The following is a 72089-nucleotide window of genomic DNA, read 5'->3' on the forward strand; positions in this document are numbered from 1 at the left end:
ATGGTGAGCACAAAATTTATACACAGTGATGACCAAGCAAATGTAGCAAAAATGGGGAATATCCTTAGACCAAAATTAAGCACAACATGCATGCACACGGAAATGAACTATAACAATGCAACATAAAGCACACAAACATACAACATACAACAGAACATAAAGAAACATGATTGAAAACAGATAAATATGGGCTGTCAGGAATGTCCTACGCCGGGCGCAACACAGATGCGCCGGGCTTCATATCAGTAAAATTCAACAAGGCTTCAAAATCTGATATCGCGCCGGGCTTGCGTTAAACGTGCCCGGCGTGGTGGGTTCCAGAGACCACAATTCGAGTGTTGCGCTGGGCGCGAGGTGAAGCGCGCCGGGCGCATAACCCTGATATGGTCAGTTTTGCCTAAATTTACTTTGAGATAAGGCCTGATTTCCACCTAGATACAGAGTTACCTCTTCCTCACACTCCCAACAAGATGTACCCTATATTTACCCACTCAAGCATGATTCTAACAATCAACATCTAACACAAAATAATACATACCACAAACCAACATATAACACAAACAACGTGTACACAAAACAATCATGCATAACAAACATTAACACTAAAATCTACAACAAAATGAAAGGACAAACACATAAACAAAGTCAGATCTCTGGGTTGCCTCCCAGGAAGCGCTTGTTTACTGTCCCGAGCCTGACGGTGACCAACTTGAAGTGCTCTACTCTCCTTCTCCTCCTATTGCTCTTGTTCCCCTTTGCCCTGTGTTCAACCTCATGATTGCTCAACAACGGCTCAGAAGGATTGGTCATTCTAATTTGAACAGTACCTTGCATACAAGAGAAAGCTGAAGACTAGAGTACACAAGTTAGCTTCATCAATTCATTGCTAACAAAAAATAACAAAAACAATAAAGGATTAAATCACAAATAGCTATAAATACTAAATCGCCATTCTAATCCCCGGCAACGGCGCCAAAAACTTGTTGAGATTTCCGTTGAAGTACTTTTGTTATAATTGTAAATCAGATTAATTCTATCAACGGTCTCAAACACGGCAAGTATACCGGCCGTTCAAGTAGTAAAAATATCGTATCCACAGGGATTAGAAGGTAAAATAAGCATTTATTGACTATTCGTGACTAAAGAATAATTCCAATTTATAGTTTGTCATGTAAATGTGAGATGAAGAGCATGACTATTGGAATGTTAAAACTATAAAAAGATTAGTTTTAGAATGGGAAAGAGTAGAAATGGGATAATGGTATTGTGAGGCTGTGGGGGTCAGATTTCACCGAACGTAACACTAATGTATCCTTAATCTCTTGTTAAATTCATTGCTTAGTCAACCCAATAGTTTACTCAAACCTAATTCCTTAGAGAAAGAGCCTAGGTGCGGATATTGAATATCAATCCCTTGAGTACCCAATACCTACACCCGCATTACGGGCTAGGGTTTAAGACTACTAATGGGTCAAGCTCTATCCCTAGATACAATCTCCACTAGGCATATGTTCCAGAACTAATTTCAAAGGTATTTCCCAATACTCAATGGAACCTTAAATCATGCAAAGGGTGATCAATCCAAAGCAAGCATTAAGCAAAGAAACAAACACAACAATGAATGAAACAACAAATATATATATCATTGAAAACGTAAGGATTACAATAGAGTATGTTGGCTACATCTAACCCCACAAAATGGGTGAAACCACTCAACAAAGAGGGCAAATACAAAATAGAGATGAAAGGAGAATGAAGAACCGAAGGAAAGATCCGCACACGGACGATCCCAAGCCCTGGGAATCCCTTCCGCAGCTCCTGGAGGCGCCCAATGTGAGAATGGGGGTTTCTCCCCCGAAAATGGCTTCAAATACGAGCTTGGGGAGTCAGATTAGGGTTTCGCGCCCGGCGCATAAGTCTTCGCGCCCGGCGCGGGGCCTTCCAGATACTCTCTGCCTTAGGACAAGCCCGGCGCAATTCACATTACGCCCGGCGCAATGGCTCCCAGAGGTGAGATACTCTGTTTTGCTCGCCTGGCGCGGATCACCTTGCGCCCGGCGCAGAACCTCTTCTCTGCTCCTTAGCTTCTTAGATTTCCAATCCTAAGAGTCTTCAACTTTCCACTCTTCCTCAATACCTGCACAAAAAATGAGGTGGATTAAGGTATTGTTAGATGAATTTGGGTTAGTTATATCTGCACACAAAATGAACCAAAAAGAGAACAATTATATTGCAATGGTTCAAAGGATGAGTGGAATTTGTTCAATAAATCTCATCCAAAAAGAGGTAAAATTGAGACTTAACAATATTTAATTAATCTTTATATATATATATATATATATATATATATATATATATATATATATAATGGCGGCTTGGTCGTACAAGGTTGTGGCAGACACCAAAATGCAAGAAATAATGGACTGTTCTTGGGGATGCGATGGGCAGCTTCTTTGGGAACCAATATTATATTATTTTTTTAAGAGAAGATAATAACGTGATAATGTACATTATTAAGTTATTATCTTCTTTTAAAATTGTATATTCGATTGTGTTTTTTATGAAATTAAATTTTAATTCTTAATTAATTAATTAAAGAATGTAAATGTCGAATCACTTTTTTATATATTAATTACCAACGTTAATGTATAATGATATACTTATAAATATATAATATCTTTACAGTCTTGCAAAACGAATTGAGTGTTATTAAGGATGATAGCAATGAAAATAAAATAGTGAGATGAGATATTTTATGAGTGATGGAGTAAAAAAATAAGTGAAAGAGAAATTGAAAGATAGTTAGAATGAGTCAAAAATATACTAGGGTTACTGTCTTTATCACTTTTCTTTTTATAATATATTTATTATTATTAGTTGAGAATCACAAATTTTAATAATTTTTATTTATATTAAAAAAGATATTTATTAAATGAGATATGTAAATTATAAAATTTATGATTTTAATAAACGTCAGCTAGTAATAAAGAAAGTGCTAGTACAAACACAAATGAGTCTAAAACTCGATTAACGGGGACTAAATTTTTTTAATAATATATTTAAATAAATATTAAATTATAATTGTTAAATACAGTATATTATTTATCAAACTTATAAATATTATTCTTTTAAATCATAAAATTATCAATAATACAGAATATATAATATATTTAACTAATTTTTCAACATAATCATATATTTAAGACAATAAACATATTTTATTTTAATTTTTTTTAATGAGTGAATTGAGGAGAGGGGCGAAGGCCTCTAGCAACCCTTCTTAAATCCATCCTGAGTACATAAATATTAAAGAAATTAAAGGTATGACTAACACTATATATATAGAATACATCTTAGAAAAAATCTATAACAGAATCAACGCTCAAAGAGTGAACTACTGAACTTTATATCAATGAGTTTAGAAATTTTTTATATGGGTTGTCTAACTTTTCCAAAATGAAATTAAATAAGATTAAATAACTTTATTGTATAAGCTTAGTGTAATTTTCTAGAAGCAGATAAGAGATATTGCCCAAATAATATTTATAGTAGTAGATAACGGTGAGTGTCTTTCCTCAGTATTTGACTTTATCTTGTTGCATGTCTCTGTCTTGCATTTTTAAAAACTTCATAACAGCAAGAGATCGTATTCAACACCATTCACAAAATTCTAATATTCTACTTATATCATTCTTCAAAATTGGCCAAAATGCTTTGATAATATTGAAATTAAAACCCTTTGAACTCGGACGGACGTTTGCTATACTCACAAATCCAAATTACTTTTTTAATTTTCGTTCCCATTTTTTTATCAAATTTATTAGAATAACTTTTTTACTTATACCACTCGTATCTTGGAGGAAACTAGAATAATTTGATTCTAAAATTGTCGAACTAATGTAGTTTTTGAGAAGTTTACGACTATAAAAAAAATTAGTCGTACTTCATGTATATGACTTTTATGTTTATTATAGTTAATTTACAACTGACATAACTTGCCGTTATAGACCGTCAGAAACTTAAAAAAAGTTGTGCTTATAAACTACGATTTACCCAATATTATTAATAAAATAAAAAACTCGTTAACAATTAAACATTATATTTAAGTGTCACATGTCACTATATCATTCTCTTTTAACTTCATATATATGTAGGTTGATGGACTAGTATTTTGTATAAAGGTTTGGATATGGCCACTACTTGTGCTTAATCTCTCAAAGCCTGATTCAATTATCAATATGAAGTTTCTTTTGCTTATTAAAAAAAAAACTCACTAATATACGTGAAAGTTCTATTGAATTTGAATATATTAAAAAAGTGTGTATATATATAATTATATTTTAATTTATTTATTTGTTGAATACTTTTTGATTCGTGATGTTTTTTTTTCTCCGTTTTTAACGATTTAGAATCAAATGGAAGAATCAAACAAAACTTACAAGCAACACCATTATCGGAATCTTTCAATAAACAGAGAACAGGTGTTGAAATATGTTACAGAATAAGATTCCACTTCCAACTAAATAAAGTAATCTGCGTAATATTAACTTCTCCCTCATGATACAGTGAGAAGATTCTATAGTTTGTGTATTTATATCTTTCCCATATGAACCCAACAATGCAGAGCAGGAAGACTATTTGATTATTTCAAGAGAAGTGGTCAGAAGTTATATAGTCAGTCTTCAAGTTCACATATCTGATCGAAGCAATCGATTATCCTCAAGTTGCACGAACAGGTATAAGGCTGGCTCGATTTATTTCTACCCAGATATTTTCATTATACTCTTGCTGGTTATTAATTTCTATACTTTTATAGAAATAAGAGTCAGATCGAGCATTATAAATTTAAGTTTGCTTGAGATTTCTTTTTTTTTTAAAGAAAAGTTGACTCATTTATTCAAACAAATGAACTAAAAGTTTGAGGCTAACTTATTTAAAATTAAAAAAAAAAATTAAGCTTCATCTTAGTTTGATTATAACTTAGTTATTTTTATTTATGAAAATTTTTAAATTATTTTTTAACTTTTTAAATTTAGTATTTATTGAAATATTTAAATTGTAGATAACAATTCATAAATAGAAATATGAGTTAACCATGGGATATAGTATGATATTGGGGTTTTTGTTATGTAGCTTTAATTTTGTTATGTATCATAACTTATTATTTGTCCATCTCTAAATACAAAACATACCACTTGTGTCTGATAGAACAAGCCACACTAAAGGAAAGTCTACACCTTCTCCAGGCGACTAGGTAGACAAAAGAAATCTAAAGAACTAGAACATCAATATGAGAAGACCAAAACCTTACTTTAATTAAATATAATATGAACCAAAAATAAACTGCACCATCATGAAATAGAGAGTGGTTAATCAATTTGATGCAAGGGAGTGTTGATGGAGTATTTAAAAATAATGAAGTGTCCAAAAATATTATTCTTACAAGTTCACGTTTGGGAAAGATAATATGTTTTTAGCTGTCTTCATTGAAAAAAGATGTTTTGTAAAAAAAAAAATTGCATGTTTGAGAAATAGGTTAAAGGTTAAAATATTCTTTTAATCTACTTACTTTACATTTTAATTTTTATAATTTAAAATAGAATTGTTTTAGTTTTATATTTATATTTCTCAACCTTTTTAAATTTCTATAGTTTAAGATGGGGCTTTTTAGCTTCTACATGTGGAGTTTTTTTTTTAAATGTTGTTAGTCCTTATTATTAATTTTTTTATAATGTTATGTATTGTATATTAATTTAGTAGAGATTTTCAATTTTGAAATAGTAAAATAAAGGGTATCTAAATACAAAAAGGACAAAATATCGAAAATTTTAATTTATAGTAACTTTAACAAAATAAATTTGATATTATATATATAAAGTTAAATTAATATATCTATCACATCAACACAGAAAGAGACAATGTTACAAAAAGAATTAATAATAAAAATTAAAAATATTAAAAAATTATAAGTATAAAAATTAAAAACTATAGAAACTAAAAAGAGTTATAAAAGATGAGTATAAAAACTATAAAAAAAATCTATTTTAATTTATAAGATACAAAAAGTAAAATAAAATTGCATAGACTAAGAAATATTTTAACCTTGATAAAATGATGAGGAGTCTGATTATCCTGGGCGTAAGTCTATTTAAGTTTATTTTATTTAATAACTCATATTTTATATTAAATTTCAATGATCCAATAGTTGAATTTGAAGTTCTTAATGTATAAATTAAGTTTGCAAATTTTTTAAAAAAATTTGAAAATTATTTAATACTTCATTTTATTAATTCAAATCAACATATAAAATATTTTATGATTATTCAACAATTTAAATTAAAAAAGTAAAATATCTTTTAATTTTCAAATTAATTTTTTTTTTAATTTCTGCGAATATTTTTTTCAGGAAAATTTACAAAAAAAAATGACACTTTTCATGATACAGTGAGAAGAGTCTATAGTTTGTGTATTTATATCTTTGCCATGTGAACCCAACAATGCAGAGCAGGAAGACTAATTGATTATTTCAAGAGAAGTGGTCAGAAGTTATATAGTTAGTCTTCAAGTTCCCATATCTGATCGAAGCAATCCATTATCCTCAAGTTGCAAGAACAGGTATAAGGCTGGCTCGATTTATTTCTACCTAGATATTTTCATTATACTCTTGCTGGTTATTAATTTCTATACTTTTATAGAAATAAGAGTCAAACCGAGCATTATAAATTTAAGTTTGCTTGAGGTTTTTTTTTAATAGAAAAATTGACTCATTTATTCAAACAAATGAACTAAAAGTTTGAGGCTAACTTATTTAAATAAATAAATAAGAAGTAAACTTCATCTTAGTTTGATTATGACTTAGTTATTTTTATTTATGAAAAATTTTAAATTATTTTTTAACTTTTTTAGTTTAGTATTTATTGAAATATTTAAATTGTAGATAACAATTCATAAATAGAAATATGAGTTCACCATAGGATATAGTATGATATTGGGGTTTTTGTTATGTAGCTTTAATTTTGTTATGTATCATAACTTATTATTTGTCCATCTCTAAATACAAAACATACCACTTGTGTCTGATAGAACAAGCCACACTAAAGGAAAGTCTACACCTTCTCCAGGCGACTAGGTAGACAAAAGAAATCTAAAGAACTAGAACATCAATATGAGAAGACCAAAACCTTACTTTAATTAAATATAATATGAACCAAATAATAAACTGCACCATCATGAAATAGAGAGTGGTTAATAAATTTGATGCAAGGGAGTGTTGATGGAGTAATTAAAAATAATGAAGTGTCCAAAAATATTATTCTTACAAGTTCATGGTTTGGGAAAGATAATATGTTTTTAGCTGTCTCAGTGAAAAAAGATGTTTTGTAAAAAAAACTGCATGTTTGAGAAATAGGTTAGTCCTTATTATTAAACTTTTTTATAACGTTATCTATTGTATATTAATTTAGTAGAGATTTTTAATTTTGAAATAGTAAAATAAAGGGTATCTAAATAATGGATGTCATAAGCGAATACTTAAAAAAAAAAAAAAACATCAAAAGATTCAATTTATAGTAATTTTAACAAAATAAATTCGATATCAAGTTAAATTAATATATCTATCACATCAACACAAAAGAAATAATGTTATAAAAAGAATTAATAATAAAAACTAAAAAAATTTAAAAAATTATAAGTATAAAAACTAAAAACTATAGAAATTAAAAAAAATTCTAAAAGATGAGTATAAAAACTTTAAAAAAAAGTCTATTTTAATTTATAAGATACAAAAAGTAAAGTAAGTAAAATTGCATAGACTAAAAAATATTTTAACCTTGATAAAATGATGAGGACTATAATTATTCCAGGAATAAGTTTATCTAGGTTTATTATTTAATAACTCATATTTTATATCAAATTTTAATAATCTAATAGTTGAATTTAAAGTTCTTAATGTATAAATTAAATCTGTAATTTTATTTAAAAAAAATTAAAAAAAATATTTAATATTTTATTTTATTAATTCAAATGAACATATAAAATTTCAGTAATTTAAATTAATAAAATAAAATATTAAATAGTTTTTAAATTCTTAGAAAAATTATATATTTAATTTATATATTAAAAACTTTAAATTTAATTATTAAATTATTAAAATTTGATGTAAACGTTCCCCACTCATAAAATAATTTAATTTTTAGTGCTTTTCCGGTCATAACTTAATTGTGCAGGTACTTTGAACAATGGGAAACCGTTCCGGCGGGTTTCGTCTTCTCGGCAATGGGCACTCTTTTTACCGTATTGAACTGGGCGAGGCAGCTACCATTAGCATGAAGAAGAGAGGAATAAAGCTAGATGAAAAGACTCATAAAATGACTCAGACCTGGGAAGTCTTGTACAACGTGCAAGGAGTGATTTCTACATTTTCCATAACCAATAAAACCACCGAAACAAATTCAGACGAGGAGTTAGACATCAAAATTGAAGATTATACGCATGGAATAGAAACAGATATAGCTATGTATGGTGAAACGAATTACGTAACGGTGAGAAAAGCAGAAGCTGGTCTCTTCTTGACGTATATCGTGGGGCAGAATCTTATCGATTTTTCGTCAACCACCGAGGCCCTTACACAGCAAAGTCCGGTGATTCCTCGAGGGGTGAGACAAAAACGTATTTTCACGCTTATGGGTATGGAACTAGGATGAGTCTTTTCGTTATGGAGTCCAAGAGCAGAAGAAGCAATGAGAAGGCTTACATGGTAACCGTGGCTCATTATTACGTGAAGAGTTCTAGCGGAGGAATATTCAATGCAAGTGGTGTAGACATTGGTCTTTCCATGGTGGTGAGTGGTGACGATTCGAGTGTCGCGTACAGGCCGTTTGGAATTCAACGTAGATGGGCCTGTTGAACACCCTTCTTCGGCACTGTTTCACATGATTGAAGAGGCTACGGGAACCGGGACGTGGAAACCTACTGCATGTCCTCATTGTGTCAATGTTCAGAGGCAGTCTGATGAGAGTGAAGACAGTGACAGTTCTCTTAGGGCACCACGGCAAAGTCATGGCAGCCTTCAAAGTATAGGAAATAGAGGACGGGTCAACGGGGATGCTAACGGTAGTTTCTTTCAAGGAAATAAAATTAAGTTTGTTAAAAGATGGATATAATTAAGTTTATGTAGATAATTTGTTAAATATGTATTCATATTTATTTATTTAATTAAGATAATTATTCATATGTATTATGTTTTTAAAATTTTGTTTTTGACTACAAAATACTTATTTAAGAAATAATTTTAATTTTAGTTTAATTTTGTTAAAATTAGATATTTTTTTATCTTTTTCTTTGTTGAAGTGAAACACAAGATAGAATAATTTAGAAAGCTACAAGTTTTAAAAGAAAAACATTACTCCAAGCTGCATATGATTGTAGCTCCAAGCTATCAAAATTCGCACATAGTTATCATAATAAATTCACATTGAGTGAGCTAAGTCACGGAGAATTATTGGAAGACTACATCAACTCATTCAAAACTAGTAATAAAGACACTCTAAGCGATCAAAATTCACTTAGAGCTACCCATAAATTGACTCTGTGTGAGTCAAGTTAGAGACCAACATTAGAAGATTATTATGTCAATTTTCCTAAAGCATACACCATAAGCACTTAAAGCAAAAAGAATTCACTCCGAGCAAGTAAAGAGAGAGAATACCTTTGGTCAAATTCACTTGATCGCTCAGAGCGAGTAACATATATAAGTGATTTAAGCGATTGGACTTAACCCGAAAAGTCCATCAGGACGTACTTATCATAAAGTTTGAATTTTTATTAGCCTTGGAGTTCGTATTGTAACACGGTTTCTTTAGTATAATTTTAGGAGTGATTAGAAAGATTTCTATGAGATCAATTCAAGAATTACATAGGGCTCAAAGATTAATCTAGAGTTGTAATCCTTAGTCATGAATGATTAAATTCCCTATTCTTGGTGATTAAGGTATTATTCAATTAATTTTTTTTCTTTTATTTTTAATGTTTGTCTTATTTTGATCACCCAATGCATGATTTATTATAATTAATTGAAGTTAGGAAATCTTTTCGAAGCTATGATATCAAGAAAACATTGATGACATTTATTACTAAGGAAATGGAACTTCTCTTAAACAATCTGTAATTTCTCACCTAAGAATTTAAGATTTAAATACATGTATGGGTTGTTGAATTAACTGTTTAATTATAATGAATGGAAAATTTATAGAATTTTACATAGGAAAAATTAGTGAATCAATCTCTGATTACTTTTATTATAAATCAATTTTCATCCAAAATATTGTTTTCTTTAAATTTTTTCAATTAATTATTTCTTCATGTAATTCAATTTAATGATTTTTTTAATTATCTATTTAGTATCAAAAAAATCATATTAAATAACTATAAACACATGTCTTTGTGGATCGATAACTTGAATTTTGTGTCATCTTTATTACTACGTTAATTGGTATACGTATCAAATGTGTATTATATACCAAATTGAATTTATGTCAACCTAGTTTTAGTGCATTATATATATATATATATATATATATATATATATATATATATAGTGACAGATCCAGAAATTTTGAATAGTGGGAGTAATATTCTTTATATATTTATAGTATTACAAAATTTACATATAACTTTTAAAAGTATAAATATATATCATAATTATTTTTTATATGTTTTTATATTTATGATTACGATTAAGAATGAAAATAAACTATATCAGACTAAGTTATATTATAATTTAATAGGTTTAAACCTAATTTTTCTTCTGTCATAGACATTTTTTAAATATTTTGTTAAAACTACAATCTTACAGACCTATTTTATAATAATTTAACACTAATAAAAATATATAAATAAATATTTTAAATTGTATAAAAATCAAGTTTAATTTATTTATGATATAAATATATTTTTAATATCTTATATAATTTTTCAGATGATTTATTTTAAAATATATTTTATAATAAAATTCTAAATAGAACATAAATCTTCCAGTTTTTTCTATTTTAATTTTTTTAATCAACGTTGTAAAGATAAACAAAGGAATGAAATAGATGCTGAAAGATATATTGAATTATTATCATCAACATGAATTATAGAGAATGATTTAAAGACCTTATATAAGCTACACGTAACAGAATAATCTTATCATAAACAATGACAGCTAAGATAACTAATCATAGCTAAACTAATGATTTTATCATAACAGAATTAGTTTTAATCTAACTAACTTTATTATCCTTAACATCCCCCCTCAAACTTATGTCACATGATGAAGTGACCATAAGTTTGCGTCGAAAACTCTCAAATGGAGGGCCAGTGATGGACTTTGTAAGAATGTCTGCAACCTGAAATTGTGATGGTAGATGAAAAACCTGAATGGCTCTAGTAAGCACCTTATCTCTTACAAAGTATAGATCAAGTTCAAAATGTTTACTTCGGGAGTGCATAATGGGGTTAGCAGCTAACATCACAGCACCAAGATTGTCGCAGTAGATTGTTGGAGTAGCAGTATTCACTTGAAGTTCACTAAGAAGTGATTGGATCCATACAATTTCAGTAGTAACAGCAGCTAAACCCCGATACTCAGCTTCGGTACTACTCCTAGAGACAGCACGTTGCTTTCGTGATGACCAAGACACAAGATTGTTTCCAAAGTACACACAGTATCCAGTTGTAGACTTTCTATCATCCAAGTCAGAACCCCAATCGGAATCCGAGAAGGCCATTAAGGTCAGATTAGTTGCTCTTCTGAAGTGAAGACCATGAGTGACAGTCCCTTGTAGGTATCTCAGTATCCGTTTCACAACCTTCCAATGATGTTCTTGAGGATTATGCATAAATTGACAGACTTTTAATGGAAAAGGACAATTCTGGTCTGGTGATGGTGATGTATTGGAGGCCACCTACAATTGATCTATAAAAGGAGGGGTCGGGAATAGATGTAGAGCCATTGGCAGTGAGTTTTAGACCAGAAGTCATAGGTGTAGGTTGTGGTTTAGAATCATCCATCTTGGCTCTATGAAGTAAATCTTGAATATACTGTTTTTGAGAAAGAAATAAGCCTCCATCAGAAGTATAGGATACCTCAATACCTAAGAAATGATGAAGAGGGCCAAGATCTTTTAGGCTAAATTTTGTGTGCAGGGTAAGAATTAATGAATTCATCTCAGCTTGCGAGCTGCCAGTGATTATTATGTCATCCACATAAATCAAAAGTAGGATGGTGGATGTGGAAGTATTCCTTACAAATAAAGAAGTGTCACTCTTAGTTGGACGAAATCCCACTAGTACAAATGACCCCTTTTACGTCGGGTATTTGAAGCCTTTTACGTCGAAAAAGCATCAGACGTCAATACGGGAGACGTAAAATTTACGCCGGGAGTCAAAAACCGACGTAAATTTACGTCGGACATGCCAAGGTCCGACGTAAAAAAGTCATGAAAATTTTAAAAAAAAACGAGTGCAAGCAGAACGGCCCGTTCTCCTTGGAGAACGCCCGTTCTGCTTGGAGAATGGTCTGTTCTCCATGGAGAACGGGCCGTTCTGCTAGCAGAACAGGCCGTTCTCCAAGCAGAACGGCCCGTTCTGCTTGATAGACCCGGGCAGTGGTCACTTCCTTCTGCAGCTTCACAAACACGAAATGCAACACAAACATTATTACGAAAAATACATCCCAGAAAACACAAACATCGGTTAAGGAGTGGTCACTACCTCATAGAAAAACAGATGGATGTATGGTTAAGCCATTTCCATCAACACGCGAAGAAGAAACAACGCAACTCCGAAGAAGAAAAACAGAAAAAACGTGAAGATGAGGAAGACAACCACGATTTGAGGAGGAGGCGGAGGGATGAGGAAGAATCCACAACGCGCAGGAGAACGTGAAGATGAAGAAGAATGCCATGATTTGAAATCTGTAGTGCGCGCTCTTGATTTAAGGAGTTATTTACGACAGACGAAGATGGGTCCGACGTAAATGAGATAATTTACGTCGGCTGCTTTAGCTGTCTGACGTAAATTATCTCATTTACGTCGGACCCATCGATGTCCGACGTAAATTTTCTCCTCTTATTTACGGAACTGCCACCGCGTTTTTACAACGTCGGGTGTGCTAGTTTCCGACGTAAATGAAGAGACGTAGTAGGTCCTTTTTCCACTAGTGTCCCATGTGAATGAGAGTAGTACTGAGCTTCTGAAACCATGACCGTGGTGCTTGTTTGAGCCCATAAATTGCTTTATGTAACTTGCACACTTTATTTTTGTGAGTAGTGTTAAAGCCAGGGGGTTGATTCATATACACCATCTCCGTCAATTCTCCATGCAGAAATGCATTGTTGATATCAATTTGATGAATATGCCACTGTTGGAATAGAGCCAAATTAAGTACAACCCGCACTGTTGTAGGTTTAACAACAGGACTAAATGTCTCATGAAAATCAAAACCTTCTCGCTGGTGGTAGCCTTTGGCGACTAGCCTGGCTTTATGTCTTTGGAAGCTGCCATCAGCATTGTGCTTGCTTTTAAAGACCCACTTGCAGCCTATAGTACGACAGCCAGCAGGTAAGTCTACTAAATTCCAAGTGTCATTTTTCTGTAGTGCAAGATACTTGTACGGAAAAAGGTTCTCGTCGAACTTAACATGCCTAGACATATATATTTTCCCGGATGGAGACATACATTTGTAGCCTCTCTGCTGATTGCCATAGCCCAAAAAGAGACATTGTTGAGTTCGAAAATCCAATTTATGATGGTTGTATGGTCGAAGTAAAGGATAACATGCACAACCAAAAATTCGAAAGAAGTTATAGTCTGGGGGTTTTTGAAAAAGTGTTTCATGAGGACTTAGATTATTTAGAGAAGGGGTAGGCAAAAGATTGATGAGGATGGTGACAGTAAGGAAAGCTTCACCCCAAAAGTGGAGAGGTAAAGATGCATTAGCTAGCAGAGTGAGGCCAGTTTCTGTGATATGTCTATGTTTTCTTTCTGGGCTGCCGTTCTGTTCATGTGTATGAGGACAAGTTAATCGATGTTGAATGCCATTTTCATTGAGGTATTTGGACAATTTTATGAATTCCTTAGCATTATCAGTTTGTATAGTTTTGATTTTAGTATTCAATTGAAGCTCAGCAGAGGACTTAAATTGTTGAAAAGCAATAAATGCTTCAGATTTAGAATTTAAAAGATAGATCCAAGAATATTTTGAAAAAGCATCCAAGAAAACTATATAATATCTAGCACCAGTAGAAGTTGCAACGGGGGAAGGGCCCCAAATGTCTGAGAAAACTAACTGAAGAGGAGTATGATATTCTGAATTTGAATTTATAAAAGGAAGTTGATGAGCTTTACCCATGCAACATGACTCACACAATACAGAATCTGGAAAATTATTACAAGGAATATGACTATTTCTTAAAGCTACTTTAAGAATTTTAGGAGAGGGATGACCCAGTCTTAAGTGCCAAAGAGTAAAGCGGGAGTGAGATGAACTCTTCTCAGCAGAAAAAGCTAAAGGAGGCTGAACCTTGTGCATGGGTGGGAAAACATATAAACCACCTCTAAGTTGCCCTTGAAGAACTGTTTCCCGGGTACCCTGAGTTTTAACAGTACAAAAATCAGGATAAAATTCAAAAAAGACATGATTATCCCGAGCAAATTGCGACACACTAAGTAAATTTTTTGTTATGGAAGGGACATGAAGAAGATTATTAAGAATGACAACTTTAGAGAATTTAGGACAGTGCAAATATGAATGACCAACATGATGTATATTTAAGCCTGTACCATTACCAATATTAACTTTGTCTGAACCAGTGTAAGTATTTTTGGTCGACAGGGTGGAATCATCATGTGTGATGTGGTGAGAAGCACCTTAATCTGGATACCAAAGAGGATTCACTACTGTAGACGGTGTGGCCAGCATTGTAGCATCACCTGAAGCATTGTTGTGATGATACATTTGAGAGGTATGGACCTGTGGTTGAGGTTGATACTCCTGATTATACCTGTTCCAGCAATCAAGAGCAGTATGGCCATTTTTCCCACAAATTTGGCAAGAAATTTTTACCTGATGCCATGTATTGTGATTATTATGATTCCAGTTTGTCCTTCCACTGCCTCTGCCACCATTGTTTCTACCACGGCCGTTTCGTTGTCCACCTCTTTGATTGAACCTGCCTCCAAAAAAACCACCTCGGTAGTTATTGTTGCCTATACCAGAATTGGTGTCATTGTTTTTCCATTGAGCAGGTACTGAAGCAGTGTTAGCATGAACAAGACTTATCTCATTGCGTTTTCTCTTGTCAAACCTCTCTTCTTGTGCAAGAAGCAGAGCCTCGATCTCATCTACTGTGTATGGATCAATTCGAGATGTTATGGAGGTCACAAAACTATCGAAATCTTCAGGCAAACCATCAAGAATCACATCTATGTGATCTTCTTCTGAAATTTTGACTCTTACGGCAGCGAGTGAATCAATAATTTTCTTGATTTCTAATAGGTAATCATTAATTTCTTTTTCTTTCTTAATTGTGCGTAACTAAAGCTTCAATTTCTTGATCGTGGCTTGTGTATGGGACGCATAGTAAACCTCTAAACGCTTCCAGATTTGAAAAGAGGTTTCCAACCCAACCATCTTTGTCAAGATATTGGGGTGGACATTGAAGCCAGAAGCCATGCCGTCAATAGTTGATCTTGTTGCACATGATGCTCGTAATCTTGACTTAGGGTGTTGCTTGCTGCATCCTCTGTTATCGCGAATTTTGCTGGAACATCACTACTAGTGATGAATTTCTGAAGCTTCATTCCACGAATACTGGCAAGAACTTGTTGCTGCCATAACAAAAAAATTTCATCGTCTAATTTGATTGCAATTGGAGTATGGAAAGTTTGCAGGTTGAACGATTTTTGTGTAGCGGAAGACATGTTTGATGGATCTCACTGTAAAAAACATGAATGTTTGTGCAATAAATAAAAAACATAAAAGGTAAACATGAATGTTGCAAATTTTATTTTATAAAAAATAAATTTTTAATATATTATATTATATATGTAAGCATTAATATATATATAAATATCATAATTAAACTTTAAAAAAAATAGATTCATTATTATGGAGTATTTCTTATCACATATGATAACTAATCTCCTTTAAAAATTTGACAAATATCAAATAAATAAACATCTCTTCCAAATTTATATTTTATAAATACGATAATTTAAATATATATTTATTTTATTAAAATAATCTTTATTTAAAAAAAATTGATAAAAAATATATATATTATAAAATAGTAGTGGGGGCAAGTGCCCCCACTCTCATGCATGTAGATACGTCACTGTATATATATATATATATATATATATATATATATATATATATATATATATATATATATATGTATATATATATATATATATCCATTTACTCCAAGAGTAAGTTTTGGTAGACATACTTCATTTAATAATTCATGTTTTAAATCAAATTTTAGCGATTCAACCATTGAATTTAAAGTTCTTAATGTATAGATAAGTCTGCAATTTAAAAAAAATAATAATCATTTAATACTTTGTTTCATTAATTCAAATTGACGAATAATTATAAAAATATTTTATACATTAATTAATATATATATATATATATATATATATATATATATATATGTATATTCACACCCTTACATGCATGTATGTATATAATGGATTATAATATTTTTTTAATGTCTATACTTTCATTTACTTTATCTTTTAATTCCTATAATTTTAAATAGATTTTTTTAATTTTTATACTTATATTTTTTAATCATTTTTAATTCTTATAATTTGAGATAAATCTTTTTAATTTTTATATACTTACAATTTTTTTTATCTCTTTAGTCTTTATTGCTAATTTTTTTTTGCAATATTATCTATTTTACATTCATGTTGTAAAGATCTCTAATTTTATAAAGGTAAAATATGTTTCAACAAGTAACTCCTGTAAAATAAATTTGATATCATCAAGATTGAGTCATGACAGCTATCAAAGTGTAGAAAATATTGGACGGATCAATGGGAATGGTAACGGTAGTTTCTTTCAAGGAAATAATGTTAAGTTTGTTAAAAGATGGATATAATTAAGTTTATATATATTGAATTTATGCCAACCTAATTTTATGTAGTTTGATTGTACAAACTTGTCTCTAATAACCTAGCTTTGAGATATTGTATGTTTTGGATCCAAATTCTCATGATTTTTATTTTTGGACATCACCCAAAAGACCTTCAACCAATGAAGATAATTGTGTGTATATAAACTCATGTTCATCCTCTTGTTTGAATGATGTGGGACTTTGTTTGCATCCCAACAATCCTCCCCTCAAACAAAGGACCACGGTTTACCCCCTCTCCTACAGCAGAAATTACGAGTATTATCCGATGGTGGCCCACAAAGCTCATGCTCTGAGTGTTAGCACCGCCACTCCATCATGATCTCATGACAGCGGGACACGCCCTCCTAACCCTCCATGTTACCAGGAAACCTCTCTTCCACATGGACCCACCGTTAGGAAGACTTTTGACACAAGGGATCCAAGATTAGGAAAAATATATAATCCACGAAGGTATTACATGCAGATAAAATTTCGTAGAAAAATTTGTAATTATTAGTGAAAATAATTAATAATTTTACACCGCAACAACTGCAATCCGCATCGCAATACCCTGCAACCACAATAATCCCAACCGCGACCGCAATCGCAATTTAAAACCATGTTTGGAGTGCAAGAAAAATAGTACGGATGAAGAGTACTATAGTGAGGTGACTGTCGCACTACTTTCCTAAGAGTAGCATAACAGCTTTCAACAGACCAACCGAAACAAACGTACGTTATACTTTCTATGGTGGCAAAGATTCGAGCATCCAACGGCAAATTGGTATAACGGTGGAGGGCCCTGCGAAACAACTTTTTCTGCATTCAATACAACCGGAATTCGGAAACCTACCATGTTTGAGTCTGATAATGACAATGATTCAGCGAAGACTTACCGGTACCATCAAGTTTTTTCGGGCGAATATATGGAACAAATAATGTCACTCAAAGAAGCATGGTAGTGGTAGCAACCGGCAAAATTCAACAAGTGTTATGAGGAATGGTAACGGTGGTTACCGGTAAAATGGAACAAGTATATTGCCAATAATGGATTGTTCATGGGGAATGGTAATGGTAGTATCATTTACTGCGAAAATTATTATGGTTATGCACTGAAGACAGCAACAATATTGGAGGAAGAAAATTAATTAACTAGGTGGTGTATTTTTATTTTTTATTTTTAGTGTAATGAACCCAGCTGGTTGTATTATGAACAAATATGTCTAACTTGGAAGTTGGAAATCTTGTTCATTTGTGTCGAAATAATTATTGTAATCTTCATAATATTTATAGAGTGAGAACTATTTCTTTCTGAACTTTCAAGATCGGTTATATAACAACCGATTTTAAAAGTCAAGACTTTTAAGATCGGTTATAAATCAACCGATCTTAAAAGTCTACTTTTAAAATCGGTTGATAACCGATCTTAAAAGTCTACCTTTTCAAAATCGGCTCTTTTAAGATCGGTTCCATAACCGATTTTAAAAGTCCAAAATAACCGATTTTAAAAGTCTTTTTTCCACTAGTGGAAATGCAAGCAACTTTTTTTTTATTTTCTATAAAATACTTTTGAGATTTTCTATTATTTTTTATATTTTTATTCCACAATAAATACATATTAATAGTAAATATACATACTTTGATTTCTTTTACGTAATATCTTAGATTTAAGTAGTGTGTATGAAAAAATAAATAAGTAAACTCACTTGGAGAGCTAACCTCACTATATCGTGGATCTTCTCGACTCAAATGGGAGAATCAAACAAAAGCAACACAATGAATGCATGGAACCATTCAATAAAAGAACAGTGTTGGGAAAGTTATGTTGGAGAATTAGATACCGCCTAAATTAATTAATTAATTCTTTTTCTCCTTCAAATAAACCTAAATTAATTAATTTGCGTAAGATTAACGCTTCCTTCATGTTTGTATCTGAAGAATCTATAGTCTGTGTATTTATATATGCTTCCCATACGAACCCAACAATGCATGGAAGGGTAGAGAAGACCATTTGATTATTTCTAGCGAAGTGATCAAGTAGAGATATATAGTTAGTCTTCACGTTCATCGAATAATAATCACCATTTACATAGTCGATTTGCACGTGCTGCAGGTACGGCTTAATTAATTTACTTTTACATAGAATTTCATTCTAATTTTGTTGATTATTTCTTTACTTTTTATACGGCATTAACTTTTCTAGAGTTTTATTTTAGACTGATTGATTGCACTCCTGGTCTGTGATGTTACATGTTCTAATAAGTGAGCTACATATTCTGCTAATGACTTAATAATTCACAACAACAACAACAAAAAAACGCTATTATACGTGAGGAAATAGAAGTAGTCCTAGCACTCTACGTTTTCAAAAATGGAAATTATATTTATTCTTATCATTAACAGCTGGGGAAGACTGTTTGTGATATTAAATTGGACAAGCCAGTCTATTTACGATTGACTTGAAGAAAAAAGATTGAGCGTGGGACAAAACCAAAGAGACTTCCTGAGAAGAGATTTGTAAACTTTACATAGAGTATTTCCGTAGATAATTTTATTGGAATACAAAAAAAAGTTTCACATCGATAAAATAAAAAAATATATATATATTTATAATATATATATATATATATATTATTAATAAGAGACCTTTTGAGTGATGACTAAAAATAAGTTCAACTATTTTCCTAGTTTGATGAGTGAATCTTATAGTTAAATTCCCTTTTATCTTTATACTCAAGGATCGGTCTGTATTTGTCTGAGAAAAACTTTTGCACTCCTCCATTTGGGGAGTCTCACACCCCATAAAAATTGTCTACCTTAGATTGTTTCTTGGACATGCCAATCTATTTACGATTGATTTGAAGAAAAAGGTCTAGTATGGGACAAAACCAAAGAGACTTTGATTTGAAGAAAAAGGTCTAGCATGGGACAAAACCAAAGAGACTTCGTGAGAAGAGGTTTGTAAACTCTACATAGAGTATTTCGATAGATAATTTTACTAGAATATAAAGAAAGATTTCACATCGATAAAATAAAAAAATAAAAAATATTTATAAAATATACATATATTTCATTAGTAAGGGACTTTTTGAGTGATGATTAAAAATAAGATCAATTATCGTCCCAATTTGATGAGTGAATCTTGCAGTCAAATTCCCTTCTACCTTTACACTCAAGAGTTAGTCTCTATTTATCCCAGAAAAACCTTTGCACTCCTCCGTTTGGGGAGTCTCACACCCCATAAAAATTGTCTGCCTGAGATTGTTCCTTGGCCTATATAGGTTTTGGTACAGGATTAGAATTTTAACTATTTCAAATTGGTATCTCACTGATAATTCTACTCCCCTCCCCCTTACCTAAGTTGCACAGGAAAAGGTCAAATTTAATTCCAAAAATAGTGAAGCTTCATAGGAGTTTTTTGTCCAACTATAGGTATATGTAATCATAAAAGTTTAAGTTTAAAACAAATAATATCTTATCAATATAAAGTTATGTGTAGAATAACCAATAAACAATAAAGATATATAACATTTTCTATATAAATATATCACCCTCGATAAATACAAACCCAATGACTCAAACAAAGTTTTAGACATGCAAGAGCCTCATCGATGCAAACCCAATAACTCAAACAAAGTTTTAGACATGCAAGAGCCTCATCGAGTCATCGTCACGGCTCCTTCCAACCTCTCTATCTTTTGCTACTTTTTCTTTAGCATTTCATCACTTACTTTTCTCTTTTTTATTTATTTTTTTTAGCTGTTTCTAATTTACAGTTTTTTATATAATAAAAGAGAGATAAGAAGGGTGGTGAGAAAAATAAGAGGTTGGTTTAAGAAAGAGAAGACATAACGAGTACAAGATGTGAACAAAGCTCATCACCCACCAAAGTTTAGTTATTGTAGCCAAAACAACCACATATCCTACTTTCTATGTTGTTTATGATTCTAAATCTTTGCATCATCTTAATGTTTTACATGTTAGTTTGGTCTTTTGGATTCTCCGTTTTTGTTCTTATAGTTTTTTTTTTCCCTTCAGTTTAATGAGTTCTATTAAGTTTTTTGTTCTATTAAGACTGTCTTCATTGGTTTGATGAAATCAATTTTATAAGACTTTAGTCTTGATAATTTGGATTTTCATATATGTGTGTGTTTAGTTTTCTATACAAGTGTTGAATAGTGTGGGATCGTAAATGTAATTAAGGTATAGATAAGGATATACATAAAGAGAAATTCAAGAGAAATCGGTTAAAGAGAATAAAAAATTGTGGAAAAAAGATGTTATGTTTTGGTAAAGATTCGATCTTATTTTAATTTTTCATATTTTTTCATATTGTGAAAGTTCTATCTCTTTCTTCTCTAGTGAAAGTATACAAATTAGTTGAATGACACAGATTAATCGTAGTATTCTCTACTCTTTTTCTTTCATTCTGCCATTGCTTTTTATTTTTTTTCATAATCACGTTTTGCATTTTACTTTTTACATTTTCATAGGATGCTATGCGTTTTTGTGTTTCTTGAATTGTTCTTGTTATTGTGTTGGATCAACAATATATTTTTATACAACTACATCACACGTATTCTATTTAAACTCTCAAACGTGCAGGTATATTGTCGAAAATTAAATATATGGGAAACAGTCATGGCGGGGTTCGCCTTCTCGGAAACAGAGATGGACCTTACCATGTTCAACTGGCCAAATCGACTACCATCAACTCGAAAGGAGAGATTAAGTGGGAAGATGATGGAAAAATGATCCAGACATCAGAAATCTCGTACGCCATTGATGGATTAACTTGTACACTCTCCATGAAGAAAACCACCGAAACAAATTCAGATGAGACGTTAGAGATCGCAGTCAAAGACATTTTGCATCAATCTCTTCATGATGGTAAACAAATACAATATTCGCAGATATTTTTTGATAAGGTGACAAAAAGAGCTGGTGTAGATCTTACTTTAAAATGTACGTGTAGTCAAACATATCCAGTAAGTACCCTTAAAACGCATTCCTTATGTTGCCCTATATCAAAACGGACCGATACTAATTCATCAACCAGTGTAACCAGAACTAAGCTTTGCACTTATTGGTATGGAACTAAGAAGGGTATTTTAGTTAGGGAGTGGAAGATGAGGCCAGGGAATTTGAATATTTACATGATGACTTGGGCGCATTATTGTGTTGCTACTAATAGTAACAACGGTTTTTCTATGGTGGCGAAGATGCGTATGCCAGATAATGGCTATTGGGACTTTAAGGTAAATGGACCTACCCTACACCCTTCTCTGGGATTATTTTTCATGATTGAACAAGTTAACAGAACTGGGACTTGGAAGTACACGGCATGCCCTCACTGTGTTATTGCTCAGACTGAGAGGGATCACAGTAGCACATCCGAAAATGAACACAACGATGATGGTGTTCACCGACTACCATTGCAACGTCTAAAATATACATATTAATCCTAGTTTTACACGTTTATAGATAGTTATATATATATATATATATATATATATATATATATATATATATATATATATATATATATATATATATATATATATATATATATATATATATATATATATATTTAAATTGAGAACACAATTGAGTAATAAGAGCAAATACATATAATTAACTTAAAAGGATCTTAAAATATTTACTAAGATATGTACATCATTTTAAACTACTCATATATCTTAAATTATTATTTTTAACATTTATACACATATTATTCTACACGCAATACCTATTCTATATATATATATCTTGTTATTTTACACGACTATTACAATAATATTTACATTGGTGGTGGTGGAAACAAGTTCACAATAGGATTTATATGATTTGCTGGTGGTAAAAAGAAAGTCACGATAATAGGTCCATCTATGGTGGTAGGGTTTTCTTGATCGGGGAAGAAAAAGAACGAAGACAGTGCGATGTCTTGGAATGTGACAGAGTTAGAAGTAGCATCTATTCCCCAATTACTCTCGGGGAAAACGGCAGTGATCACTCCTGTAAAAGGACCTGGGATAGCTGGGAGATCCATCTTTATATATATATATTAAAATTTTCACAACAAGAAATAAGGAGTGAGAACACTTTTCAAAGAAATATTTATAATCATAAAGCATGAGTAACAATAGTTAATAATAATATATATAAAATTTGAATTACACTTACAGTGACTAGTCAGGATAAATAAGCATTATAATATTAATCAGCGCAAGAATTTTTAATCATAACTTCTTACTCATTTAAATCCCCAAGGTCAAACCTCCAGCTACAAATAATTCAAATTTTATCTTCTATGGCCATAGAGTAATATTTATTTTTAAAATGAGTCAAAGACATTTTAACAAAATTATATTATAATCAATCATAAAACAATCACGCTAAATAAATTTGAGAATTTATCACGATTTTAATAACATATACGTAAATAAAATATATTAAGAGTAATTAAATAACATGTAAATAAAATATTTTAAGAGCACCAATTAATTAAATGACAATGATACTTATTATAAAATAATTAAACAATATAAAATATGAACATATTAAGAATTATTATCGTTAAAAATAATCATAAAATAATTGCAAGTAAATGAGGTTAGGTGTAATATTCTAAATTTGTGATACAACATTATTAATATTATATATATATATATATATATATATATATTCTTAAAATAATACTTCTTTTAAATTTCAATTATCTTATTTAAAATAAATAAAATGGTTGTATTATTATTTTTAAAATTAATTATAATTCATATTTTTAGAATAATATTTTAATTATTAAATATATATAAATATATATATATTCAATGATATTATAGATATTTATAATATTATAACAAACTATTTAATATAATTACATATATATTAAATAAATAATTAAATTAATTAGTATAAATAAATAATGTTTTATTTGATGTTTATTAAAATTAATAAATAAATATATATATATATACATATATATATATATATACTAACTAATTACATTATAAATATTGTTCATGAGAAATAACTTATTATAAATTTACATGATGTTATAGAAATATAAAATAAAATGGTTCAGTGGTTTCACTCTCTGTGCTTAGGGACTTCAAGTGCATGGTACTGGGTTCAAATCCTACATGGTCATATATTTTTTTATACATATAATTAAAAGAAAAGAAAAGGAACGTGGCAATAGATTTATGTATATATGCATCAGGTACGCTCTGATTGCAAAAATTGAATGCTTATATATCTATAAGCAACCAAACTTTGTAACGAATATGAAACTTGGTTAAGTATAATTAAATCACCATTCCATTCACCATTCCATTTTAACTAAAGTAATCATTACCGGGAATGCTATAAATAGGTTCACTTGGTAAAAATTGGAGATATCAAAACTTACGGCAAGAGAGAAACGTAAGAAAAGAGAGAAAAAAATAAGGAGAAAGAAAGAGAACAGAGAAGTAGGAGAAAGAAGTAAAGAAAGAGAGCAGAAAGGAAACACTTTTACACCGCTACTGTTTTCCTATAAACCTACATTTCGAGGTAAGGGGGAGGAGAACTTTATCTCTTTAATTTTTTTTATATATACTCCTATATTTATTTATTTATGTTATTTTTATCTAGTGAGGTGTCCCTAACCTCATTTATTTGTTTATTCTATGCTTATTGTTATTCATAATAATTATTAATATGTCCATATTTTATATTGTTTATTTATTCTGTAATAATTATCATTATTATTTAATTAATTGGTGCTCTTAATATCTTTTAATTACGTATATGTTATTTAATTAAAGATTAAATAATGATAAATTCTCATATTTATTTAGCGTTATTATTTTTAAATTGATTATAATATAATGTTGTTAAAATATATTTGACTCGTTTTAAAAAAATAAATATTGTTCTATGGCCATAGAAGATAAAGTTTGAATTATTTGTAGCTGGAGGTTTGACCTTGGGGATTTAAATGAGTAAGAAATCATGATTAAAAATTCTTGCGCTGATTGATATTATAATGCTCATTTATCCTGACTAGTCTCTACAATTGTAATTCAAATTTTACATATATTGTTTAATATTAACTATTGTTACGCATGCTTTATGATTATAAATATTTCTTTGAAAAATGTTCTTACTCCTTATGTTTATTGTTTTTGAAAATGTAAAAATTAAATAAATATAGATGGATGTGCCAGCGATACCTGCCCCTTTCCCTGCAGTCATATCTGCTGTTTTCTCTGGAACCACCTGGAGCGTCGATGCTCTCGCTAACTCTGTAACTTTCAACGGGGTGGCAGTGTCGTCGTTCACTTTTTCTCCATACCAGGAAGTTCCCACGGTGATAGATGGATCCATCGTTGTGACTTTTTACTTACCTCCAGCTAATCACGTGAACCCGATCGTAAATTTGTTCCAGCCACCCATGTAGTTAGTATAGAAGTAGAAAAATAAAAATATGATGTGTAAATAGGCTTACAATAATATGTACTACATATATAGGAAAAAGAAAAAAAAAACGCAACTACGCGTGTTTTTGTAAAATATTGTAATGGTAAGTACTTATGATATGATATAATGTATAGTATTATCATACATGTATTCTTTTATATATATATATATATATATATATATATATATATATATATATATATATATATATATATATATTATTGATGTTAATATTAATACTATTAGGCATTACATTAGGGGCACCTCACTAGATAAAAATAACATAAATAAATAAACATAAAAGTTTATAAAATTAAAGAGATAAAGTTTTCATTCCCCTTACCTTACTAAAGATGTAAAATTGCTCTAAAGATTGATAAACCGAAACAGTGTGCCACAATTTTTTTCTCCTCACGTTTTTTTTTCTTAGTCTGTTCTTTCTCTTCTCTCTTTGATGCTCTCTCTCTTTCCCCGTTTCTGAATGTTCAATCTTCGCTGCTATTTATAGGCATCTCGTGCTCTTGGATATGATATCATTTGCTGATGTCATGTGATAATATCTTACCTATCATCAAATTGATTTATTACTGCAACTCTTATCTTCTCGACCAAATTGATTTATTACCCTTATCTTCTACGATTGATTTTACTGCAACACTTATCCACTGCGTCAAATTGACTGACTAAGCTTTCATTTAAATTGACTAACTAAGATATAACTAAGTTTCCTATCTTGTAACTAAGTTTCTTACGTTCACTAAGTTTCTTGCGGCAAATCCCATGATTCATTATTGCAACATCAAATCCCGTGGCTTTATATTTTGAAATTTACTGTAACTCATTACAGGATTAAGGATTTCTAGTCTTAACATATTTATTTATATAGATATATATAGCCGAAGCTAATATCAATCAGCACTCCGGTTTATATATATATATATAAAATTAATATAATTACTTGCAAACAGTTAAAAATTTTAACAATTATATATATATAATAATACGCATATATAAAAATAATAAAATTGGATAACAAGTATTTATATTATAAAGTAATAAAATATCCACCCTTATCTATTTTTAAATGTGATGAAAATAAAATTTAAAACTATTATTCTAAAAATAAAATAATAATAATAAAATTCAAAATATTCTGTTAGGATTTATTTAAAATCATTATTCTAGTAATAACAAGAAAATTTCATAATATTCTATTAGAGTTTAGGAATATTACAACCATGCCTTCCTAGCCGCAACCAACATGCAAGAAGTGTTCTTTCCAATGAGGGCATGGTTAGGGGCAATAATAATGGTAATCTTAGTTTCAATGTGAGGCGACTTTTCTTTGGAGGAAGATAACTTTAAGTACATAATATATGATTTTAAATCGTAGTGGGTTGGGTTGTATTATAAAAAATCGAGGAGGGTCAAGTCGTGTATACTTGTTGTACTAGTAGTTGTAAGGGTTACTTTAGGACATGATGGTTGATTTAGTTAGGTTTTTTTTTTTTTTTTTGCGTTAAAATAATGTTTAGCAATGTCAATTTGGTACTTTTAGATTTATCATGTAATTTTAGTCTCTTAAAGTAATTTTGATCCCTTCATTTTTAATTTAGCAACTTCTTTAAAGTATTGTAATTGTGTGATTTTAGTATCTAAAATATTATAAGGCTTAAATATGTTTTTAATCTCTATAAAATAAATAATTTTGATTTTAATCATTGTAAAAAAATTTCTTTATTTTTTCGTCTTTCTAAAATTTATAAACATTATTTTTTTTCTTTGTAAAATGAGTAAATTTTGAACATAATCCCTATAAAATATTTTTCTTTTATTTTCATTTCTCTAAAATCTAAACTCATTATTTTTAGTCCCTAATAATCAATTTAAGGTAGATAAATAATATTAATTTTAAATACCTATAAAATTCTTTATAGATGTTAAATATTAATATGATATCAGTAATGGTTATAAATAACATAAGATGATTACTTCACTTTTTAATAAATAAAAGAGTAATTAAAAACGATCGCATAAAAAATAGGGACTAAAAATAATAGTTTCAATTTTATAGTGATGAAAAACAAAGAAAAAATTTTATAGAGACCAAACCAAAATTTGCTAATTTTATAGGGACTAAAAACATATTTAAGCCATATTACAATAATACACATTTTTACCTATTTAAATTACATATATTAGTAATTTTAATAAATATAATTTCTCTGTTCTCTATTATAAGAAAAAATAAATAAATAAATTTCACACATACTAAGAAGATTATTTATCTATATTAAATTTTACTAATTTCATAAATATTTTTCTTAATCCTTGTTATTATTGTCAAACAAAATAATTCAATTGAAAGGTCATGCATTAAAGAAGATGAGTATCTTAGAAAGAGTATTATCATTAAATGAAATAAAGGAAGTTGAAATTTGCTTATATTTAAGAATAAAAAAATTATTTTTCTTTGTTTATAATAGAAAACAAATGAAATATCATTTAATGCATAAATAAAAATTATAATGTATGTAACTTAAATGCATTAAAATTGTAAAATTACGATACTTGTATAACTAAAATTATACAATTGCAATACTTAAGAAATTAAAATTTGGGGAATCAAAATTTCATAATAAAGATACTTGAGGGACCAAAATTGCTCAATTAGAATTTAGACCAAAATCTCACATCTAATATTTATAGGATAAAAATGTAATTAAGCTTATATATAATTTAGCATAAGTTTTTAATTTCTTAAAAAAATTCAGGTAAATTCTAATTAATCATTTCATACTTTTAGCTTTTACTATTAAAGACATTAATTTATTGATGTCATGATGACAACATCAAGTGTCATTAGTAAAAATGGCATCATAATGATAACATCATTATATGTCACATCAATATAATTAATGTCATATCAATAATAATTCATCATCCAATGTTATCAAAATTAAAATGGTGATAGAATTCAACTCAGTCAAAGTATTGAGTTAATGGATCACTGGTTGAATCACTTGATCACTAGTTGAATTACATGAACAAATATTTTTAGAACTGTAAGTAGATCGAGTTTAGATGAATCTATTATCCGTTTCAATCAAAATTTAATAAGTCTAGTTGAATCAAATTTATGTATTTTTATTACGAAATTCAACTCAATTCAATTAAGAATAAATTAGATTAGATTTGGTTAATTAGGTCAATATAATTAAATTTATTTTTTCTAAAAATTTAAATATTTCAAAATAAACTTGAATCATTTGATATCTTACTAAAAATGCAATACTATCAACTCATAAAATAAACAATGATAAAAACTAATTAAATTTCATAATAAATTTGTTGGTTTATTAAATTTTAAAAACTTAAACAACTAACATTAATATAAAATAAATTTTAAAACAAACATATTGTATTACTACAATATTATCACTAGCTTGTATCATAATATTATCTTTTAGTATTGTTGAGCATCACTAACAATAAATTGTAGATGATAATCATGATCATCATCATCATAAAAAAATGCATAACCTATTATCTAACTCATGGTTTCAAATTTTTATTAGATCGGATCGAATATGACCTAAATTTTAAAAAAAATCCAAATCAAATTTATTAGGTTGATTTAGATCAATTTAAATTTACAAATTATCCATATCTACTTACACCATTGAGTATTATACATAAATTTTATATTAAAATATGGAAAAATAACTTTTTCCATTAGTATAACAATAATTTAACTTGGTGTAGGGATATGTTGTTCTCCAAATAACTTAAGGAATTGAGATTAATTCTTGTCGAGTGCAAGAGTACTATATTTTATTTTCTAAATTCCTTCTGTTTTAATTATTTCTTGTTCAGCTGAGTTACTAGTTGCCAGTTGCTATCATCAAAAATACAAATATACAAATTGTCCGATTATACTAAATATTACACAAGGGTCACTTTTGAAATGCACATTATATATTAAATAACATTATGATAAACACTTTTGAACTTTGGTCACTTCTAAAATGCACATATATATAAGATCACGGTATTTAATATAGGCCAACAATTTATATCCATGTATTATTTGATCAAAAAATACCAAAATATTTCCAGGGTATGTGAGCTAAAATACCTAAAAAGTGAGGAACACAATAAAAACCTCTTAAAAAAACGGTTTTATTTTATTTTTCATGCATGACTTGAAAGTCAAAACGCTCACCAATATTAATTTTCAGAGACGTAAGTTACAAAATTTACATACTAACGAAGCTTCAGGTTTTTTGAAGTCCACTGTAACACTGACTGAGGAAAAGTGAGAGGAAACAAGCCTAAGAAACCTTAAATTAATGTCTACAACAAACATATATTGATATTGCCTACTAAGACGTCTAGGATGCTTGGATCCCATATGTAGGATTATACATATTGAAGCAAGATAAGCCCCAGCTTTTGCCCTCCTGCACTTGCCTCTGGACTCTTTGTATGATGTGTTTAAAGGTAATACTCCATCTCTGTATCCATACCATCTTGCTAGTTGCGGCTCTTACATTTTTCCATGGCTCTTGGTGCTGCAAGAATCAGACTTAGGTAAGTTCACCAATAAATTTGGATCTACTAATGATTAACCTCAGTAAAAGAGCATGCTAAAATGTGAACGCTCATCAATATTGAAAGTATAAAACCTTCAAGAGATGATAGACATTTCCATCATTTTTAAGAAAAATATAGTAAGATGAAATAGTAGTTCAAGAAAGTGTACTCATATTGGAAGAAAGATTTGCAGCTAGAATCCATCAATTCCATGAATAGTTCAACAATACATTATGCAAGACCATAAGTATGGTTGGTATTTTTATCTTATCAGAATTAAAATTTTATTTCGATAACATACACAATAAAGAATTTTATTAGATGTTAAAGTATATTACCGATGTAAAACTTTAACTTTAATAGAAAAATAACACCAACAATATTGATATTAGATTAAATATGTTTTTAGTCCCTCCTATTTAAAGTAAATTTATTTTTAGTATCTTAAGTTTAAAACTATTATTTTTAGTTCCTATAATTTTCAAAAATCTTATTTTAATCCTTTAAGCTATCAATAATATATCTAAAACTAACAGATTGAAACAATTATACATCATCAACTAGGTTAATGTGATGTTTTCACTTACAAGGACATTACTAAGTAAATTTCATGCTACAGTATTTGACAAGCTCCCTAATAAAATTTGAGTATAAGAATTAAAATAAGATTTTTTAAAATTACAGGAACTAAAATAACTAATTTTAAATTTAAAAGACTAAAAGCATATTTAAGCATTAATAGTATTATATCTAAGTTTTTTGTCTATACTTTACACATAATATTAGATTTGTCTATTGATTTGTGCAAATTCACATATAATTAATTGGCTTCACACAATTGTTGGCTCTTTAGTTAAGTAATTCAGAGCAGGACAGCTAGTGGAATGCAATTGGGTTATACCATCAAGCAAGTATTCTGTCTTGAGATTTGAGTATAAGATGTTTGATGACTGAAGAGTTTTTCAATGCAACAAGATATAAAAGAAAGCACATTGTTGTATGTGTCAGCCTCACCTAGTCCAATTGCTTCAGAACTTTTCATTATCCTCAACCTCTTGCAAGAGTTAGTGAACATTCTAAAACAATAACAAGAAGAACAAATCAGAATTATATACTCATCAAATTGCCCTTTGTTGATTCTGATATTTGAGAATATCATAGTTTAACAAATTGGCAGCAGAGTTGTACTTTTCAATAAATTACTAAACACCAAATCAGAAATCAAATTAGAAGATCCACAACATAATATGCACTCACTCCCATGGAACATCACCAACTAGCATCCAATCACCATCCTTGTCTTCATAGGTGAGCACATATTCTGAACCATGAAGGAGATCCATCAATCTACTTTCACTCAACTTATCTCGACCACAAACTCCATGAGAACCACATTGACCTGCACATTGAAAAAAACATAATCAGAATCTGTAACATAAAGAACATTTTGTTGGTAAAGAATTAGTTGACCTATTCATAGCACTCCAAATTCCCCAGCTCATGGAACCAACCAGCCTGAGCCTGTGACATTTGAAGACTTAGGATCCTGATTTAATCATCCACATAGATCTAAAAGGATGCCAGTTCTGATCAGGATAAGTTCTTTATATTTCTCTCATCAAAATCAAATGAAGAGAATAATTGGTATAACCAAAGAATATTATTGAAAGCTATGAACAAGTCAGAGAGTCAGAACTAACAAGTAAAAATTTGATTACAATTTGCTAGTAAAGGAAAACAAAACTCACTGATTGTAAAACAACTAAACATCTTTTCCAGTGCTGAAGACAGTTCCATGTAATTGCAAAAGTTTTTGAGGTCCACTTTCCTCAAGTATGGAGCACCATCCATGCTAACTTTCACATAAAGGCATCCAGACTTGGCTTCTGCATCATCATCATTCTTTTGTGGCTGAGTGGCCATTGAGTTCTTCCTGAAAGAACGGATTGGCGGCCATCCCACAACTTGCTCCCTGATTCACAAAACACAAAATTACACTAAAAATAAGGGTGTGTACAAGGAGCCACAATTGAAATAACCATCTATGCATAGATCAGTGATTATATCTTCAAAACAAAACGAATTCTTATTCAAATACTAAGGTGTACAAGGGAAATACAAAATAGCAAAAGAACACAAGCAGGCAGATAGAAAAAAGTTTCACCATGAAAATCGAATTTTAGTTATATAGAACACTGAACAATCTGGAGAGTTCAATCCAAAATCATACACAAAAACAAACAACACATAACCAAGATGAGAAGAAAATTTACAGAAACACCAAGCCAACCGTTAGATGATGCCTAGCAAAAAAATACCGTTAGATGATGATTAAGATAGAAAGAATGTCCCCTAAATCACATAGACAAGAGTTAACATCTTCCCAAACACCAGAGGCTAACATGAGAACACAATTAGCAACAAGAAGAGTTAAAGAACTCAAATCCTCATGTTGATAGATTTTATTCTCCCTTCTTCTCAATTTCAATTTCAACCAAATGTTTTTTCATGGAAGTCACACATAAAAACTCCTCCTTGTATCTGAATTATCCCATTTTCTTGCTGCTTCCAACATTTTATTTTATTAACATACACACATAAGTGAGAAATCTATAAACAGGACAGAACATCAACAACAAAAAGTGGAAAAATATTTTGACAAATAAAAACATATATGGAAGTGTGCTGAGGCTAAAGAAAGGTGATGCTACCTTGCAGCAGGAGCAGATATCTGAGGCTTCTTCTCATTCAATGGCTTTGGAGACTGAGGAACTTTATCTTTCACAACAGAAGTTTGTTGGTTGGAACACTCAGCCTTGGCAGCACTAACACCAGTTCCAGCACCCCTTGGAGAGAACAAGACAGTATCTTTACCCAACCCCACCTCAGATCCACCACTCCCAGAGAGAAGCCACTTCCCAGGACCCCCATCAATGGTGTCTGAGAAACCCCTCTTGGCCCCAGACACCAAACTCTTGACCATGCCTAAAGGGTGCAAATTTTTGTCTTCCAAACCCTCATCTCTCTCTGGTGACTCAGAACCTGGCAAGCCAAGCCTCAGCTCAGTAGCCTTGAGGTTCAAGCCACCACTAGTCCTCTTAGAAAACTTGTCACAATCTTTCATTGCAGGAACCTCTGATAAGCCTACATAATCTTGCTCCAATGGCACAGACATCAAACTTCAGCTCACAATACTTCTACAGTTTCACTTATTCTCAGAAATGGAAAAGAATGGAGAGAGGGGGAAACAGAAATTGAGGATGAAGAATCAGAATTTAACTTGAGAGTGGGAAATAAAAATATAAAAAATTGATTTTTTAAGTTTTGACATGTAAAAAAAAAAATTATAATCTAATTCAATCTTACATACTTATAATGTTGAAGTGAGATTTTCATCACATTTTTTTCACGGCGAAAACAAATTATCTCAGCCATTTAATAATTATTAGAATGAATTGTGATATTATTTAAAAATAAATAAATTAATGTCTAATTAAAATTTATAAGATGAAAATTCTTCCTACTAAAATATATTATTTTCACTTTATTATTAGCAGATATTGAATGTAAAAAAAATATTTTAAAAAAACTTTTACGAGGTTTATGTGTTCAGTTTGTTTCTGTATAACCTGGTAAATAAATCGGCTAAACGACCATTGTGGTGCACTTTTAGAAACAATATATCAAAATGGGGCTGTTTTCAAACATTTTACATTTTTGGGGCTGTTTTATTGGGTGTCGCTATGGCCCATAGCGACACCAATGACACGTGGCTTTTTTTTTTTTTGGCTTGGTTGGGCTGGATCAGTGTCGCTATAGGCTGGCTCACCACAGCTGACGGGCTTAAAAAAATTATGTAGCCCATAGCGACACTAAGTAAAGAAAAAATAAAAAAATAACGAAAATAATAATAATGTAAAATAAACATAATAAACTGATCTATTTATTATATAATTATAAAAAGAAAATTAAGTTTTATAAAAAAGTAATTTTAAAATAAATAATATGTATTTTTTTAAAACTGGCGCTATGGGCCATAGCGCCGGAGTGGAGCTATGGGCCATAGCGCCCCAATTTTTATTTTTATTTTTTGTTTTTAAATTATTTTTTACATTATATTACTTATATTTTTAAATTTACAATTTTTTCTTATTCCAATCCTTTTTTACTCTTTTATCCCTTATTTTTTTATAAATTTCTAAACAAATATTATATTTTAAAAATATTAGATATATTTTTTAAACTGGCGCGGAGTGGAGCTATGGGTCATAGCGCCCCAATTTTTATTTTTATTTTTTTGTTTTTAAATTATTTTTTACATTATATTACTTATATTTTTAAATTTACAATTTTTTCTTATTTCAATCCTTTTTTACCCTTTTATCCGTTATTTTTTCATAAATTTCTAAACAAATATTATATTTAAAAAATATTAGATATATTTTTTAAACTGGCGCTTTGGGCCATAGCACCCCTTAGTGCCACGTGTCAGCGTGTCATTGGTCACGCCTGCGGTGAAACTGACACGTGGCACCCAGTAGATGGTGAATTTCTGAGGCGCCATGGGAGGCACTATGGGCCATAGCGCCCCAGTTTTATATTTATTTTTTTCGTTTTTAATTTTATTTCACAATATATTACCTCATTTTTAAAATTTAATTTTTTAAAAATTTCAATTATTTTTTGCTTTTTTATCAGACATTTTTATAAAAATTATTTATCATATTTTATATTTATAAAATATTAAATATAGTTTTACACAGGTGCTAGGTGCTATGGGTCATCGCGCCTCACAGGCGCTATGGGCCATAGCGCCCCAGTTTTATATATATATATTTTTTTCGTTTTTAATTTTATTTCACAATATATTACCTCATTTTTAAAATTTAATTTTTTAAAAATTTCAATTCTTTTTTACTTTTTTATCAGACATTTTTATAAAAATTATTTATCATATTTTATATTTATAAAATATTAAATACAGTTTTACACAGGCGCTATGGGCCATAGCGCCTCACTTCCGCTATGGGCCATAGCGCCCCAATTTTTTAATTTAATTATTATTTTATACTTTAATTATTATTTGTTAACAAAATTTATTTTTTGTTTTTCTTATATTACGTTATCTTTATTCCTTTTTTCTTCACATAATCTTTTGTATTTTTAAATTTATAATAATATATTTCTTATATTATTTATATAAGTGTGTTGTTGTAGGCTATAGCGACCTCATTTTTAGCCGAATTGAGTCGCTATAGCCTATAGCGACTCCTTGAAGGTCTCCACCAGCTACAGCAACTCTACTAATATGGCGTTCATGACTTGTATTCAGACCCAAAATTACCACGTGTCACGGGTGTCGCTATGACCCATAGCGACACCCTATAAAACAGCCCCAAAGATGTAAAATGCTTCAAAACAACCCCAGTTTAATATATAGTTTATAAAACTACTCTACTGCCAAATAAATCTCTATGCATTCTGTTAAACATGTAGTAATGGAGTTGTGTGTAGTGTAACAAAATAAAAAATAATAAATTGGGAATATTGGTGTGAGATTGTGAATACATTACTATGCAAAAGAGAATATGGAACTGTTTGGCTGTTTTCTTTATTCTTTAAATTAAAATTCCTTTGAAGAATGTGCTTTTTCAGGTTTTATAAATCGTGTGAATCTTTTTGTGGGAGACCACTCCGACAAACCCCAGAAAGTCTCTGCCATACTTTACCGTTTCATTATTTTTTTTTGGGGGAATTAATTTCATTGTCATTCATAACTTTTATAAAAAATTAAATATTCCGTGTTTTAGGTTTGGATAATTTATTTAAGTGTAACAGTTTAAATTAGTGTTACAGTATCATAAAATTATCATGAAAGAATGAGTGATAAATAAATTATAGTTTTATATTCAAAATATAAAACATTATTTTAAGATTTTGTAATATATAAAGCTTAGTTACATGAATTGATATAAGATGGAATGATTCACATGATTAACTTTTTATTAACTCTTTTATTACAATAATTTTGAAATGATCCTGTTATTGATAAATTGGTTTTTAATTATTTTATTATTATTTTAGTATTATCTTAAAATTTATCATTTGAAAATTAATAACTTTATATGTTTACTATTGTTGAAGTTTTAAATTATAATGCATATAAAATAGAAAAGAGTGTGTATAATGTCTAACAAATAGAAGATATTTTGTGTAATTATTCAGAATTTATCACGAGCCTATTTTTTAATTTTATTTAAAATAATAAGTTGAAAATAAGTGTATTGTATTTATAAAATAATAGAAATGTGTTTCCATAGGCAAGAAATGACAGAGAAAATGATGGGACGAACAGTGTCTTTGAAAAAGTAAAATTTCCATGTGGTTCAGGAAATTATTAACCATAAAGAAAAAGAAAATTTGATAAAGATTGCTGGATATTTTCTTGGCTTATACGATGCTTTGAGGATTATTTTTTCTGTGGTGAAAAGGAAGTGACTGGTAATTTGTGTTTGTGCTTCATGCTTTTCGCATATCCTTTTGCTGTCTGCACTTTATTTATTTTCATCCTTAAATAACATGTTTATGGAGCATTGAGTTCGTCATGTTTAAACATAATTTTCTTAGTATTGTTAAGTTTAGGAAAGAAAGAGACATGAAAGAAAATTAGTAGAAAATAAGATATATGGATTTTGCATGTTGTTTGATAGAAATAAAACCAACGTAAAGAAAATTAAAAATTTTATTTTCTTTATTAATAATCTGAGTAATACATTTTTTAACACATTATTATTTATTATTAACTAAAAATTATAAGTTTCAATAATTTTTATTTATCATTTAATAGCTATTTATATCAATTTTAAATTTTTAACTAAATATTCTACCTAGTAATAAAATAAAATAAAAAAGAGTATATTAGAAAATATGTTACTAAAATTCTTTAAAAATATCTTATTAATGACATTATAGTCTTTCATTATATAAAACAACTTCCCCAACTCATTGTTTATAATTTGAATGGTAAGAAGAAGAAAAAAACATGAACCCTACTTCATTTTTTATTATTACTTTTTATGTAATGAAGAACTAAACATATCTAAATATTTTTTTCTATCTTTTCTTTCTTTCCTTCCACATTTACTGGTTTCAAATGAAATAATATTTTTCTACCAAAAAAAATGAAATAATATTTATTAGCAGATTTAATTTCTCTAAAACGAGAAAATTATAATTTAAAAAATAAAATATAATAATAAGTATTAATTAAAAAATTAAATATTAATATTATAATTAATTTAAAATTTTATTTTACCAAAAAAATTAATTTTATCAAATTTTAATAATTAATTTTATAATTAATAATTATGAGAACATTTTATCATGTAAAATACATTTCTCATTTTAAAAGAATCAAATCTTTATATATATATATATATATATATATATATATATATATATATATATATTATTTCTTTGGAGATCTTTCAAAACAATTTTTTTTACACCTTCAAAACAAATTTTTATAATAGAGCGTATCCTTTGTTTTCAGTTGTATTTTGTCAACCACCTTTTACTTCTATTTTTTCCTATAATCTTAAAACATGATCGTTCCTGTAACTATCTATTTAAGTGAGAAACAATTTACGACCAACTAATTTGACAAAAAGTGGTGGATTAAGTTAAATATTTTTAATAAAAAATAAAAATATTTTGGAAATAGACTTTGAAAAAATAATTACATTTATATATATTTAGATATAAATTTTTAAAAATACAAAAGGTGACTTTTAAGTTATAAAATTCTGAAAAAATATATATAAATATTAATATAAAATATTTTTTTAAAAGAGTCTAGCAAAAACTTTGTTCGCATATGACTTGCGTCGACCTACCAAGTCGGGACATATTTTGGAAATAGGTCTCTTAGTCCACCTAATTTTTATTTATTATATATATTCAATGTTAAGTATAACTAAGATGAATGTATAATTGTAATTTATTGTGCAATAAATTTGTTATATATTTAATTTATATTATTATAAGAAATTAGAAATTTATTGTATAATAAATTTGTTGAAAGAACTATTATAACTATATATTTATTTTATTATGCAATTTTATTATTTAAGTGTATTAATTTATGTAGATTTTTTAGATATTATGAAAGAAATATATTAGATGAGATATCCAAAATAAATATACAAATTTTTTTAAAAATATTTTTGATAGACTAACTTATTGGTAGGGATGAAAATAGGTCAAGTTATGTCAAATTTTGAATATACAGGTCAAGTCTATTATATAAAATTAATATCTAATTATAATCTATTATATATCATAAGTTTTTTTAGGCCTAACCTAACCTTTTTAAAAGTCTAGTATGGCTTGTTAATCTATTTAAAAGCTTATTTTACATTAACAATGTTAAATAGACCTCTTCATGATTTTATAATTTTTAATCAAAGTTGGGAAATCCTTTTAAAATTATGATCTAAATAAAATACTGATAACATTTATTACCAAGGAATTGAAATAAACCTTATCAGTTGACCTTTAAACTTTCGATCTTAATGTGAGTTGTTTAACAAACTTTACCAATGAATTAGGATTTTTCTTAAGCAATCTAGAATTTTTTACCTAAAGAATTAGGGTTAAAATACTTTTGTTGATTGTTGAAATAACTTGATTAATATTGAAATTGAATAATAATTGGGAAGGATATTTGTGAGGAAGGTTAGTAAAATCAATTATTAACATCTTTTATTATAAATTTTCAATTATCTTTTCAATCTTTTTATTACTTTAAACCCCTAAAAATATTTTTTTTATCTTTATTGCTTTTTTCAAATAAACCTATCTTTTTCCTTTCTCTAATTTGTGTTAAATTAGATTCATTATTTATAGTGCAAGTTTATGTAAATTTGATACTTGGATTTTTATCCTTTTTATTATTACGTCAATTGATATACTTGTCAACTACGTATCAAGTAAATGACGTCATTATCAAAGACTTGAATTCTATAATTGAATTTGATGTGATTTTAGGGTATTAAATTTATGCATTTAATTATCTAATTTTATGTTTATCTTATTTGATTTGATTTTTTTTATATTTGATATGACATTAATTTATTTTTATCGTCATGAAAAAAAAAAATTTTTGCTTAAGTGAGGCATGTTGTTCGCTCAAGCAGAAAAGATATTAAAAAAAATAATAAACAAAAATTAATAATAAAAAAAAGAGTTATGCAATTTATGTGATAGGATCAGCTTACTCTGAAGACCAACAAGTTGTTGACCATGAAGGAGGTAAAGTTCTGTAGTCATCTAAAAAAAAGGAGGATGTATAAGCTTGTCTAAGAGGTTAAGTTTTTTTCCCCCTTCTTTTCTAGCATTTTACTATCATATTTGTGTTTCTTGAATTGAGTTGTACTGGGATGTATGAGAAGAATAATTGAATACAAACTTATTTGCTAATCAATAATTAATCGTGTTAATTGGTAAAAATAGAATTTTTCTATGGTAATGACAAAGGTAATAACTTGAATGTTTGTGTTTATTTCTATAAGATTGAAAATTTTGGCATAAGTGTTTATGTTTTTCAAAAAACCTAACCAGTGAGTAAGAGATCCACAAATAGTGAGGATTAAGTGTGTGCATTCTCTTCTATCCAATTGGTTTGACTTGAATTTTGCAATTGTGAGAAGTTATCTATATGTGTTGAGATATGATCAAAGTAATTTTAAATTTTGTTTAAGTCACTAGTCAAAAAGTCAACCTGAAATTTTTTTGAATTTTTAACACTTGCTACCCCCTTTGAGCCAAACACTAAATTTCTCCTTTTAGAACCTGAGCCTATCAGAAAAACAAATTGTTACTCTACACCTTTAAGAATAAGGCGAACAATTTAGTTGAAAATAAGTGAAAAACGTTCTTATTTTGGTGTGGGCATACAATATACCCACAACATAAATAATGATTCTAAGTTTCGTGTGGGTATGTTACATCTACAAAAATATCAACAAGGTCAATGATGACCCAGATACTAACAATAAGTTGTAAGCACCTTTTTGTAATATATATATATATATATATATATATATATATATATATATATATATATATATATATATATTAAATAATAAATAAAAAAGCAAAAGAAAGGTACAGAAGTGAAATTGAAAATAATGTTTGAGAAAATATGGAAGGAATTAAAAAGATAAGCAAAAAGAATACAATTAAGTATCTCCTTAACCTTAGATGTTTTTTAATTCCAAAAAAAAACAAAAAATAATGCAATTTTTTTAGCCTAACCACATTACAAGTCTAAAGAAAATCCTTAGTGATCTATAAACACTTAACCTTAATATATTGTGCTTTAAAATTTTATTTTTGTCATAAAACACTTAGTCAAGAGATAATTTTAATTTTAGTTTAATTATTTAAATATTAGGTATTTTTTTAAGTTTTTCTTTGTTGGAATATAAACAAAGAGAAAATAATTTGAAAGTTACAAATCTAAAAGGGAAAACATCGCTCAAGTAGATAGTCCAAGCTAGAAGAATTTGCTCAAAGTGATCAAAAATTCACTTTGAGTGAGTTAAGTTAGCAAGCACCACTGGAAGATCACGCATGCTCATTCAGAGCGAGCTTCATGGGTACTCTAAGTGAGTGAATATCACTAGCACAATTGGAAAAATCCATTTAGAATCTTATAAAATTAGGGTTTAAATATAATAGAAAGATGTTCCACATATTATATAGTTTAATTTTTGAGAGAATAAAAGGAGTAGTTGTTGGGAATTGAAGTGACTCACTCTACTCCATGTAATTCCTCCTATTCTTATTCAATAAATAATTTATTCAGTTAATTGTTTTACTCTTGTACTTAATGTTTGTTGTGACCTGAACAACCTCTTCATATGATTTTATAATTTTTAATTAAGGTTGAAAAATCCTTTTAAAATTATGACCTAAATAAAACATCGATAACATTTATTATCAAAGAATTGGGATAAACATTTATTATCAAAGAATTGGGATAAACATTATTAGTTAATTTTTAAACCTTTGATTTTCATGCGGGTTGCTTAACAAATTTCACCAAGGATTTGAGATTTTTTTTTCAAGTAACCTAAAATTTCTCACACAAGGAATTAGAGTTAAAATATTTTCATTGGTTGTTGAATTAACTTGATTAATATTGAAATAGAATAATAATTAGGAATGAAAAAGGTTAGTGAAATCAATCTCTAACATATTTTATTATAAGTTTTTAATTTTTTTTCTATCTTTTTATTATTCCTAATCCCTAAAAATATGTTCTTTAACGTTATTGCTTTCTTTAAATAAATCTCTTTTTCTTTTTCTTAATTAGTATTAAATTAGATTAATTAATTATAACATAAGTCTCTATGAATCCGATACTTGAACTTTTATCTTCTTTACTACCATGTTAATTGATATAATTGTCAAATACATATCATAAATTTAACTATAGTTTTTTTAAAAAAACAAATAAGTTATTTTATAAATCTAAACCTAACATTTTTATTAAATAAGTCATATTAAACCAAATTTTAGATAAATTAAATATAAATTCCTATTTAAAATCTGAGTAATGACTAACTAAATATGTATATTAAAGCAGTCAAAGTAGGCTCCAGCCCATGGGTCAACCCAGCCTACCTTGAAAACGGGCTGGGCCGGGTCAAAAAAATGAAAAAATTTATGATGGGTCAAAAAAAGTGACCCAGCCCACTTTCGACCCGGCCCACCCGGGTTGAACCCATGGTGGGCCGGGCAGCCCACCTGACCCATTTACCAACCCATCAACTTAACCCATTAACAACCCACTAACAACTCACTTAACTATTGTTTCAGCCTCCGAAACAATCAGCCGAATTATCCTCCGAAAAAAAATACCTTTCACAAATTTTAAATTAACTTAATATTTAAATTAAAAAATTAACAACCATCAATTTTTTTCACAATTTGGAGGATAATTCGGCTATTCGTTTCGGAAGCTGAAGCATTTTTCAACTATTTATTATTATATGCATTATTTTAATAAGATATCATTTTTTTATAGATAAAGATAAAATCAATGTTAAATAATATGAAATTAGTATTAATTTATCTATCTAAACCTTCAATAAAATTTAATATTGCTGAATAATCACTCTCATGAAATTTTTTTATATTATTTTTTGTTTTAATTTTTTAAAATCGTATACTTTTTAATTTAATTTTAATATTGTATTTATTGTCAATTTTTTCCTCTGTAAATTACAAATTGACAACGCTCTTTCCATTGCTTAATTAATTTTGTCTGACAAACGATGATGATATAGGATCTGAGCATCATCACAATGCCAAACAAGAGAATCCCAAGGTAGGACCCACACCCGTCTAGTGGGTCCCGTGTGAAAATTCTTATGGTTTCTTACTCGTAGTTGGTGGCCCCAAGAACAGTAGTGCTAGGAGCATTGCTATTTGCTATTGAGCACTGCATCAATCCCTCTCAATATTTTTTTTTTCTCTTTTCAAAGCAAAATTATGAAGGTCACTCCACCATCTTATTCAATATCGATCTTATTATCAAGTTCTATCATACTATGTTTGATGGTTGCGTTGTGTGTGGCAATTTGTGGGTCCAACCTGCCTTGCACTTTTGCTACAGTTAAGCCATCATATGCTAACTGGATAAGAACTCAGCTTTTAACCTTCCACTTACAAGATCCCACTCTTTCAATAGTATTATATATATTCACACAAAAGCTTTTTATATACTTAAATTATGTATATTTTTTTTATACATAAAGGTGGTAAAATATTTTACTTTCATATATTTCACATAAATTACTAATATGAATAAAATAAAATATATAATAGAATAATTTTTATATTATAAGTTAATTTTATGTATAAATATGAGTTATTAATTGTTTTAAACTTATCATATCACACTAATTATCAACATATATTTAATTCTATATATTTCATGTTGGTTTGTCGGATCTCAAACACTTGTTTTTTTTCTAATATTTCTGTTTTTCTATTTTGTATAAAAATTACAAATATTGATATTCAACATTTTTCCTCAATACTCAAAACATGGCATCCATTTGTGCATGGGATAATAGGCTTTAGTTGATACAGTCCTCGTCAATCATGATGGGGTAGCTTTTTTTCTTAGTGCCAATTGCAATGGGTTGTTTTCTACTATGCCTTGTTCGAATCTATAATTAACCCGCTCAAGAATATTTTCAGCTATCATACTAAATACTAAATACTAAATACAAGTTTAGTAGTTATCTTTCAAGTCTAAACATAGTTGGAGGTGATTTTTAGTATTTGATTTTCCTATCTTTTCATATTAACTCAGACTACTAGAAATGTTAAAAATCTTCCAACTCCAGCAATTACTTCCAATTCCACACATGAAAATTTCAATAAAACATGTATGAAACACGAATCTGCTAGTTTGAGCTGGAGTGTTTTTGTTTCTATTTTTTAAAGTAACAACGAGCCAAAACATAATGAAACCCCTATCTACACAAAGTAGAAATGAAAAAAGAATTACAGGTACCAAACAGGGACTTGTATGACTCCAACATGTGAAATGGTTGTCATAATCGTACGAGACTTTCTGGTTAGGGGTAGGAGACAGCATGAATCTTCAAAGCATCACTTCCTTGACCCCATCTAGGATTTGATTAAACAACGAGTGGAATGAATGGCAGCCTCTTTTATATATATATATATATATATATATATATAATGTCTTAAATGGATTATCAAAGTCATGTATGAATAATGCCACAGTCTGAACATCTGACACACTTGATCAGAGAAAGCTGGTACCGCTATTTCAGTTTCTACCGCAAGATTCTCCTCATCCAAGTACACAAGAAAAATAATTTTTTTTTATGTGTTACCAAGAATCTCTCGTATAGACTATTTTTTTTAAGATGTAAAAATTATCTAAGTAGATTTTATATTTTTTTCAACATGTCCTTTTTCACTACAATAAAATAGACTTTTAGTGGCATTTAATATGATTTTTAGTGGTAATAAAAATTGTTACAAAATCTTTTACCGGCATTTCTACATTAGCCATTGTATACAGTGTCGCTAAAATATTTAGCGACAATTATTCAAAATGCTGGTAAAAACCTTTATAATGGTCGAAAAAAGTGTATATCTTTTTATAACATTTTTTACTTTCTAGTCGATGTGAGACTTGTAAGATGAGTAAAAATAAATAATTACTTTATCTCTAGTTGATGTGAGACTTGTAAGATGAGAGTTATTCAAAATGCTGGTAAACCCTATATAACAAACTTGTAAGGTGAGAGTTATTATTTATTTATATACTCTTTAGTTATCTTATTTCTAGTCGATGTGGGACTAAAGTTTTTCTTAAAATAATTGTCGCTAATAATAAATTTTGGTATGATATAAATATATTTTTAGTGACCATTATATATTAGTCACTAATACTTTTATTAAATAATAAAACAAAGACAATTAATTTATTGCCGGTAAATAATTGTCGGTAAAAATGAATTTTGTTGTAGTGTTTATACATATAATGGAACTTCGCCAACATGCTTAAGAAAATCTTACTGTCTATCAACTGTGTTAAATCTTGTCAATTAAATCTTACATATATTTTGTTGAGTATAATAGCATATTCTTTATGTCAATTTTTAATGGTTTGTTTGGTTGATAAAAATAAATAATTAAGAAATTATAAACTATAAACTTAATCACATTTTTCTATCACTTATATTTTACAATTTCATAAATTTTGTCACCAAATCTTTAATTTGTATGTTTTATTATCTAACTTTCAAATTTTACATACTTTTTTATCTTATTAGTTCGCGATCTTACATGACTTGCATAATATATGAAGAAATTATCATTTAATAAAATATAAAATAGAGATTTACTTATAAATTTACAATTTTTATTGACAGAATATCTCTTTCCCTACAAGTTAATTTCTTTGCTGTGAACAACTTTGTAAAACTTGTTTTTTTTTATCAGGAGAGGAATCTAAAAGTCTAAAACTAAAGCAAATATGAAGTTATTGCATTTGGATATGACAGTACATAAATCTAGAGATAAATCTAACCGTACAGAAGGAATGTGGGAGGGACGTAAAAAATCATTGAGTAGAGGCTAGATACATGACCACCATCAAACATATTTGCAGAACTAATGAAACCATGCCATGCATGGATAATTACTTCAAAAGGGAACAACTATCATATACCGTATAAATATATAATCAAGGTCGATCACTCTCGGTTGGCAATAATTAATTGCTGTGGTAAGGACAGGTCATTATAGTAATGATGCCATGATATGATGATAAGGAAACCATCAATCATATTTAGAATTTCAAAATTTAAGCATTGTTGACACCAACAAGTATCAATTTTTTGGAACTGAACTAAACGTGTCTTGATTCTATATTATGAAATTGTCATTTCATAACCGTTGGTCTTCTAATTTCATCATGTGGCATAGGGAAGATTGTAAGTTACAAAATTTCAAAGCAGTATTCCAAGCTAGCACACCACTAACTGAACCAGGTCTTGTTTATGCTCAATGGAAGGCCTATTCATAATAACTTTTCTCACGGGAGAGTCTTATCAACGCTCATGTGAGGCGAGGATTCAAGATTGTCATCTAGCACAATATATAGTGGACACTGCAAAAAGCCTGCATGGTTCAATTTTAATGCATTCCAACTTGCATTGCAACCATTTGAGGGACCCTTGCATCAAAGATATGAAATTATTGACACTCAAGGGATCTGCACCTAGATCACTCCATGTTCCCTGATTTAACTTGAAACTTACGCATCACCACAATTCTATTGTAGCAGCTGAAAATCTAAGATGAATATTTCTTAGTGCTGCTGCAACCCTTTACTATATGGACATGGACCCATATATATTATTATCGTATATTTTTTTGAGTAACAACAGTGACTAACTTGTTTGTATGTATATGTCATTATGATTGAGTGGTTGTGGGAAATTATGAAAACGAACTCGAGGCAGGAAATGAGGAACATGATCAAATTAAATGGAATTCATTGCTCATTTACCAAAGTAAAACCAATAATATCCTGTCTTATCTGTATTGAAATCGACGTCAATCCCTATGCCTTGTACTGATTGGTCTAAAATTTATGTACTAAGCTGGATTTATTTCTGATATTATTGATGTTCCAAGCTTGGATTGGTTGGTTAGCAGAGAAGAAAGATCTTTGAACATCTTAATTTTAAATTATTGCGCCATTTCATTGATTGTAAACTGTGTCGTGTGCCATGATGTACATACCATGGTTAAACTAAAGTTCAGCCGTTGCAAATTTGCAAGGATGATATAGTTATCATAATTTATTATTTACAAAATTATTTATTAAAAGTGTTCCAAATATAATTTTACTCTTACAAATTCATCTAAGTTATTATATTGCTCAACACTAAATTTTCACACACACAAAAAAAAAAAAAAAGTTAAACGAAAATAGCCCGACACTAAATGGCCCCTATCTACCACATTTTGACAACTTGGAAACTACTTGTCAGTAGTTACACTGGCTGATTTGTTAATGGATCATCTAGTTGACAATTTCCTTGCCTAATTTTACAAAGGAATATTCCCTTTGAATCTAAATAAGCAAAAATAACTAATTTCGTACGGATTAAAAAAATTTATTAAATACATTTAATTTTTACAATTTTACATAAAATATATATTACATTTTTTAAAATATTCTTAGTCACATTCATAATAGATAATAGTTTCATTTATTATCATAGAGATATTTTTAATTAAAAATATTAAATAAGGTTGATTTGATTAAAGTTTACTTATATTTCAATCCAAAAAATTTAAGTATTTTTTCTTATATATAATCTGGAGGGAATATTAGCTAACTTCTTGATAGCACCAAAATATTATCTTCTTAAAATATACCCACAATTCCCTCTTTTTCAGAACACTAATTGCCTTCAATTGAGGTTACTAGCATGATTCGAAAAATAACGACTTTATCTTATTTTCAAGGAAGCGCCTCTCTCCACTCTCCATAAAAAGGTGTTGAGTAATGAGGCAAACTATTTGCCATGCGTTTGAGTTGCTTCATGGGTAATGTCTTACCCTTGTCCTTGTTTAATTATTTATTGGGCTTGTGATTTTGTTTGGGCTTGTTATATGTTTTTCTTTTTGGACATGTGCATACTTTCCTTTTCTTCGTAAGCTTCATGATATATACATCTCCTTTTTTTTTATAAGTACACCTCTTTTAAAAAAAATAATTAAAATTTTAAAATATTTTTAATTTTTTTTAAATTTTTTAATTTTACATTCACAATATTTAATTTAGTACTTTTTTTTCACACATCTTTCCTCCTTTTTTCAATTTTTACATGCACTCCCTTATTTTTCCTTCACCCCACCTATTTTGGTAAAATGTGAAAATTGAAAGAGAAAAAAAAAGTGTGTGAATAAGAAGAAGAAAGTAGTAAATTGAAAGTTGAAAGTGTAAAATTAAATTTCTTAAAAAAAATTATAATATTTTATAATTTTTTTTAAAAAGAAGGTGTACTTATAAAAAAAAATGAGGTGTATATATCATGAGCCTCTTCGTAATTGAATTGTAGAGCCCTTTTGTTTGGGCCTGTTACATTGAACCTAAGGCTGATGATATATACACCTCCTATCTTTTATAAGTACACATTCAATCTCTTTTTTTTTTTAAATAAAATTTCTAAAATATCCTTTTAACTAAATTTTTATTTTAAGTTCTATTTTTAAATTTGTTTTTTATTGACTCCTTTTTTTCATCATTTTTCTTTTTCTTTCTTCTTCTTTTTTTCATTCTCCTTTTTCATCACTCTAGTCATTCTTTGATGATTTTATTCTTTTTCATTTTTAATTCTTGATTTTTCTTCTTTTACAATCAACATAATCATATTTTATCTTTCTATCTTTTAAATTCTATTTTTCACTTTCTACTCTATTCTTTCTTAAACCCTAATTTTTCATTCAATCTTCATTATTCTCTACATTCAATACAAGGTACAAATTAATATATTAAATTATATTTTATATTTATAATTTTTTTAACTTATTTAACATTACTCATGGACAACAGGATCGTAGATGACGGTGGTGGATGAGGAGATAAAGAAACACGTAAGTTAAATTTGTCATACCAAAAAGTAAGATTCGAAATTTAATTTTAGCATTCCGGAAAGTACTTTCCGGAATAGTAAAATTATTGTTCCAAAAAAACATTTTTTGGAAGTGTGTTTCTTATATAATTCCGGAAAGAACTTTCTGGAACAGTAACTTTAGTATTTTGGAAAGTACTTTCCATAATTATGTAACAAAACTTTTCCAGAAAACATTTTTCGGAATAAGAATTTACTATAATAGAAATTATTTTATGGAATAAAAACTTTATTATTCCGGAAAGTAATTTTCAGAACAAAAACTTTATTATTCCAGAAAGGGGGTGCGAAAAAAAGAAAGAAGAAGGGGAGTGCGGAAAAAAGAAAGAATAGGGGTGCAGGGTGTGGGAAAAAGAAAGAAGAAGAGATGTGCGGGTGCGGGAAAAAGAAAGAAGAAGAAGGGTGCGGGGAAGAGAAAGAAGAGGGGTGCGGGGTGCGGGAAAAATAAAGAAGAAGAGGGGTGCGGGAAAGAGAAAGAAGAGAGGTGTAGGAAAGAGGAGTGCATGGTGCAAATTTAAGAATTTTATATATTTTTTTTTTAAAAAAAAGAGTAATTTAGAGATTATATATATTTTTTTTAAAAAAAAGGGGGTGTGTTTATATGAAAACAGAGGTGTATTTATCATCACCCTGAACCTAATTGATATTCTTGCCCTCATGATTTTACTTGTTGGACCCTTTTTAGGCCCAGTCTGTTGTCATTTAGTTTCGTTGCTTGAAACCAAAGGGAACAATTCCTTCACCTTTCGCTTTCCTAAGGAAAGGAAATCAATCTGTTACCATATCAAAAAAAGTAACGATGAAGTTTTATTATGGATTTGCAAGACCTCAAACAAATATCCCTAAGAACTACTACTTACCACTAGACTAACCCTCGTGAATTTAAATTATAAATTATAAATTTCAAATTTTCAATAATAAATGCTTTTAGTGTGTACTAGATAACTAGGGTAAATGTTAGCATATATATGTAATTTTAAATTTTATTAATTTTTATTAAAAGTGAAATGATTTATATTTAAATATTTTTATCTTAAAAGCGATTCTGACAAATAAAAAAATAGTAATTAATTCAACTAATTGCAAAGTACAGTATTAAATTTCGCTTTACTCAGATGGGTTTTCTTTTTTTAGATTCAAACTCAAACTCTTAGCTACATGAGTACATGTAACATCGAAACATCATGTTAATCAAGCAAATTCGCTGTTTAGCAGGTTAAATGTGGTTAAACGTGGATCCAAACATATTAATCAAAAGTCACAATCACGTATTTGTTGCCTATAATTACGATATTATAGACAGGTTTATTTGCTTTCAAACTGTAAACCATGAATTATGGCCAGAAATCTATAGAAACACAAATCATGAAGCAGTTTTCATACTGTAGACTTTCCGTGATGGTAGCAAAGTAGTTCCACTAGATAAACATATATATATACAAATATGAAATCATCTTCGAAAGTAGGATTACATGTTTTTAACAGTATGTTTCCATTAGCAACGTCAAAGGTTACTTGCAAGAATTCAAAAGAGTCAACAAATTTAACTTTTACTTTTACGAACCATTAATTCAAGTCAATCTAGCTAGGTTGCAATGCAAAATGGACATGAACAAGTACATTAATTAATTACTGAATAAACTCCTTGGGTCTGGTAGCTTCGTAGTTAGACCCCTTTGTTCCGTTTCTTTGTTTCCATGATATGACAATTTTCTATTAAGAATATTTCAATAATAAAAAAATCGTATTATCCTAAATTTAGGATTTTAAAAAGCATTATATTGTTCATTAATTAAAAAATAGTTGAACGTCACACCTATGGAGTCTCACGTTATGTTGTTTTCATTATCTTTTCTATTTTTAACGAAAAGAAAAAGTAGTAGATAATTGCGGATGCGGATAAGTACATATATATACTCTATATACATGGATGATGGACGTCTTCGTATATGGGTTGTAAAAATTGAATGTACAGAATCCATATATATTTTAAGTCAAAATTGAGAGAAGTGCTTTTGTAGCACTATGCATAGTTTATTAATAGGACGGTATAAGTAAGGTTAGACTATAAAAAGTGATTTGAAAGTGAAGCACTTTTTAAGTCAACAAGAGTCCTCGAGTGCCCGTGACAAACGTAATGGTTGTAACAAGTCAAAACAAAAAATCCGTGACACGAAGAAATGATTGATTTTATGATTAGGGTTAGTGTTTAAGAAAAATAATAACACACTGAATACAGAATCTTCTTTTCTTTGTGGAAGTGGGGAGCATAGACCATTTGAGGTTGTGTTACTTGGCAATTAAGATGTGTACGCACCAAGCAACTAGTTTTCTTGCCTCCATTAGTGTTCTTGAGACGTAAATAATGGTAAACACTGTGATGATCACTTTACACAAGAATTCAACATCTAGGGTAACTAATAATGAACAGTGTTGTGCTATTGAGATAATGAGATCTCATCCCAGGAAGTGTTGTTGCTCTTTCGTGGAAGAAGGCTAAACACACATTAGTCGTAAACATGTGTACATATGGAAAAAAAAATTTATTACTCTGAGAAGATTACTTCTTATATGATACAGGTATCTAATCCACCGAATATAAGAAATCCCAAGATCAATTGGTTTATTTGGTAGCTGAAACCCCCAACCAAGGCTTAAGATGGTCGAATGGTCAAAACCCTCTCATTAACACAACTAAACGAGAAGGGTGAGAAAATGGACAATTAAGATCATTAGAAACATCTAAACCATCATTAAAAACCTATTATCTAATTAGAAATTGAATATAAAAGTGCATATGTCTAAGATCGAATAAGATATATAAGTATATATATATATATGTAATAACAAATATTAAAATAAAATTATTATTTATCATTTATTACTAGTATTTATTGTTTTAAACCAAATCTTACTTGAACATCAAATCATCTTATGTATATAAGTATTCCGTCATTTGAAATTTTCCATTCATCAATTACTTATTAATTAAGGGGACTTAAGAATAAAAAGGCATTATAATAAAAAAAAATTAAAGATAAGTACATTTTTTTTCTCCAAAATGTCACAAATCTCACCAAAATTTATAAATTATTTGTCAATGAAATAATCATTTACAAATTTGAGAATTAAGAATATTTTTATTAATGCTATTCAATTTGGTCAATTAGGTCAATATCCTCTTAACTTTATCTTTTAATATTACCCACTTATTAATCGCGTTAATCATTTCTCTTATGTAAGATAGTATATAAGTTCACGTGCAAGTCTAGAACCTAAATTAAGATCAAAATTCCCATATGTTAATTATTTCATCAAATTGGGAAAAAGGGAGGACAACTAGGTGGCTAAGTCAAATTAGTATTCACAAAAATTTAACTTTAAATTTTTGTTGTAAAAAAATAGAGAAGAAGGTATAGGTTTTATAATAAATTTGCAATCAACAAAACTTAGATAGCAACTTTTGCCTTGCAATTAAATAATGAAACGTGTTCCATGTCATGAGATGTACATTTGGTATTCTTTTTTCTACTAAATAATGAGTTGAGAATTTGATTACAAGTATATAGTATTTACAACTTGTTTCCACTTGGATTAGGATTTTTCTGGGTGAATACAGTGTTTTAGGATAGCACTCAAAATAATTTTATTCTTAAAAACATAGTAATATTAAATATATATATATATATATATATATATATATATATATATATATATATATATATATATATATATATATGAAATCAAACAAAACCAACTAGTGTTTTAGATTAATTTATGAAAAAAAAAATATTTTCTTCCTATTGTCTTAGAAGTATTTATTTATGAAAAAAAATATTTTTAAGTATGCCTAAAGATTTTAATCATAATCAAAATTTAATTAAGGCAGCCTAAAAATATTCTCGCCTATATATTTTAATCAAAGTTATGCTTTTGAGTATGGTTACGTATTTTCTTGTCTAAACTTTAGGCATATATTATTTTTGGTCTCTCATTCCTCATTCGCAAAACGTTTGTATTATAGTAAATAAATGAAAACAGGTGCAAGAAGAGAGTATGCTTCTTGTATATATAATATTGTAAGGTTGTGATACGTGTAATTGTCTATGTTGAATAGGTACCTCCTTTTCATTCTCTCCACTAATTTGGCGGTGCATGTTTTATTCAATGTCTCTTAGTAGGTAATCACTTTTTTTTTTCTTTCTCAAAAAGACTCTCTATAAAACAATTATTCATTCAACTAATCTAAACAAAAACTTAGAACGTGTTTACGTTACATACAGTGTGTTTATTATGGTTTGATTCAATAAATTAAAAAAAAAAGTAATTTTTCATTTAGGGCCTATTTGTTTTCGCATCGTGCTAATAAAGCATTTATCAACTGAAAGTTAATAATATTTACTTTTTCATCAATTTAATGTTTTGAACGTGAATTTAATTAAGAACATGGATACACATATTTAAACATGCATTTATATATTTAAATCATAATTTTTATCCAAAGTTATATTGGCACACAACTCAACAATAATTTTCTTAAACATGTTATATTTGTAAATAAAACTCAAGGTGTGTAAACTATAATCTAAATATGTTATTACTATTTTAGTTTATCCATGTTTTGAACATTACTATCATCTTTATTTTAGATAGATGGACTTATGTAACACAAAGATCTTAATTAAGTAATGATAATAATTAACAAGTAGGAAATGTGGTGTTTTATATGACGTAAGAATGACATAATATTTACATAGTAATATTATAAAAATAAAAAAAAATATTATAAATGAAAAATGATTCAAGTAGGAGAAATAATTAGAATGTGGGTCCGTTGTTGATTTTAGGGGGAGAGAGAGGGGTCGGTGTCTCTTTTGCTTTATAGAAAGTGAGGCAAAGTGGGGCCCACGTCTCTAGTAATAGGAAGTAGAGACCAAAAATTTTAAGTCACTGTCAGAAATGAAAAGCTCAAATGGAAAGAGTTCTGTTTGTATAGAACACCCCTCTTTCGGGACCATAAGCTCTCAAATAATTTTTTCAGTCTAAATAAAAAAAATAAAATTCACTCCCACCATCTCTATTATTTTGTCAAAAAAAAAAGGAAAGGAAAAACAAAGAAACAGAAATTTGTAATGCATTTTTCCACGTCAATTACATGGCCGAATTAATTAATTTTTAATTTTTATAAATAGTTGAATTTGAATTTGAATTTGAATTTTCTTATTTGAGTCTATATTTAAAAAAAAAATTTGATCTTAAGTTTTAATATGAAGTGATTTTTGTTAAATACAAAGTTTGTTCATGTTGATCCAAACTTTTGATGTTGGTTAATATTAGGAAGCTTTGTATTTTGGTAGGAAAGGAAATGAAGTGGAAGAGGAAGAATATGTTTGGCTATTTGTTGGAAGAAATTAACACACGCTATTAATAATAAAATGTTACATGTTTTTGGTGATAAATATAAAGAAAAAAACTAAGATCAAATTAAAATAATCGTAAACAAAAATAATCTAATCCTACAAGCGAAAGTTCTAAACACATCTACAACTAATAACAATTAAAGAATAACCTCTAGTTCTAAAGAAATATTTGATGTTGAATCCCTTTTTTTATCAAGAAATGTTATATATATAGTGATATATACAAAATATTATTATATATATAATATATAAATCAATTTAAAATTATATTGACATATAATTTTAGTATTAATTTTAAATAAGATTTAATAATATTTTTGTGTGTCATTATAATTTATATTTAATTTTTTTAATAATTATGAAAATATAGATATAAATAAAAATAATTTTCAATAATAAATATTACTTTAATATAAGGTGTGTATTATTATAAGATTGTTTTTTTTGTTTTTAGTGAAACATCTATTTGACGTTAATATAGCTAGTTTTTGCGTCATTTTTCTAGAGTTGACGTGGAATTTTTTTTATTGTGTTTAATTGAAGTTGATATAATTAGTTTTTTCTTTCGGGAAATGAAAGCAAACATGCATGAAAACAAAAGGGTGACAAGTGGTGAGATAGAGGAAGAAGAAAAGAAAGGTGACGATGTAATAATATGTTGATTCATTCTCCATAAACTTAGGCTTTTGACCCAGACCATAACAATCCATTAAAATGTATTTCGAATGAAATTTCATGTTTTGACATAGTTAATCAATTATCAAATAATCGATCTTTTTTTTTTTATCCTTTTCTTCCTCCATTCCAATCCAATCAAAATTGAATGAAAGGGTCACAATTTTTTTTATCTTTTCTTGTGCATTTATCTTCAACGTATTTTGAAATTAGACACGGCAACAAAAGCTGGAATATTTAGCATATTGGTTACTACACAACAACTGCCCCTAATTATTTCTTCTTCTATTTGACTTTGTTTCTCTTTAAACACAATCACTTTCGATATGTTGATGTGAGCATAGAAAAAGCAAGCAAAGAAAAAATGAGCCCCTTCAAATATTTTAATTACATTCATAATAATACACTTTCCAACCTCAGGGTTAGCAATAAAAAAAGGGAATAAAGTAGTATTATTTTCCAAATTATATATAAGAGGACAAAATGACCAGAGACTATATATAGTATATATATACTATAAAATAGGTTGATGGGTGAAGAATTAATATAGGGAATCGTAATCATATATAAAGAAAAATATTAGAGACGTGACAATCATTTTTCCCACCGAGAATGATTGTTGGTTTTGTTTATAATTCACTTAGATATTGCCTTTTCCTTGTCTGCCAACATTATTTAATTTCTATATTTTTAAGCGACAATTAAAATTTAGTAATTACATAATTTCTACATGAGTAACTGCGTGAATGATGGTAAATAAATACATTTTTTTAAATCATTGAGAAGAAATATTACGTCAAAAAAAATATAGTGACTAATCTTTTGTCAAAGATCTTTTAGTGTACATAAAATAAATTATTATAAACTTTTTATAACAAATTTAGGTTATATAGATTAAAACATGAATTAGCAAATGATTTTTTTTAATCAGCAAAGTGAAAATGATATATTAAAATGGTATAAAGGATACCAAAACCCATATACAAATGAGCATCTAATAAGAAAAGTGTCATCCTAAATGAAAGTACATAAGATAGGATAAATGATAAGAAACGAGGATACATGAGTTTTTCAATTGATTTAAAATTGAGATCGTTAAAAAATAAAACAATTAACAAACGCGTTGAAGAATAAAAAATAAATAGAGACATGAAATATATTTGAAAGTGAAAGTATAACGAGCATAAGACTAAGGAGGGGAACCATCCCTCAAAAGCCGGCCCAAGAGGTTGGAGAACCTCCCGCCTTATAAGGCCTCCCTGGTAAGGAGACCTCCCCGGGACTTGTTACAGAAAGTGTATATGTTAATATGTTATGTATGTAAATTGATTTGAATGGAATTGAATCCTAGCAAATTGGTAAACGTTAGGAATGATTGTCACATAAAATAAAACAAAAACCATATCTGGATAAGACTGATTGGAAGCCTTGAAATGCGTGCACGCATAGCCAACAATCGAAATTAAGTTTGTCAAAGTTCATGTTCGTGTAGCGAAAGTATCATTTTCCTAAGCCACATTCTTTTCGATTCTTGGTCTTTTGATAGAGATATCAAGTATGATATAGTGTTATCTTTTTTTATCCATTGATGTAGTATAGCCCTCAATTTTGTAAGACAATGACAGATTAGTGTCTCAATTAAGATAAATAAAATGTTAATTCTCAATTTTGATTTTCGTAAGATCAATTGGACTTCATCTTGTCAAACTTTTTAGATGAAATAACAATAAATAAAAAATAATAGGGATCTAAATGCAAATTAAAGGGGATTGTGATGACTATTTCATCTTTATCTCTTTCAATGTTAAATACCGGTATTAACATTCTCCTTTATCACAATTCAATACCTTTCTTTTTGTTCTTCATATTTATTTTCAATGTATCAACCAATGTTTCTCAACCATATATCAAGTGTTATTTATTTAAGTGGAAGCTCAAGATTTGTTAGTGCTCCTATGCATCTTTGTTATTGTAGTGAAAGAGTTTGTGATTCAAACGACAAGGACACATAAGAATCATGAGAGATTGTTGTATTGTTATTATCCATTTTTACAATATAAAAAATACATATTTTTTTGTTAATACAGAGATCTAGAGATACTAACAATTCATTATACTTTTTATTGTAGGTAGAAAAATTATCATAAACAATAGCATTCCCTCTCTAAATATTTTATATCAATATATACGTAACTTAAATCTCAAATTTATATTATTGATTAAGATAAAATATTTATATGATAGTTGATGCACTACTACTAATAATAAATAAATAAATAAATATATATATATATATATGCATAATCATGCGGGTTTTCGATCTTTTGTTTTCTTTAACTTTTTATTATATTATTTATTAATTGCATTAATAATTTTTTTCTTCTATGTCTTTCGTTTTCTTCTTATCTTTCTTCCTACAAATTAAATCCACAGAAATAAAGAAGGCTTTGATATTTTGCCTATGATATTCCTATATAGTTATTTTACGTAATAAATGGCATCAATATCCAATAATCAATAATAAGCATATATTGTTATATTGTCCCTTCCATAATCTTTTAAGTTATTAAGCGCTTTTCACCATCTAAATTTTGAGTATGACGTGACTTGATTACACCTTATATTTAGTATCAAATCCTCGTTCCTTTGCATAAACTTGGAACATCAATCAATTATCAATCCAACTCTGATCAATGATCATAAACTTATAATATTTAAATTATAAATTTTATCACTCTACCTCAAAGTGATTTTTTTTTATTTATTGAAAAGTTTATATTATATATGGCAAGACACTGTAATGTAAAGAATTTAAAACAAACATCTTATATTTTTTTATGATTGAGCAAAATTATTAAATTTAGTATTTTTAATCAGGATAGATATAACTAAAAAGAGCCAAAAATAAATGAATTTTAAATAGAAGAAAAACAAGAAAGAGGAAAATTTTAAAAAACTTGAAACTATTTTTTTTTTCATAAACTAAATAATAAAAAAATTTACACTGTCATTTGCTTTTTTGTCTCCATCTCTTTTTCCCCTTTTTTTCTCTCTTTATCAATCTTTAACTAAACATAATAAAACTCATCAATTTTTTTTCCTATAATGTTAACATAAATTAAATTTTTAATATTTAATATTTTTGGACTAAAAAAGACATTAAAAAATATATTTATATTCATTTATAAGAATTATTTTATACTTATATATATTCATTTTTTTATATTATTAATAGATGTAAGATGTGACGATATTATGAAACATATTTAACATTAGTTAAATTTCTCTTAGTAATCCTCCGTCCAAGTGTTTGTTTATAATTTTGTTTAATTAGATTTATGCCATACAATACTCTCCTTTCTTTCCCATTTGTGTATGAAAAATAGATGAAAACTTTCATTCAATTAGAACGATTTTTCAAAAAAAAAAAACCCTAAGTTGATAAGTGTACGTTGGTTGATTTTCCTCGGTACATTATTGAAGAAATGACATTTTTTTTGCAAATTTTTTATAAAAAAATATTCGCAGATTTTTTTTTTTGTGAATTTTTTTACAATAATAATTTTAGCAAATTTTTTTTGCAAATTTATGTGGGAAAAATAATTTACAGAAATTTCTTACAAATTTTTTTTATGAAAAATTATCTATAAATTTTTTTTGCAAATTTTGCTACAATTTTAATGATCATAGAAATTTTTTTTCATGATAAATATTTATAGAAAATGTTGTAAGAATTTTAGTTTGTTTCTTATAAAAATAAATTCAAAAATAATGTTTACTAAATGATAGTAAAATTTCGCAGGTAACTTTTCTTATAGATTTTCTCGCCAATTTTAATCTGAAGGAAAATATATATATATATATATATATATATATATATATATATTTATAAGTTTAAGAATTAAAATTTTTTTCTTAAGTCTCACATCAATTAGAAATAAAATAATTAAAGAGTATATGTATAAGTTGAGACAACACTCACCTTACAAAATTTTATATGATTGAGTGTTAGACCTATAATATATATATGGTTATATGTTTGAAATTGTTGAGAGTATATATATATTTTTTCTTTCAAGGTCATTTTTTTAATATCCATCAAACTTATAAAATTTCAAATTAATTATCTTTATTGTATTTTTCTTAACACCGTACGCGTCTTTCCTCTTTGTCGACTTTTTTTTAATACTCTAACTTTAAATCCTCCCGTCGATATGATATGATATATTTCATATAGTATCATATAATTTCAAGCTATGTATGGCTTCGTTAATGTGAGGAAAGTGGCAACTCAACATGAATGATCTGTATCATCTTATATAGCATTTTACATACACACATTATTCTTTTATTTCTAATCTATCAAAGTAGTTGCGCCACACTATTTTCAATATTTTCCCGAACTTACAAAAGAAAGATAAAGTTTTTGGTTGTTGCATCTCATTTTAAAACAATGGCTTATCCTTCTTGTCATAGCCAATTAGCTAGTAAGAAAATACGTGTAAATTAGAAAACAAACATGCGTGCAAAAAACTGAATCTAAAGTAAAAGAAAAGCTTAACTTTTTAAACTGGTCAACTTTTAATCATCAATGCAAATGGCATAGGAACTTTGTTACAAAATAAAAAGAAAAGGCGTGCATGCACACAAAGGCATATGGATAAAAGGAATCATTATACTCCTATATAAAAACCGTTAATTAATTTACAGATAGTAACTCATAACTATTAAATGTTTCTTGCCTAGGCCTATATTAATGATATCAAGCTTTAATCTAATTAAAAACCATTGTCATATAATATTCATAAGTTGTGGCTAATTAACCTTAGCTAGAACAGGACTATGACTAGGAGCAGCAAAATTGAGCCATACAAAGTTAAAGTGGCTAGGTAGATATGAGTAGTGGATCTGATATAAGAAATCAGAAGAAAAATGAAGAGAAAGCAGGCACATACGCGTGCTTTTTTCTTTTGTTTCTTACCTAAGAAGATAACCAAGTTGTTACATTATCCCCTCATAGCTTTTCTTTTTAGTGCCCCGTGAGAAAGGGGAAGAATGATTCTAGGGTTGTCCTTTAAATATAATGAAAGGAAAGTGGGAAGAGGGCTATATCTAGCTTTTGTGGATTGCATAAAAAGTCAAGTTAACTTATATAGTTGTTAAATAAGCCATCTTGGGATCATCAAGCGGAATAATAATGAGATTGGTTTTTAACTGCGTTATAATCCATGTGATAATACAAGCGGAATCCAATGAGGAAAGTGCTTTTTTTTAGTGCAAATTTTGGGGAAAAAAGTTCCTCTTTCTTCTCTATTATAAAAAAATTACACATTAAAAAATTACTTATCTCTATTAAGTTTTACTAATTTTACAACATTTTTTCTAGATCGTTTTTGTCATAAATATTGAAAAAAGTTGTAAGACTAAAATATCATGCATTAAAATAAAGATATTTTAAGAAAAATATTATTAAAGAAGGTAAAAATAGTTAAAATTTATTTATATTTAAATTTTTTTCTTCTTCTTATAATGGAGACAGCTCTCTTATATCGATTACATTGATATTATATATGTTTCAATTTATTCATTGTTTGCATGTTTTGCACAAGTAAATCGTGTTTAGTATGAAAAATCTTAGCCCATAAGTTGTTAAATCGGGTCAATCTAAGTGAATTTAAAATGAGCCACTAAAAACAAATTTTATTGGCTGTTGATTTTATATATCTGACACAATTTAGATTTGAGTAAAAAAATAATTAACTCAATCAAACAAGTCAATTCAAATGAACTGAAAATTAATGGGTTAAATTATTAAGTTTACTCGCTTTATTTAAAGAGGCTAAAAACGTAAACAAAAAATTAAAGTGGTATGCTTAGGTGGCCTTTCCGTGTATAGTCTAAGACGATTGTAAAAATGACTCCCAAAAGTGAGGACAAGGTTGTAATTAAGTTGTGAAAAATCACATTTGAGAGTAGTTAGTGTAGCCATTCTAAAGTAATAATGTAGAACTAAAAGTCATAAAATGATATTGTACGTTCTTATGGACGCCAATTAATATGTACTAAACCTGCAAGACTTTTTATGTTTAATTTTCAATATATATTGATTCGATGTACTTTTGTGAATAGATGACGATTCGTCATGGCTCTAAATTTACATATTTGTGTGTCCTCAAATAAAAAGAAAAATAATCAAGGAATTTTAAAAATTAAATATGCTCAATGAAAGATGCATGATATTGTTCAGCATTAAATTAAGCTAGCTGCAAGGTTCACATAAACGATTTTATTTTATTTTAATAGAAAAACCAGATAATAAATGAATGCTAAGAATTTGATCAGGGAGATGCGTGAATCTACCTATTGTTTGCAAGTAGAAATTAATTAAAAATAGGAAAACAAATTGGAAGAAGAGAATGGATGTAAGGGGGGAATATATGACAAAGAAGGTGAAGACAAGAAGGTGTTGTTTGTTTCTCAGGAAGACATGGAGGAAAGCCAAAAGAAAATAAAATAAAAAAATGATGGCTAACAAAATGTTAGAAAAGGACACGTAGTTTCCGACAAAGATATGGGCATTAAGGGCTAGACAAGACCACATTCTCAGCTATTAATTGTATAGCTACCTTTGTTTCATCCTTCTTTCTTTAACAGTTCATGCGTTGGCCTCAGAATACGAATATGGAGAAAACTATAATTTATAAATTTTGTTTCCATATCATGGCAGTGTGAACTTAAATTAGCTCGAGATTTAAGGGTTTGTTTGTTTGTTTGTTTGTGACATCAAAATGCGGTACGAGGGAATGTTTGCCTGTGGAATTGAACTCCAAAATAATATTATTGTAATTGCTTTCTGATATGTTTTTTCCACCCAAAGGAATCATTCCACCATGGGTTTATGTTCATTGTTGATTTCTTTCTTTTATTTTGTTGTATCTGGTTAAGAATGTTCATAGAAATTAGAAGTCGCAGGCATGCTTTTTTTTCCTTTCTTTTTTAATCTGGAAGGGCAATCGTAACCAATACTCAACAAACTTGTCCAAAGAAAAATCTATGCAGTCTATGGTCAGGATTTTCTATCCATTTTTTTAATATTCCAATTAAGAATAAGAAGTTTTTGGCATGTTTTTCTTGATTTGATGTGTATTGAGAGTTGAAGTTTCCAGGCATGTTACATAGAATGTTATTTAAAGTTGAAGTCTCCAGGCACGTTAGATAGAATGTTACAGTTAAATATAAGATGACATGTAAATAACTATCTGTTTTTAAATTAATTATGTGACTTTGGTCAATCAAGTATGTCACTAGTTAAATGGAATCAACAACGTCTGACCCAATTAATAAATAGTTGAATCTTTTAAATATTTTGATTAGTTAAAATTTAATTCTTGAGTATTTATATAGAAAATGTTTTTTCTCCCTAAGGGAGATAATTAAATTAACGGATTAATATTTTATTATCAATACCAAATTACTAGTTATTTTATTCATTTATTTTTATCTGTTCATTTTAAAAGATAGTAGATAAATTAATATTAATAAATATAATTAATATTTTTTTATAGTTTTATTTTTTAAGTTCTCAAAAATATTATGTTTTCTATGTTTTAGTCTCTAGGAAATTTTACTCTTTTAGTGTAGTGCCTAACTAAAAACACATTTTTTCTTAAAAAAAAAATTAAAAAAAAAATATTACAGAAATTTTTTTATATATATTTTCCACGATAAAAAAATTATATTATTATTTTCATATTTTTTTAATGTCTTTCATTTTTTTTTACTTAAAATAAGTATGCAAAATGTTTAAGAGTTAAACAAAAATAAATATATATTACATTACTTCATAGTTGTTATTATTTAAGATCAAGACACACATATATATATATATATATATTAAGGAATGTTTAAATTTAAATAAATCGACTTTTTTATTTTTTAACTAAGGACAATGGTAAGGCATAATATCACGTCAGATCTACTACTTTATCCCTACACTAACCAATTATATGAGAAGAAATTTTATCTCCTCAAAAAACGTAATTTTTAATAAATATAAAATGTTATTATATCTATATTAAAATTACGTACCTTTATTTAATATCTAATTACTTGAAATAAATTACAACCGCAGTTATTGTTAAATGGGAACATAGGTAACAAAGTAATTAATGATACTTATAATTTATGAAACATCAATAACTTTTAAAAATATATATATAACAAATAAAATGTCAATAGATATGAAATACAAATAAAATTAAAAACATAATATTAATGTTGCCTTAACTATTTTTAAATGAATAAATACATTTTTAAAATAAAATAAATCAAAAATGAAGAAAGTTATTATTAAATGTAAATTAAAAAACCTGAACAAAAATTAATTCAAAATTGGGATGCCCAAAAAGAATGTCTAAAAGTTTTAGGTGCATGGATAGTTTTAAATTTATTGAAATTGATATATTCTTGGAGAAGGAAACATGAACGAGGTCATGCCCTAGATAATAGATATTGACCCCTTTGATTAGTGTGCTGTCTGTTGAAGTTGTCCCTCCTCTATCTCGAGTTCCATCGATTTATTGCATCCTCAAGTTATCAAATTATGTTATTTGCATATTGTTTTTGTAAATAGTAAATGAGAATTATCTCTCCTTATCCCTCCAATTTTATATTCCATTCGGTTTTAAAATGTATATTCAAAAGAATCGAACAAAAACGAGTTATAAACGCTCAAACCTACTATTTAAGACATCAGGATACCTCATGACCACCAAAAAGAATATGTAAATTAAATTACTGTTTTGAAAATTGGATCTACCTAATTAATCAGTTGAATTAAAATATTACACTTGCATTAGGATACAAATAAAGTCCAACATTATTAAATTATAAAAAAAAATTGTAAAATATACATAGTTTTTATTTATATAAGACCTTTTAAAAGATGACAAAAAATAAAATTATAAGAGTTTAATTAGTTAAAAAGTAGATAATATCATACTAATAATAAGACATGTATGTATGAATCCTCGGTGCTCAATAATGATATCAAAGTCAATTGTTGACCAAGTAATCGACTCAGAATCTCAAACGAATATTTAACAATGAAAGGTGATGGTACAAATGTGAGATTTCTTGTGTCAAAAATCTTTCTAATAGTGTAGAAGTCAAACAATGTATCCCTCTTATGTGAGTTAACAACATTGCAAGTATCTAGAGCGAGAAGATGTGACTAAAACTTTAAGAGTTATCATTGAATACTAATAAATGAAAAAAAGTTTTCTACTAAAAAGAGAATAGACCATAGTCATTTGTTTAAGAGGAGATTAGTTAAAATATAAATAAAATCTCATAAAATAAAGATTTATAAAAACAAGCATAATTTTCATTAATATGAAATCATTTAAAAAACAATAAAAACAAAATTATGAGAATTTAAAATTAAATAAATAATATCACACTAATAAAAAAAAATGTGTGTCACATATTTGTTTAATTTTTTTTTTCAATCAGCATATTGACAACAATATATGCATATACGCGCATGAAGTTTGGTCATTGACAACATTATTAATTAAGTTGTGTTTCATTGGTCAATGATAGAGTCGTTAACCAAGAGATTTCATTGACTTATGTTGGCTTTTCCAATGCGTTACACATATATACTATCAAACGACAATGTGGAAAAATAAAAAGGAAGAAAAGTTACTACATGTGAAGGAAATTAAATTGATAACTTCATGCAAACAATGTCATATATATTTTATTAAAAAGAATTTAGTTAAAATATATTAACAGAATATAACTTTTTAATTTTTCTTTATATAATCATAAATCGTTCTAATAAAATTATTATTTTTAAATGATTATTTTAAAAGTTATATATAAAATAACATTTTCATTGATTGAGAATATATATATATATATATATATATATATATATATATATATATATATATATATATATATATATATAAATACATTGACAAACATATGAATTAATTAATTGGTATGAGATTGTTTCAACTCAATTAATGATATTAAGTTTAAGTCTTGAGTATATAATTGAGTTAAATATTCATAAAGAGAATTTTTTTTCCTCAAAATAATTAATTCTATCTATCTCGAACACAATTGCTTTAAATTAGTGGAATCAAAATCCCCATGTTAAAAAAAGTGTCAATCTTTAAAGGAATTTCACCCAATTTTATCACACTTGACTATGTTTTGGTATGTTAAAATTAAAGTCTTGCATCATTTAGAAGTCCAAATCAATGAAGACTAAAATTAATAATTTCAAATTTTATATAGATAAAAACTAAATAAAAATATTTTACAAGGTTTGAACCAAAATTATTTATTTTACAATGACCTAAAAATAATGTTTAAATTTTAAAAAGATGAAAAAAAAATATTATTTATAAGAATCAAAATCAAAATACCTTCATTTTATAGGAACAACAAACATATTTAAACCTATTAAATCCTAAATGTATTATTCTATTTATTTAATTAGAGTTGTTTTATCTCCTTTTAATATTTATTATTATTATTTTAGATAGTCTAATCCTTATTTTTTTTTGTCATATTTTAATTTTTATAGATATTATTAGACCAAAACAATGTTTAGACTAAAGAGATAAACATTTACAAAAATTTTGAAAAATATGATTTTAAAGACTAGCTAAATAAATCTGTCTATTTATTTATTTTTTAATTTGTAATACATAATTATAAGTTAATTGAAATATTTAAAAAATATATAAATTAAAATAAATTATGTTATATATTATTTTTAATAATTTTCTTATAAAAATATAATTTAGTCATTTATATTAATTTATATTTTTTATATCATAATATTTTGTATTTTATATTATATTAATTTGAAAATTTGCTACTCTAAATATAAAATTGTTAATATATGTTTTTATATTTTATTAAAATTTAAACTTAAATATTATATTTAAATTTTTACATACACTTTAAAAAAGAAAAAAATATAAAATGATATTTTACTTAATTTTTAGTTTTAAAAATTATGATATTATGTTTATGTAATATTATTTTATTTTATTATTTAAATATTATTATTATTATATTAATATCAGTTTAACCACAATTAAACTATTGAATCTTAAACTAGGGTCTTCTATGGTTCAATTACATGTTTGATTTTAATAATGTTGCTATAAAGTAAATTTACAAGTAATTACACTCTTTTAATCATTTCCTCTCTCATTGTTGAAATTTATTGAAAAACATAAAATTTGGTAAGACATACATCCTATTTAATGACTCTCAATTTTGTAATTTTTAATAAATTTTAACGAAAGAGTAAGTGTGTTAAAAAAAAAAATTAGAGTGTGTTACTAGTACTCTTCGTATATAAAGACTTATGTTTCATCCTTATTACTGTAACTATAATCTTTTTCATTGATAAAAAAAAATCATGATGTCAAATTTTTAATAATTTTATTAGAAGGTTAAAATTTATATTCAGCACATCATGTTTTTGATTGAGTTATGTGTTGTGTTTGAATGATTTAAGATTATATTTGGATAACTTATGAGTAAATTTTCAATTTAATTGTAGTTTTTATAATTAATATTTTTAAAGAGTTACTATGATACCCTTGTAAATTGGGATGTTTTGGTAATAACTAATTTTTTAAACTAATAAAAATGACATAAAGTGTGGATTTTATTTTTCTTTTCACTTTTATTTTTTTCTTCTATATTAAGTGTGTGATGTGTTCTTAACAAACAAATAATCTAAGTAATTAACTTACTATTTTTTTCACCAAATATTGACCCAAGTATTTTAAATTATTTTATAGAAATTAAAATAACCTTAAGAAGAACACAATAAGATTCTATTTACTTACGTTGAAGGAGATTTTGTTAATTTTTTATTTAATTTACTCTTTATAATTTGTAGACAAATGTAAAAAATTTCAATTTATCATGACTCATAATATATCAAAAGTATTCTTACTAAATCTAAATATTTCGTATATATATTAAGAATTTTAAGAAAATATATATTAAAAGGAAAAATATAAATGTGTTAAATATCAAACAATTCTAAGTCAAATATTCAAATATTTAAAAAAATAAAAATAGTTTCAAAATCTTTTAAATATATAACGATACTATAGAATTTATCATATTTTTATTGATTTATCAACTTTACATATCAGTATAACTTTACATATAAGTATAGTGTGTGTGAATATGAGTATAATGATTAAGTTTGTTATTTGTGTACAAATGAGGACAAGTATTAATATTAATTGTTTCTTCAAATGTTGGTACGAGAACAACTATTATAATATCCTACCTATTGTTATTGATCCTTACCCATTGTTTGGAATATAATGACAAAAAGAGGAAAGAAAACTCAATTTTTTTTTTATATAAAAAAAAACTTTCTTTTATTTGGTACATACGAAAATGAGAAAGAAAGAAAAAACTTGTAGGCCCCATGCTAAAATTGGTTCTCTCAAATTTGGAGAGAAAACATCAAAACAAGAAAATAAAAAAAAATCTAAATTAGTATTATACCCTTAATAATTACAGTACATCATATACAAACAAAATTATTATATCTAATTTAATTATTAAGTCATTTATGCTTTTTTTTTCAAATATATTTCATTCTTTTCTCTCATTGTTTTCTTTATTATCAAATAACTAAATAATAATCTCATGTTTTACTCATTTTCTCTTTTGCTCGTTTGGTTTTTTACTTTCACTTGTTTTTTTACTTTATCTTTTTTCATAAACCAAGGAAAGCATTAGTGTAAGATCGGGGATAGAATCATATAGCACAGCTCAAGACCCCTCGTAGACAATTATATGCTATTTTATCATGCACTTGTGGTAAGAACTCCCAAAGTTAGCTACAGTAAAAACTATTTGGAGATGATTGAACTTCATAAAACTAATATGAGCAGTTAGGCTTATGCTGGTGTAAGTAAGCCTAGTCCTTAATATCTTTGTATAACATTTTTATTATACTAATACTAAGTGTACGTAGTAGTTGTGGTGTGATAATTTTATTTCCACATTCATGTTTTGCGGGGTACAAACTTACGAATTATATAATAATTTTATTTCCACATTCAAAATTGAATTATTAAATGTAAAACCAGGTTAACACCTGAGTGGTATATATAATGTTGAAAAACATACAGAAAGTAGAAAAAAAAATACTTTTAGAACAAACAATACAATATAAAATATGTACGGCTGGCAATTCATCATAACAATTAGATCTAATTAACTTTCAACCTTACAATATATATAAATGTGAGACATACTAAATCCATTAGTTCATGACCACTTAATGGAATGAGTAATGATTTTTGAGTCAAACACGAATAAGGTTTTAGTGTTTAGCTTGTACAAGTCAAGTTTCCAAATTTTAGAGGTTCATTTTTAAATGGTTTGTTGTAGTGTTTGAAGCCTTCATAGTGCGCCACGTTGGTAGATATGATACAAAAATATGCTCTCTCGAGAGATTTTTTTAGTGATATATATACAATATATGAATATTTTGGTTTAATAATTATGGGAATTGCTACCACCTTTTCTGTCCCACTTTTAAGATAAAGCAAAAGCTAGCGGGGAAATAAAAAAGCAAAGGAAGAAAAGAAATAACACGAAAGGAAGAAAGAAAAGAAAAGCAATAAAGAAAGGGAAGAAAAGAGAGTAAGCAAAGACAAAGGTTCTCAAAACTCCATAATTATTATTCAAATTCTTTCAAAACGGGTCCAACAAGTGGAGTTCCCCCTCTTAACAACCCAAAGAGAGGACCTCTCAAATTTTCTACAAAGACAGTGTTTGGTGTGGAACATATATTCAAGCCAAGAAAGGGAAAGAGAAAGAGAAAGAGAAAGATCAAGAAAGAGAACTCATCTTTCTTTGTGAACAGCCAAAAATCTCAATCGTAAGAGGAGGCATGAATAGAGGTGTTCTTCAGAGCTCACCAGTGCAACAAATGATGACTGGAAACCCTAACTTGTGGAACATCAATATCAATAACATGCCTCCACAAGCTCCTCCTTTCTTGTCCACTCCTTCCAACTTTCCTATCCCTTATGCCCCCACTTCTTCTTCTTTTCCCTTTCCTTGGCATGAGAATCAAGAACTTCCTGAGTCATGGAGCCAACTACTCATGTATATATCTTTCTTCTCTTTCATTTTCATAAATACGCACACGCGCAGAATAGACCAAGTAACATGTCTGCATGGAAAAGTTTGGTGATTATATATAATTCTCTATGTTTGGTTATGGAAGGATCAAAATCTAATTGTTTTTGCCTTGTTGGTTTGATTTTGGTTATAGGAGTGGTATGGTGGATGCAGAAGATAAGGCTGTGATGGGCCAGTTTCATACTAAGAAGTTGGAGAACTGGGAGGATCAAATGCTAATAAGTCAGGCTTCAAATGCTTCTCTTATTGAAGTGAAACAAGAAGACTCGGTTAACAGCTATGTATATGGCCATCGAAACGAGGAACTTCAGTCATCAACGCCATCTTGGTCTCCAAAATCCTGTGTGACAAGTTACAGTAGCAACATGTTGGATTTCTCTAACAATAAGACAGATGCAAGACATCCACCACCAGATCGATCTTATGAGGTAAGGAAGAGATTAGATTTCAATCATTTCATAGCACACTCTCCTTGACCAATTGAGAATCTACAACTTTCTTTTATATATTCTTGGTCAATGAGATGCACAAACTCACTTTTCATAGAACTTTACTAATTAGCACCTTTAAATTTGGCCACAGAAAAGCTTTCTTGTTTTAGAGTATTTAAAAAATCATATTTTCCAATAAATATACATGCGCTAAAAGCAAGATCGTCCCCTATCTTTTTTGGTTTGAATCACAGTGGGTTCTCTTTCTAATTCTTTCTACATATTGTAGATCAAAAACATGATCAATTACTTTCATTCTCTAATATGTTCTTTAATAATTGACCAATTTTTTTTACATTAATAAACAAAGTAATTACTACAAAAGTTCTAATTTTTCGACTACCATTTTTAAAATTTTATATTTAATTAACCAAATTTTATTTCTTTCTTAAAGTGCAACAGCAGCGGAGCTGGTGGGGCTCTCAAGAAAGCTAGGGTTCAACCCTCTGCTACAACACAGTCTACATTCAAGGTAAAATGCAAACTACCAGACAGAAACTTCCAACCCTGAACTCTCTTTCAGGCATACAAACACACAAAAACACATGTGGGGTGTAATTGTTGTCTTTCTTGCTTGTCTAATTCCCAATCATGATGATTCTTTTTCTCTTGCTTCATCGTCATTTTACCATCTCGGAATGAGAATCGAAACCAGCCAAATAAAACAACAAAATATAACCAAATTATTAGCATGTGCATGTACGACACATTTCTATGATTTCCTCTTCTCAATTTCAGGTTAGGAAGGAGAAGTTAGGTGACAGAATTACAGCCCTTCATCAGCTCGTTTCCCCATTTGGGAAGGTAATTATGAGCCTTGCTTATTCAATTAAAATTAAATGCACATAAATTTAATTAATTAAATGGATTTAATGGTTGTTCATCAAAATTTATAAAATATTTTTGCACCTCCAATCGATCTGAAATCATACATTTTAATTATTTATTCTAAAATTTAATAAGCTTACCGTATATAATAATTTGTAATTAAACATATATATTTAAGATTACTTTACACGGTACATGACTTACTTCCTCGTTAAACATAACTTACTAAATAAAAGTATCAACATGCTTTATACAGAAAATCCAATGATAAAAGTTTAATTACCCATTCACATAGTTTAAGAAAACTTGAAAGTGGAAACCATACTTTTTGCAGTTAAATTTTTTCCCTCTCTTTCTTCTGCTTTTGTGCATGATATTTTAGAAGGAAAAAAAAAAGGTTCGTTTATGGCATATTATATAATTGATGACTGGGAATTTCAGTGGTGTGGTATATTTAACTTTTGCAGACTGACACGGCCTCTGTCTTGTTTGAAGCTATTGCGTATATCGGATTCCTTCATAGTCAAATTGAGGTGATGTTTCTTTCTTCTCTCTTTATTTTCCCAAACAACCACGAGCCAGTGATGGCACGCCGCACGCTTTTAAAGTTCCATTTCACATTCAGAGATTGGAATTGAATGTATACAATTTTTTCACAACAATATACAATAAAAGAGAGAGAAGGAAAAGTGTATAGTTACTTGCTGATATATAGAAGAGAGATATTTGACAAATAATATTATAGAAATTGTTAAATAAATAAAAAACTGTCGTATGAATAATATAAGCTTTCACATTAGTATTCTTCCAACATATTCTTTAATTAATTATTAAAGTTCTAATTACATATGCTCCCTTTTTTATCCCTCTTTTAATACAGGTCCTTAGCTCACCATACTTGAGGGGTGGATCAGGAAACACGGGGCAACAACAACATTCTGTAAGAAATAACATAAACCATTTCTAGTTCGTATAAAGGACAAATATTATTGGTGTAATTTGCTGTCCAATTTTTTTTTTAATAAAATCTTTGGTTTATCTAAAAAGATATTATATCCTGACCATTGTTATAAATTTTAGTCATAGAAATAAATTAGAAATTATATGTATATATTTTTATTTAGAAATCAACACTAATTATATGTATGTTATTTTGACTAAGTTGTCTTGGTAAAAGTTAGCATATAGTAGTACTTTCCTTCTGACATTATTCGTCTTTTAAAATAATGCATACGGAGTACGTCTTAAAAAACTATTAATTACACTAATAATGATGATAAAATCATTTTCTTAAATAAAATGTCTTAAGTAAATGCTTTTTTAATATTCTAGAGTGACAAATTATAAAGAAAAGTAGTATATATAAAGCCATTTTCACGTCCCAAAGCAAGAAGAATAATCACTTTCACTCTCTCCCCTCTCCCTTTCTGCTTCTTTGTTCTCTTGCATGTGGACGAGCGTACTAATTAATAGGTAATTATGTGGTACTAATTGAGTGATGATTGTAACTATTTAATGTTAGGTTCAAGGAGAGAAGAATTGTATATTCCCTGAAGACCCTGGTCAGGTATGCTTTTCATTGGATCCATTTATTAACCCCTTAAAAGGGTTTGGAGATTTTGCATTCTGAAAGAAGCTACCAGTTTTCTTACATTTCTTTTATAAAATTAAAAAAAGTATACAAGTAAAGAGAAATGTAACCAGCTTTATCAGATATAATATTGTTTATAAGTTGAATAATCAAAATTCAAAACAAGTGGCTTGTTTTACCGCATTATTAATTGTAAAGAATGCTTATTAAATTCTCATGTTGTTCCACTTTCTGGATGTAGCTGCTGAATGAAAACTGCTTGAAGAGAAAAGCAGCTGGAGAACCGGTAAATGTTCTCATAAAGTTCGATGAAGCTTTATTTCTTTTCCCTCTTTTTCTTTTATAATTTCTGAAGAGTTTTTTTTTTT

At 28.1% G+C, this 72089-nt stretch overlaps 4 protein-coding genes and 1 long non-coding RNA gene across 6 annotated transcripts in view; 3 read left to right on the forward strand and 2 right to left on the reverse strand.

Annotated features, from left to right (window-relative positions):
* The first annotated feature begins 4578 nt into the window (after positions 1-4578).
* LOC109801390 (uncharacterized) lies at positions 4579-9233 on the forward strand. The gene is made up of 3 exons (XR_002240018.3): positions 4579-4736; positions 6407-6615; positions 8226-9233. It is a non-coding gene; the product is annotated as an uncharacterized LOC109801390 (long non-coding RNA).
* Positions 9234-11261: 2028 nt separating this feature from the next.
* LOC109800519 (retrovirus-related Pol polyprotein from transposon RE2) lies at positions 11262-18024 on the reverse strand. Its single transcript, XM_083067709.1, has 6 exons — positions 17905-18024; positions 15698-15870; positions 14942-15494; positions 13228-14632; positions 11950-12134; positions 11262-11849 (listed from the first exon to the last, which is right to left on the reverse strand). Exons 1-6 carry the CDS (start codon positions 18022-18024, stop codon positions 11262-11264), a joined length of 3024 nt encoding a protein of 1007 aa, XP_082923835.1.
* A 909-nt stretch (positions 18025-18933) lies between these two features.
* Positions 18934-25732, forward strand: LOC109800520 (uncharacterized). Of its 2 annotated transcripts, XM_083072423.1 has the most exons (3): positions 18934-19281; positions 21774-22426; positions 25366-25732. In XM_083072423.1, the coding sequence occupies exons 2-3, from the start codon at positions 21797-21799 to the stop codon at positions 25609-25611; spliced, it is 876 nt and encodes a 291-aa protein (XP_082928549.1). In that variant the 5' UTR covers positions 18934-19281; positions 21774-21796; the 3' UTR covers positions 25612-25732. The 2 variants fall into 2 exon arrangements, with proteins under 2 accessions (XP_082928549.1, XP_082928552.1); XM_083072426.1 differs by lacking the exon at positions 25366-25732 and having other exon boundaries at positions 18939-19281; positions 21774-22635.
* Positions 25733-29799: 4067 nt separating this feature from the next.
* Positions 29800-33501, reverse strand: PAP2 (phytochrome-associated protein 2). The gene is made up of 5 exons (XM_020362251.3): positions 32939-33501; positions 31976-32199; positions 31485-31626; positions 31242-31303; positions 29800-30205 (listed from the first exon to the last, which is right to left on the reverse strand). The coding sequence occupies exons 1-5, from the start codon at positions 33400-33402 to the stop codon at positions 30168-30170; spliced, it is 930 nt and encodes a 309-aa protein (XP_020217840.1). The 5' UTR covers positions 33403-33501; the 3' UTR covers positions 29800-30167.
* A 34733-nt stretch (positions 33502-68234) lies between these two features.
* The window catches only part of LOC109801636 (transcription factor bHLH68), a 4435-nt gene continuing 580 nt past the window's right edge, over positions 68235-72089 (forward strand). Inside the window, exons 1-8 of the mRNA XM_083072438.1 lie at positions 68235-68775; positions 68945-69239; positions 69697-69774; positions 70041-70106; positions 70598-70663; positions 71011-71070; positions 71653-71697; positions 71963-72007. Coding sequence (XP_082928564.1) covers positions 68558-68775; positions 68945-69239; positions 69697-69774; positions 70041-70106; positions 70598-70663; positions 71011-71070; positions 71653-71697; positions 71963-72007 — 873 coding nt within the window. The 5' untranslated portion in view covers positions 68235-68557. The remainder of the gene's footprint in view (positions 68776-68944; positions 69240-69696; positions 69775-70040; positions 70107-70597; positions 70664-71010; positions 71071-71652; positions 71698-71962; positions 72008-72089) is intronic.

The sequence above is a fragment of the Cajanus cajan genome, chromosome 1, assembly GCF_000230855.2.
Source record: "Cajanus cajan strain Asha chromosome 1, NIPB_CcT2T_4, whole genome shotgun sequence".
In the NCBI taxonomy this organism is placed as follows: Eukaryota; Viridiplantae; Streptophyta; class Magnoliopsida; order Fabales; family Fabaceae; genus Cajanus; species Cajanus cajan.

Excerpts from the sequence above, each read along its gene's own strand:
- PAP2 (XM_020362251.3), bottom strand. The coding sequence starts at position 33,402 with ATGTCTGTGCCATTGGAGCAAGATTATGTAGGCTTATCAGAGGTTCCT. Across the intron at positions 32,200-32,938 it reads ATATCTGCTCCTGCTGCAAG|GGAGCAAGTTGTGGGATGGC; the intron begins GTAGCATCACCT and ends TTTGTGAATCAG. Across the intron at positions 31,304-31,484 it reads GTTGGTGATGTTCCATGGGA|AATGTTCACTAACTCTTGCA; the intron begins GTGAGTGCATAT and ends TTATTGTTTTAG.
- LOC109800520 (XM_083072423.1), top strand. The coding sequence starts at position 21,797 with ATGGGAAACAGTCATGGCGGGGTTCGCCTTCTCGGAAACAGAGATGGA. Across the intron at positions 22,427-25,365 it reads ATGGCTATTGGGACTTTAAG|ATGGATGTGCCAGCGATACC; the intron begins GTAAATGGACCT and ends AAATAAATATAG.
- LOC109800519 (XM_083067709.1), bottom strand. The coding sequence starts at position 18,024 with ATGGTAGGTTTCCGAATTCCGGTTGTATTGAATGCAGAAAAAGTTGTT. Across the intron at positions 15,495-15,697 it reads GCATGGCTTCTGGCTTCAAT|AGTCAAAATTTCAGAAGAAG; the intron begins GTCCACCCCAAT and ends CGCTGCCGTAAG. Across the intron at positions 12,135-13,227 it reads GTCATGGTTTCAGAAGCTCA|GTATTGAGGTATCCTATACT; the intron begins GTACTACTCTCA and ends ATCATTTCTTAG.